At 36.7% G+C, this 72,089-nt stretch overlaps 1 protein-coding gene across 3 annotated transcripts; it reads right to left on the bottom strand.

The window, feature by feature from the left end:
* Nucleotides 1–14,325: 14,325 nt before the first annotated feature.
* Nucleotides 14,326–71,175, bottom strand: LOC145769307 (uncharacterized). 3 transcript variants are annotated; one of them, XM_082580900.1, is made up of 40 exons: nt 71,051–71,175; nt 69,721–69,836; nt 42,123–42,245; nt 39,742–39,965; nt 38,429–38,617; nt 37,983–38,153; nt 36,947–37,567; nt 36,617–36,656; nt 34,894–34,991; nt 34,606–34,632; nt 33,113–33,199; nt 32,889–32,912; nt 32,552–32,632; nt 32,325–32,378; nt 32,114–32,146; nt 31,817–31,912; nt 30,860–30,922; nt 29,139–29,183; nt 28,749–28,830; nt 27,289–27,401; nt 26,137–26,190; nt 25,682–25,735; nt 25,170–25,205; nt 24,204–24,293; nt 23,978–24,028; nt 23,248–23,346; nt 22,931–22,993; nt 22,499–22,534; nt 22,051–22,068; nt 21,605–21,640; nt 21,119–21,145; nt 20,672–20,713; nt 20,315–20,368; nt 19,829–19,874; nt 19,585–19,637; nt 18,898–19,017; nt 18,522–18,784; nt 17,604–17,688; nt 17,144–17,256; nt 14,326–16,722 (listed from the first exon to the last, which is right to left on the bottom strand). In XM_082580900.1, the coding sequence occupies exons 2-40, from the start codon at nt 69,812–69,814 to the stop codon at nt 16,503–16,505; spliced, it is 3,825 nt and encodes a 1,274-aa protein (XP_082437026.1). In that variant the 5' UTR covers nt 69,815–69,836; nt 71,051–71,175; the 3' UTR covers nt 14,326–16,502. The 3 variants fall into 3 exon arrangements, with proteins under 3 accessions (XP_082437026.1, XP_082437025.1, XP_082437027.1); XM_082580899.1 differs by lacking the exons at nt 69,721–69,836; nt 71,051–71,175 and adding an exon at nt 42,578–42,695; XM_082580901.1 differs by lacking the exons at nt 69,721–69,836; nt 71,051–71,175 and adding an exon at nt 42,578–42,695 and having other exon boundaries at nt 39,742–39,959.
* Between the last annotated feature and the right edge of the window lie 914 nt (nt 71,176–72,089).

The raw sequence follows: 72,089 nt of genomic DNA, 5'->3' as shown, positions 1-72,089 counted from the left end.
GTAACGGTAACTCAGTTACTATTTTGGCCAAGTAACTGTAACTGTAACTCAGTTACTTTTGAAAGTAACTTTGCCCACCTCTGTTAGTAACCTACTTGACCAGCACAGAATCAATACCCTAGCAGGTAGGAGGCCTACTCTGTACAGATAAGACTACTGATTACAATTTTAAGAACTGTAACTTGGCCAATTTCAGCAGCTTGAGACAAAAGTTGACTTTAAACTTGACGAAAGTTTAAGCTTCGGTACGTTTTACCGGAAAATTTCACCTCAAATCCCACAGAAGGACGTTTTGGATGGTACCGCCAAGCCAATGGAGGTAACTTTTTTATGTCAATAAAGAAGCTTATCGAAGCGGAGAAGAAAATTCGGACATTGAGTGTTTTGCAACAGCACGGTTTGCTGGCAGCTTCAAGGCTGAATAATGAGAAAGTCATGCCTTCACGGCATGCTAATGGTGGTAGAGAGAGAAGTGCAGACAACCCAGGAGTAAAGTGGTTGACCGAACATTTGCTGATCGTTGCTGTGCATGGACTGGAAGATTTGTCCTAAAATGATGCAAACGTAGCTTTTTATGTTAGTGGCTACATTGCACGCAGCATTACACGCCAACGGAAATGTGAATGCTGCAGAGATCTTCTCATCAAGATCGAGGATGTCGATGTCCCTCCATTTCCTGATTGTGATTCAGAAGACCACTCCAAATTATTTGAAATGGCAGACCAAGGGGGGTTGTCAGTGCCTTCTGAATTCTGTTTTGCAGTAATCACGCTAGCTGTACAATGTTATACTGCTATCATATCGGATGAAGGTGCCAAATCCAAAATGATGTCAGTTTCTAATCAGCGCTCTGCATGTGTAGCAGCAGTGAACAATGTTGAACATGAGTCTATCCATTATTGTGCTATGCTGCGCCAGAATTGCATAGGAGGACATTGCAATTTTGAACTAACTTTGGAGATAGTTTTTAACTGTTTTGCCAAAAACGAACTCAAACAGCTCAACGCACAAAAACATGAAACACCAGCAATGATGCCTGGAAAGCTTCGAAAAGCTACGAGTGCCAGCTCCAACAAAACTGCTGCTTAAACCTCTAGGTTTTCATATTCGATTTATTATGTGTTTTTAATATTCTAAGAAGTGATGTTTCACCCTTATTTGACTTTTGAATTATTGTTTTTGTAATAGTTTTTTGGTGTAGAAAAATTGTAATCAACCAATATTGCTTCCAGTCTATGTAATACCAATACTAAGTGTTTCTAGAATGTTTGAAACAGAAACTGCAGTAAGTTCTGTATCAGATATATGCTCAAAAACAGTTGCAGCGCTGTTTCGCGTTAGCCCTACTGTTGTTAAGCGGACAAACGGAGTTTCGCATCCCGGTTTGTTTAGGAATCCCTGCTCAAATCCACTCCTGCTCAGGCCCGGATTTAGGAGGGAGAAGAGGGGGCAGTTGCCCCGGGCCCCCCGACTTTTGAAGGGCCTCCCTATGTGGAAAAATGTGGTTTTGTGTTATTTCTTTCCTTTTGGCCTTTTAAAGTTTCTGCAAAATGCTGTGCAGTACTGGACTGATGCTACTGTAAACGTAGAGATGGTTTTTCGCGCCGTAGGGGCAAAAGTTTTTTTTTGCACGTGGCCCCCCGATCTAAAAGTGCCCCGGGCCCCCCATCAGCTAAATCCACCCCTGCTCCTGCTTCAAATATTTTGGAAATATTGACTCTAAACTTCAATGCAAATCCAAACGCAAAACATAAACCTTAATCAAAACTTTGATTTTTTTATTGGCTACTACGTATAAATAACATCACTTATACCTTCCCTATTCCTGTCATGAAAAGAAAGACATATTTTTCAATAAAAGAAAATAGCCTAGGCCAGGGGTGTGCAACGTGCGGTCTGCGGGCCAGATGCGGCCCGCAAAGATGTGCCAATTTTGAATTGTGTGCGGCCCTCGAAACCTGTTTATAATTTAGTTTAGTCTGGTACGTGTGAACAATTCATTGTCGAATTGATTATTGTAGATTTCGCACCTTCTAATAACCATTTTAGAAATCTCCCACTGGCCACCGCTAATCCATTGTGTTTAATTATTTGGAACGTAAAAATGTATGGTCACATAAAAGGCTTTATGAACAAATTACGACTTTGGAAAGCTCACATACAGATAGGAAATCTTTTCTACTTTCCAACTTTGAGAGACTATGGAATGCATCCCGAGAAGAAAACTAAATTTGAAAAATTGTTTTATGAAGTTTGTCTCGTTTCAAGGACTTCAAATCTCATGAATATTTGTTTGGTATATTCTCTTCGCCAATCGATAGGCTACAGATATTGACAAAGCACCAGCTGATATCCAACTTGAACTGATTGATCTTCAAGAGAAAACGGATTTGAAAGCAAAGTCTTATTTAGAAATGCATCTTGGCGATTTTTACCGAAAACATCTCAACCAAGATGACTTTCCACATTTGGAAAAATCCATTGCTTCAAAAATGGCTCTTTTTAGCACAACGTATTTGTGCAAACAATTTTTTTTTTAAATGGGCGTCATGAAATCTCCCTATTGATCGGTTCCGACAGACGAACACTTGGAAAATGGACTTTGCATTGAAAGCACTTCATAGCATCTTTTCACAAATTGGGACTAGGTGGGCAAATTTTCAAAAAAGGGCACTTTTAACGCCCGAATTATGTTAAAAAAGGCCACTTTTCGCGCGTAAATGATGGAAAAAAGGGCATTTTTTCCGAGCGTAAAACATGTAGCTTAAATATGTAGATTTCTCAGGAAAATTGTGGGTAAAAAGACATATTATAGTTAGGCTAAACTTTTGAGACTTATTGATACCTATATTCATCTCCTCCCACAATATTTTATATATAATAATATAGCCGAATAAAATTTAATCTAGCAACATTTAGTTGCAGAGATCTCTTGAACTGAAGTAAAAAGAAACAACTAGGCTACATGATAATATACGACACACAACTGCTAAGATATAATAGTGAGTTGAATCTTTGCAAAATTAGATTATTTTAAAGAAGTGGTATTTCATTTTGATGAAAATCAGGTAACAAACTTCGGTAATTCAGACTTTTAAAATCTCACACAAAATTTGAGGTAGGCTACTCACAACACAAATTGATAATCTGCTTGAATGAACCTTAAGGATATTATAAGTATAAGGTCAAAGGTAGGCTCATAAGTTCTAGATGTATGCTAAAGCTTTTCATTTAGCTGTTCATTCTTTAACTGCCAAAGAAATATAATAGTTCAAAATGAGAAGAGTACCGTATCAAAACGTTACTTGATCACTTTTATAATCTAAAAAGTTCAATCGAAAAAAGCTGCAAAGTTTTCTCCCAACTGTTATGCCTAATAAAAAATTATTTTTGAAATAAAAAAATAGTGCAGAACCTGTTATGCAGCTTGTCCTATCACTTTTCTTGTTTCAGTTCAGTTCAGTTCAGTTGTTTTTATTTCTGACCATCATATCAAAAACAATACACGTCAACATAGCAAAGGTCGAGAAAAAGGTAGAAGCGACAAAACGCGAACGTTAAAACGTGCTTGTGACCAAAGTAAGTTATTGAGTTGAAAAAAAATTTGGCACGGTCGCAACACCTTCAGAAAAATTTAAGATGTAAAGGGAAAATAAAAAAACATAAATTTAGGCTATAGCTTTATTAGCCCACATAGCTTTACCTGATATATTTAAGATTTGTATGGACAGTTGCTATGAAGATCGGCCATGGTGCGTTATCAAGAGTGCTGATGGTCGTAAGGGGAACACGTCTTGATGCGTTTAGCTCATAGCAAATAAGAGCAAGGCAGGCAAAGAAAACCCCACAAAGAAATCCTACCACGGGCAAAGCCATTTCAAGCGCAACGCACCATGCCTTGCACGAATCACAAAATAGATAGGCCATAACTTGACGACTTGAAAACAATGACAAAAACAAATAAAACAAACTAGCAAAAACAACATCATCATCTTGCGGAAATCCAATTATACCCAGGAAAGTACTTATGTCTTGAAGATATCAAGCGTGCTTTGTTACAAAGTTGCGTTGATAGAGCGATAATTTTAGACCCCAGTCAGCTAAACTCGTCACCTCCACACCGATCCAACGTTAGCAAACGTTGAATTAATGCAAAAATGACAGGCATCGCTGGCTGGGATGTAGTAGTGGCATGTCACAGTAATATGAGAAATTTGGGTTAGGCCTACCGTATGCTTTACACGTTAAACCAAAACAAAGTAAAAAAAAAAATCCAATTCGGCATATTACGTAGAAAAAAATTGCAGACAAACAGATAATAGCATGACGATCCAGTCCAAGACATTAATATAAAAGAAAACAACTGGTTGGAGCACATGGCCACCGCTTCACCGAAAGATGGCGATTGGTCGAAGAGGATGGAAAAACTTCTGCAGACTCTGTAGAACTTCTGTGGACAATAAACACAAGAACAAGAAAGCCAGTAGGAGTACCTACTACCTTACTATTTTGCTAATAAATCTACACACATTGGCCTATCATTGCCGGGCAAAGAAATATTAGTATGTTTGGTGTATGTAATACTTAGATAAGATTATTTCAAGGAAGATTTAGCTTGTTCATTTTTGATTTAAAGCCTTTTACAGTTTTACATTCATTTCTTATGGTAGTTGGAAGCTTGTTCCAAACTGTTGGCCCCATGTACCGTATTGATTGTTTGCAGGTGTCAATTCTGCAATATATAGGAATATATGGAGAGTTACTTCTTGTTGTTAGGCTACTTGATTGTTTACACATAATTATATCATTGAATGTTGTGGGAAGTAGCTTTTTTGAATATTTAAACATGAAAGTTGCAATCTCTGTATTTTTCATGTGGTAAATTGATTTTAAATTATTGAGTTCCATTATACCTTTTATGCTTTCTCTGCGGTCAATGTCAAATACAGTACGAAGAAAGTTATTGCATGTACGTTGCAGCTTTTGCAATGTAGTTTTGTTTCCATGACACCAGGTTGAGATACAATATAATATCTGACTTTCAACTAGAGAATGGTAAATGGAGAGAAGTGATTGTTTGTTTAGGAAAGGTTTAATTTTTTGTCATTGATGACTAAGGTTTGGGTACCTGACCGTTAGGCTATTTAGTCTTGCAAATCATTTTCCATATCTTTTGGAAATTTAGAAGATCACTTTGCACTTTTTTCAAACTGCAGAGCAGTCCGCACAGATTATACAATAACAATAATGAATAACTACCAGCGACACATTGTGGTTATATTTATTAATTATATTTAAGTATGAGAATGTTTGTTTATGTTTGAATTGATATTAAGGCTCTCTGACTACTTGATGAAAATTCTATCTATCTAATTTAATTTAGCTATCTGACTCCTTTATCTAATTTCCACACAATTGTTATTCGAATTATAATTTTAAGTTATCAGAAGGTGTTCATATAATATTGTAGGTCTCTAACACAAATTGAATTTATACATTATAGAATAGTAAAATTGCAGAACAGGGAAACATTATTACGAATTATTACATTTTTAACTAAACAATCAATTTAATGTTTTCTGAGAGCTGAACTGGTCCAACTGAGCTCTCACCAAATGCGAACAAATCATTTTATTTTCTGTTCCCTTTTTTCTATTTACTTCGGGAGCAGTGCATGGAAAATTACAGAATGTTTAGGAAATAAATTTAAGTTAAACTAGTTCACAATATTAAAAGAAAGGAAAACTTATATGATGAATTAATGGATCGCTACAACATCAACAAGCTGATAAAACATTATTGCTCAGTCTGACCTGCTAATTCTAATGCATCATTAGCCTACTAGGGCCCGCAAAAGTCAATAAAGTCGAAATTTTTTAAGGACCTTGTCTGTCCACGAATCAAAGAATAAACTTGTTTTCAGCACCAAGAAGACTGTTTCTAAAAAGTTTATAGGACAATATACTGTAAAGTTAAAATTGACAATAAAATCAAAATTTTTACTAAAGTCAAAATTTTTTAAATTACGGCTTTTGACAAACTTTTGTGTTTCTTTAGAGCAGGGTTACTCAACCAATGTTAATAAAGGTCCAGTTTGACAAGTTGAATACTTTTAGCGGTCCGGTAAATAAGTTATTTTCCACGCAACCACTTTTTTAGGTAAAACGTAACTCGAATTGGATTTCTGAGAAAAATTTGGGGAGTCTGGGAGTCGAAGCCCCCCAGCAACTAGGATAATCATAGTAAAAATTGCTTTCTCCCAGTAAAAATCTGTTTAAAGAACCTCTGAAACGTGGCAATGAGGTTATTTTTCCAAAAGCTCAAGGTCCACTATCAACACCCAGAAGGTCCCGATTCGGACCGCGGTCCGCCAGTTGAGTAGCCCTGCTTTAGAGTAATTTTTGTCACAATCCTCGTGGAAGCATTGTAAATCAGGAACTGGGACACAATTAACGCATATTAACCCATGAAAGCAGGAAATATGTCACAATGCCCACTTGGATAACTTTTGTTGCTTATTTTCCACTGTTTATTTATTGTTAGGCTACGTATTTAATTATTCTTATAAAACACTTTCTCTTCACAAACGTGGTCTTTTTGAAGATCAACAGTTTGGATTTTGGGAATACCCTACTGACATTCTGTAATACAAAAATGCCTAAGAAAGCTAAATCGTCTTCAGCAGAAGTTAGAAAGTTAGACAGATTTGTCGAGATTTTCCTGATGAATTTAATGCAACTCCCGGGGGTTCTTTAAGGTGCAAGTTTTGCAAATTTATAATGAAGTGCGATAAAAAGTATTTTGTTGAAAGCCACAGGAAAAGTAAACGCCATCAAGCTGAATTGGAGCGACAACAATTAAGCATCGCAATCAAGGCAAACTTTTATTGAACAAGCTCCTTGTATTGATCACGTTTGGGGCTGAAACCAACATAATATTATGTTTGGGTAACTATGGTATCAATTCAAGGAAGAAGTGTCGCCTCTACAAATAAGCAATTTTGTTAGGTCAACGTAAAGTCAAAATTTGATAATAAATAAAGTCAAAACAATTCTTTTTGGTCAAAATAAAAATGGCCCTAATCATTAGCCTACACATAGGCCGCGTAGGCTACCAAGAAAGAATAAGAAAATTCAGTTGCTTTAAGCCGGAAAGAAGTAAATGAACAGAGTTACAAAACGAGATCTACTTAAAGGGAAACTGTACTTAATTTAGCCCTAGCCAAGTAAAAATAACTTACGACGACTCCCATCGTACCAAAACATATTCCCTATCATTTTTCGTTAAGAAGCAATTGCTGAATCACCTTTATCAAAATTGGAAACGACTACTTTGATGACATAGGGGTAGGGTTACACTTTCAAGTTGGCTTCCTGGGTCTATAAGTCATTAATGGTAAAAGCTGTGAGAATCGCGAAGTAGTTGCGTTGGCAGGTTTCGATCCTAAAAAATGATGTAGGCATCTAGTGATGCCACTCTATGTTGCTATAACATAAATATATAAAAATAACTGCAATGAAATACAATCAATTCCCACGTTCGGTAGCGCTGATACATCGCAGAAGTGAAGTGTTCCATAAGAATGTAGAAAAAACTATATATTTGCTGTTTTAAGATAAAACTAGGATCAAATTTAAAGAAAAATTAGGTCTTAAAAATTGCCCACCTAGTCTTAACCTAGGGGGCAAAGAAATGGCTAGGGGGGGCAAGCAAAGGGACTAGGTGGGCAATTGCCCACCCAGCTTATATTCTTATGTGAAAAGATGCTATGGAGCACTTCCATTAAAGTAAATTTGGAAAAAGCCGTCGGGAAAAAAAAACAGCTGCAAACTTCTCACTGAACTCGTTTAAAGACGGCGTGACAATAAATTTGAATAGCAGTTTTCTTCAGAAATTTATGCGTTTTAACTTATTATTTCTGCAAGGAGATAACCTCTAATAATGCCATAAGAATAACATGAATAACAAAAAAACTACTTTTTTGTGCTTGCAACTACTAGAAATCATATGTTAAATAAACGTGCGGCCCGCGGTTTCACCCAGTTATTTATATCTGGCCTTCCTGGAATAAAGGTTGCACACCCCTGGCCTAGGCTACTGCTTGAAAAATAAAAATCTGGAAGTTGCAAAAATAACAACTGCGCCAAGTATAGGCCTACGCTACAGTGTAAATATTTGTATGTTAAAAGCATCAACGGGCAAAACATCAGACTCCGGCTCCAAATCCGGCTTTTGTTTTTGCTAGGAAGTTTAGACTCGCGGCTTCACTCCGACTACAGCCAAAAAACAAGACTCTGGCTCCTAAATACTTCAAAACTCCTGATCCTGTACACTACACCTCTGGTTCTTATTGTTGAGGTTTGAAGCAAAATGCACACATAAGGGGAAGGGAGGAAACACAAGTGACATCGCACTTTTGTAAAAAAAAAAAAAAGTACTAGGCCTACCCTCCTATAGGCAGTGATGGGCATTATCGGCGATAAATTATCGGCGATAATTATCGGCGATAAATTTTTATCGCTTATCGTTATCGCTTAATTATTTTTTCAGTTATCGTTTATCGTTATCGCCAAAGGCAATATTTGATTATCGCCGATAATAATTAATCGCCGATAAATTTTATTTCGGATCAACACACAAGTGGAAAGAACATGAAAAGTAATATTTTTACTAGCCACCTAGTTCATGAAACTAAAATTAAAACCAGTTCTTCTTCAGTGCCTGAAGTGTGTGTGCACAGGTCGTTGTCATGGGAGGGGCACGCCCCCTGCAGCGACGGCCCTGACAACACAATAATTTTTAGAGTTGCAAATTGCAATGCAATGACATGCATGCAACAAGTCTCTTGTTGTTTTGCTGCAATCGGCAATCGCGAGTGAATTTTACAATTAAAATGTAAGCGCACAGGCGGTATAGATTCCTTTGAAGCGAAGCGAAAGAAATTGGAAGTGGTTTATGAAAGTGTCGCAATACGAGGCCGCTTTTACATCGGAAACATGGTCTTTCGCGCCACCATCACTGAAACAAGTCATTGCAGAATATGATATTGCTTGAAGCATTTGACATGCAGACCGACATCACACTTTTTGCATCTTGTAGTAGTTTTTGCATGACAATAGGCGCATCGAGTTGCGTGGTAAAATTATGCTAAATACAGTATAACCTTTCTCATTTACCTATGCTGCAATTGCTGCATAGCCGAGTGGTGAGAGCGCTGGAACGGCAATCGAAAGGGCGCCGGTTCGACACCGCTCATGAGCATACAGTTGCGTGGTAAAATTATGCTAAATACAGTATAACCTTTCTCATTTACCTATGCTGCATAGCCGAGTGGTGAGAGCGCTGGAACGACAATCGAAAGGGCTCCTGCCCTTCGCTGGCTCACTGTTTTTCGCAGGACACTTAAAGGCATGCCTGAAGGTGGATATGAAGATTGGCTTCCTTGCCTTCCCGTCTACTTAATCTAAATCTTCAACCACCGGGCGCAAGCCTGGATACGACGACGATTTACCTATGCGACATAGCCAACGCTCAATCAAATATTTTTATTCCCACTAATAATACAGTGCCTATATTGTAATTCTTATCTCAACAACTCAGCGTTCTGCCATTGCTTTAATGATGGTGTTCACAAAGAAAACAGAAAAATTTATCTGAAATTATCAGTAAATTACGATAATTATGTTATTGTTCTTGAACAAACACGACTAATTTGACAAGCTTGATGGATTTCACAGTATGCACATTTTTACTACCAATAACGCTTAAGATTACTGATAAATTTTCAAGCATTTTGCGTTTTTTGGAATTTTTTCAATTATTGCTGACTTTGCTGTAAACAGCCCGTAGAAAGCAAAATACAAAGTTTGGAATTTTTTATGGTATTTTCATTTGATTTAACTATTTTGCCTACTGCACGTAAGCGGCAGTGTAACTCAATTGATAAAAGCATCCAACTGGTATCTGAAGGTATAATTATAAGCACGGCGGTTACCTCAGTGGTTTGATTCTAGATCAAGATGTTGAAGATTCGATACCCACTGCCACTGCCGCTGTTGCGATTCTATTCATGCATAACTTACAAAAAGTTTTGTCCCTTTACAGTACATTATGTTTGATTTTTCGTCATGTTGATGAAGACAGTTCGTGCTGCATGGGATGGGGCAGCGCAAATCACAAAAAAAAATATCGTTATCGGACATTATCGGCGATAATTTATCGTTTATCGTTATCGCTTAACTTTTTTTTGATTTATCGTTTATCGTTATCGCTTTAGGCATTTTTCGTTTATCGATTATCGTTATCGCTTAACTGAAAAATGAGTTATCGCGCCCAACACTGCCTATAGGGTTAAATTGGTTGAGACACTTACGTTTGTGCTTTCAGTTTCAAAGGATCATAATAACCAGGGCTGCGGAGTCGGAGTTTTGAAGTCATAGGGATTTTGGCGTGTAATCTACAAAGTCGTCAAAAAGGCCGACTCCGACTCCGGCTTGATACAAAACGATAAGCAAAAAAATTGTTGTTTGCGATCTTATTCCAAAATAATGTTGCTTGTTTTCTTGTATTGCACTCAAAACTTCACCCGAAAATGGAAGTGCCTGTAAAAAAAATAAAAAAAGCATAAAATTTTTAAAAGACTGTAAACTTTCAAAAATCTGGCAAGTTGTCCACTTGTAAACTGAGTGGTGGGAGTCGTATGTTTTCGCCTGACTCCACAGTCCACAGCCCTGTGATGAGCTATTATAATATATATTAATAATATTTTTCTTCCTTCGAATTTTTTTGTTTCATTTTCAAAAGTGTCTTGTTTTAGTGGTGTGGTTGCAGGGTAGGCATTTTAACATAGGACAATTTTTCGTCCGAACCAGCTGCCACCGTTGCGCCGCGGCGCATTGGTTAAGAAAGGTAGGACAATTTTCCTTATAAACTCAATTGATTACAGTCATTAAGATCCTTCTTGCACTCAGTTCAGTTGCAGAAGAAAAAAGAACATTAGCAGAGGGTGGGAATCGAACCCACGCAATCGTAATGACTATTCCCTTGCCCTAACCTTAACCCATTAGGCCACGCTGCTTGTGACGATACACTCACTTAATTTTCTTTCTATCAAAAATCTTTCGAGTAGATCGGTCAAAATATCACGTGCTGAGTCGCATGACAGAAATCAGCTGATTCGCAAGGAAAACTGTCCTATGTCACAGTGCCTACCTGGTTGCAGGGTGGTGCAACACTGCGAGAAATAAATCCCAACACTGGTACAGTTGAGAAATGTTTCTTGAATTACTGCCGCGTAAGAAAATTATTTTCAGTTTGTTTGCGACCCAAAAAAGTGATTTTCAGCCAGTAAAAAAGATAAATAGGCTACCTACATATTAGCCTACACAGGCCCGGATTTAGGGGGGGCAGAAGGGGCAGTTGCCCCGGGCCCCCCGACTTTTGAAGGGCCCCCTATGTGAAAAAAAATGTGATTTTGTGTTATTTTTTTCCTTTTGGCCTTTAAAGTTTCTGCAAAATGCTGTGCAGTACTGGACTGATGCTACTGTGGACGTAGAGATGGTTTTTCGCGCCGTAGACGCGAAAAAATTTTTTGCACGGGGGCCCCCCGATCTAAAAGTACCCCGGAGCCCCCATCAGCTAAATCCGGCCCTGAGCCTACAACACATCAGCAAAATAGAAAACCAAAGCAATGTATGGTTTCTTGCGTTTGGTTAGGCCTATTGTATCAATCTCTCCTTTAAGTTCGGTAGACGACCGGCGTCAACAGGCATTCAGTGCTTCTTTTCTGTGCGTCACTTTAAAATTGAGAAGGTGCTTTTGCAAATGTAGCCTATGTGCTACCGAACATGGAGCTCCTCTTTGCTAGTGCAAAATCTTTAAAATTAAACTTCTTTGGTACGGATATTACTTGGTAAAAAAATACCTTTCCCTAAAGAGAATTAAACTCTTATTTTCCACTGGCGCTCACTTTATTAATAAATTGCTTCATCGAAAATTACTTCAGTTGACTACAGAATTAAGTTTGCAGCTAAGTTATCATAAAATTCGAGAGTCTGTACTAGCAACATCGCCTACAGCAAAAATCAATGCACCTCTCTGTTGTCACAAACTGTAAAAAAAGCGATTGACCTGCACTTTGATGATGTGCGACTTATTTGGGGTTATGGTTAATGACATTTATCTAAATACAGTAAAACGTATGCAGTAGCGTTGACAGGGGGGTCTAGGGGGTACTTTTAGACCGGGCTCGGGATGATTTTAGGGGACCGAAAACTTGAAGCCATCGAGTATTCATAGGATATAGCCTAGTAAGTTGTTTTCTTAAAAGTGTCTTAATTTTGAGCCCGAGGATGTCATTGGTACCAAGCCCAATATCCTCTCAATGGCCCTGAACGTAGGTAAATGTAGCCTATTATAACACCTGCGGATTTTACACTGGAAAGTTTGGCATGTAGAAAGTGTTCGTGGGCCGCATGAGGCCGCGTGCTGGAGTTTGGGCAACCTTGGTGTAGTGTAGGGGTCCGAAAATACTTGTTGGCGCAACCCAAAAAACAATCTTTTTGAATCTTTGCAACCCAAACGTTTCAGAAGCATAGGCTATAATATTTGCACAAAATACTTTGTAATTCAGAATCAATTTTAATACGGTCGTCTCCGCTTATTAAGCGGGGGGCGATTCTCTGCCACTCCTATACCTTTAGTAATTTCGGAATGGACTAAATTAGGCTTAATAAGCTGGCAAACCTATTAACCGTGGGCTCAATAAGCGGGGACTACTGTAGTCTACTACCACTGAAAGTATAAATTTTCTTGTACACAATTGTATGAAATTTAGCACATCAAAGAGTATATGATTGTATTTATTTTTGCCAAACAAATTATATTTATACAGTTGTAAGTTCAAACTGGTTTGCAACCCTCAAGTGGATGGTCTCGCGACCCACTGTTTGTCAACTCCTGGCGTAGTTGATAAAAGCTTTTTTTCAATCATGCGATCGTGGTTCGACTCCTATCTTAAGCTAGTTGTTGAAACACACCGCTAACCTCTACTCCACCGGCATGTTAATTGATCTGCATTGAAAATGATCCATCTTATTATACTCGCAGTGCTAAACGTCCTAATTTTATTACTTCAGATACTTAAGTAGCGCGACTGTGAGCAGTTGTTGAATGTACTACCTGACCCTGTTCTCTTGACTGCTAAGCATCACCATTGATCGCTTAGAATTAATTTGCCTCTTTTTGTACATAAAGTTAATCGCAGTGATATTAGGCTATGACGTAACATTTAAAAAAATACAGAAAATGGCATTTTCACTTAGAACTTATCTCACAAACTAGACCTGATAGAAGAAAATCTGACTTTAGTTTTGCGAGATCAGCTCAGCAAACAGTTGAAAGTCTCAGCTAGGTCACAGAAAAGTTTTTTTTTTTTGATGCGGTGTAATCAGCCACTGCTTCAAATTGAACAAATTTGCTAAATGTTCGTTTATTAAAAATACCGAATAAGAATTAGACTCGTATCACTAAACATAATCATTTCTGTGTTATTGATAATCTCGTCAGGTTATGAGTAAAGTTAGAAGGAACTACATGATCAAAACATTAGTACAATAGTTGTAGCTCACACATTCATTTCTTGGTTCGTCTTTGTGCAGATATTTATTATAAAAGCATACGCAATGTTTTACTGTTTTGCCCACCATGTGTGTCTTGTTTTGAAAGCGTTGTCGCTCTACTGATGATACATACACAAAAAGCAAAATAAGCATATCAACAGCCGTTGATAGAAACAGGTGAACACTAGCCTTGCCTACAAGTAATTTTTTTACATCTTAGCAAAAAACCTCGATGTTATTTGCTAATCAGATGAATAAAAGGATACAATTGAAAAGAAAAACTTGTAAGATTAACACATTGCAAAGCATTTTTTCCAACTGTGTTGTTACTTTAATGCTGCAAGTTAAAATAAAGGCAGTGGTTATAGTTTCCACAAAAGTTGCGAGGGGTTCAATGCACAACGATCGCGCATGCGTAAATCCCGTCGCACAGTTACGCGCGTTTCACGGTAACAATAGCCACTCCCTCAAAATAAAATAGCGTTACATTCCACGCCGATAGATAAACAATCCATGTTAACTATGATTAGAAAGATAATTTATGTTAAAATGTCTTGTTTTTCTATCAGGAAAAGCAATAGGAAGCCACAACCATCAACTTTTGCTACAAAGGAAGAACAAATCAGACTGGCTAAAACTGAGAGTGCGCTACCTAACGGCAAAACAAATATTGGAAGGCTGCCGCAAGCTGCCACACAGGCAACAATAAATCTTTCGATTGAATTTTATTAATTTTCAATTGAATAAACTCAGAGTAACAAATGAAATCAGCAGAAACACCACCCCAGACAGAAAATCAGTCGTTTTTAAATTTACAGACGTTGAATTAATGTAAAAAACAATTGATTTGCTGTTTGGGATGATTTTGCATGCGTACAAACTTCACCTGATGTTTTTGAAAACTGATGTTGCTTACTGTTACTACAATACAAATAATATTTTGCCATCAGTCTTTACAGAGCACTAATGCAAATCCCACTTATTATGACGTATATCATGCGTTGTTTTATAACAACGACAAATAGTTCGCAAGGCTCCGAACATCAACAGTTACCGCTATCGTTTCAACGTTAATACGACGTCTAAAAGGCAACTTTTGGTAGTTAGGACCACTAAAATTTCTTCAAGCAGTTTTTGACATCATGTTGATTACATGTCATTCGTGTTGAAGTAATGGGAAAAATCGAGGAATGAAAAACGTTCCTATAATTTTCATGATATGATCATCTTAACGTCTAACGATGTAAAATTACAATTTTTTGAACTCGGAGTTGAAAAAACGTGCAGTTAACGTTTTTTGATGCTGTTGAAAATATTTTTGGAGAAAAAACATCAAAAAAAGCCTTATTTTTGATTTATCACCTTTCACGTTGCTACAACGTTAAAAGATGGTAAAATACACATAACATTGAATCATGAATGCAACAGACACAATACCTATGAAATCAACAAGAAACATACATTTAAGATGGTGAGGATGGTTTGAAATCAAACTGGAAACTAGGTTAAGGATTCTTGAAAACAAAACTCCATTTTGCTAAAGGTGCCGCATTTACATCATTTTAATGTCTGGAAACGTCGAAAAATGTAGATAAAAAAACAACAATTTTTACAAGTTGTGAAGACAAGTGGAAAGAGACCCAGACAGCAGACGTTGAATCGTTGTAAAAATGATGGATTTTGCCGTCTGGGGAGCTGTGTGTCTGAACATGAGTCAAAAATCTGTTAAACCACATACAACCAAGTGAGCCAACTAGATCTTTTCGACCTCTGCAACGTTGAATCAATGTAAGAAACGATTGACTTAGTGGCTCAGAAGCCAAAAGATAGAAAAAAAACTAATACTGAGAAAGTTGACAAAATATCACACGCCCCAAGCAAGCAATTCCATGTTTTGTGATTTTGTACAAAGATTAAAACTGAATGGCAGAACATATACTGAAACAAAGCACTGTTTCAAAAAAAAACCATTTCTACGTAGATTAAACGTCTATTCATGTCAAGCTACCCCATCTAAAACTAACAAGCAACAAAACACACATCGTCTTTTTTATGATAGATCATGGACTACTTAAACGGAACAACAATAATTTCATGTGTCATATTAAGAATGGCGTAGTCGTGGCGTCACCATTAGCATGCACAAAAAATATGGTTTGCTGAGTAAATGATTTTATGCAAAAAGTCTCCCAAGGCATAAATGATGACAAAAACAAATGGTATGAAATTTGAACGTCGCGTAATGATAAATTGATATTCTTTTTTTTCACAAGCCTGAAAAAGTTTCTATTGCTACATCGTTTCTACGTTACGTTGCAAAAATGGTGAATTTTACAGGCTGGAGCAAAACCGTTACTTTCGTGACAGATTAACGCTTTCTTTCAATACCCAAACTGACAAAAATGTCATTTTTACACCATTTCAACCTCTAGTGACGTAGAAAAGATGTAAAAAAACACTTTTCTGCTTCCGATAAGTTCACAAATAATTAATCAATCGATTATTCTTTTGATAACAACTGATAACTAAATTTACTTCAATGATAATAAAAGAACATTGTGTGGTGATTTATTATAAAAGTCTTTCCAGTGGGAAAAAGTAACTGCACCTGATCTGTACGCTGAAACGTTGCTATATGCGACGTTACAGTTACGTGATCAACATTATTTGGGGGAGATCAACCTCACAACAATGGTGAAGTGTTACGTTGCATCAAGTCACTGCAGCGATGGAAAGGAGCGCATTTTGAAACAAGAAAATTCAAGAAAGAAAAGGAGAAAGAAGATCATTTTTACTTGGCTGCTCTTAATATTTCCAAATGTTTTGTGTCTTAAAGAAGTCTTTGTCTAAAATCTTTAAAAGATCCTTTGTGCTGACGGCTTTTCATCTTTTCTTATATCTCAGAGTCCGTGTATTAATCTCAATGCAGAGTACAACGAAATTGAATTGGCAGCCGTACGGGTTTTGCCCAAGCAGTTCTCCGTCCGTCAGCTGAGCAGCTTGGCCGGTCAGAGCGCTGTGACCAGTGAACCAGGAGTTGCAATGGTGCATTTTGTTAAGTTGCCCATTTTCCAAGGATCCGTGCCACAGCATCTTGTACGGCCTGCAAGAAAAGCATTATATTTAAGTTGCAATGAAATAAAAACGTTGTTCGAATGTATGCTATTTAGCTATTATACTGTATAGAAAAGTGTTCAACAACAAAAAATTTAAATGAGAAACAAAATTGGTTGAAACTATCGACTTAGAACTTATCCCAGCCAGAAAAAAACACGTTAAAACAGTGCAAAAACGGCAACGTCTGCTGGCTGGAATGGACGTGGGCCAACCTTGACTACTGGCATTATCGTTGTCTTTTTGCATTGTTTCAAAATCAATTTTTCTTGAGAGAAACCCGGTAATAGTTCAATTAAAAATTCTTGGCATATTAAAAGTTCTAGCCTTGTGATCTCACCCCGTTCACACCCAGCACATATAGATAACTAACCCATATAAAACCTACAGTAAACCCATATTAAACCCACCATCTGGCGTCTGATATCACTTGGCGCCTTTGGAATGAAAGGATCTTGGATGGATCTATTTTAGCTTTGTCGCCGTTGAAAACCTCCCTCCAATTGCGGAATAGTAACTCTCCCTGAAAACAAATTCTCATGAAAATGTGACAAAACCAGATAAATTGTATTTAAATTAAGCACCGGACGCTATGATGGCTTATGATTAAATATTGTTGTTTAATTCCGTTTTTAAAAGTTATTCAACTGTGGGAGGATACCTACAAAAACACAGTGTTGCGTTGAAAACACTTAAACAACTTCTTCATTAATGATTTTTTGTATGTTCAGATTGTTAAATCCGGTTGTGTGACTTGATTCACCTTTAATATATAAAACTTCAACACATAAAAAAACTTTCCGGCTATACTGTACGTCCGAAAAAGTCTACACGCGTTGCTGTCAACTGCATCATTTTGCAAAAACTTACAGCAGCATTGACAATGGGAACACTGTCTCTGTCTTCTCGCCTGACGATGGAGCGAATGTCTTGATCACGTGACGATAAGAAGGCCCTGAAAGGTGAAGATGACGTTAAGTCAACTTATAACCATCCAAGCGTTACAAAAGAGATTTCAAACACCTTCTTTGTACCAGCACTTCACGGATCTTGGGATTTACAAGAAGATTTTCAAGTGGTGCTTCTAAAATTCAAGGGACACTGTTTTCAAGTGATCTTAAAGGTTACAGACTGTTTAATTTAACAGCCAAGAGTTACCTCATTATTGAAATATTTGACATTTAGGTTGTGGTATCAAGCCACTTGTCCATGCATCATGTTTCTGAGATAGGCGACGATTGTGGTTATTAGCCTACAACTATTTGAATAGATTCGAATGACATTTAAAAGTGTTGTCATAGTGAAGACGCTGAGACGTGCAACCACGGCTCAATTTCAACAAGAACGAGCCAGAAATTACCACAAAAGTTTTGATATTGTACCGAGAATTTCTGATTTGAATCGGGCAGTCATCAGCAAAACTTTTGATTGATGTATTTCGAAACTCCTACACCATAGCAACTATTTAACTTGAGGCCTAGTTGCATTTTTGACAAGAAGCAGCTGCAAATCTAACGCATTAAAACTTGGAACTAATGCATCGGTTTGACGGCTGACCAGATAGCTTTACGGACCTTATTTATTCAGAATAGATAAGTAGCCTAGAGTTTGTATTGGAGGATGTACTTCTGCAAGTGCACAAACTCGACAAAGGGTTAGGGTCGTAAAATTCAAATAAAAACATTTCACTATGAAGCTTCACTAAATTATGAAGCATTTCAGGAAAAATCACACACGACAAACTTCAAAAAAGGCGATGAAAAAACACTTTTATGTACGGTAAGTTACCTGTATGTTCCAGGAAAACCTTCTCTTCTAGCCTGGCTGAAACAATGTTTGTCTGCCTTGGAAATGCCACCCATTCCACCACTCAAAGGGAAATTGAGAGCAACAAGTTTAAGGGATTTTGAAGGGGAATTAACAATCGGATCCGGTCTTCTCGTGGGGGTAGGAGTAGTGGTAGGTACTCTGGTTGTGGTGGCCCTAGTTGTTGTGGCCCTGGTTGTTGTTGTGGCCCTTGTTGTCGCTCTTGTTGTTGTTACTTCTAAAGTCTAAAAATACATTTTTGCAAGTTACAATTTTTCCGATCATAATCTGCAGAAGTTATTTTAAAATTTCTTCAACGTTTTTGTCAGTTTTTTGTATTGTGTTGACTTTGACGTACCTTTTCTACTGTAGGGGGAGGAATAGGTCTGTACATTTGCACCCTGCTCCATCCTCGGCTAGTCTTAACGTAAACATCTTCTCGATCTTTTACAAAGGCGAATGACCCGATCTGACGGATCTAAGACAATAATATATTCAATAAGATAATAATAATGGTATTATAATATATATAAACTGAAACATGAGTGTTTTGTTTTGTGTGGAATTAAGTACTTTTTGTTGGTGTCTTTCTTTATTAACCGGAGAAAGACAACAGAGATGTATTGTGTTCGACAATCGCTAATGGTGATGTTCACCCGGTGAGACACAAAGGAACAAAAGTAACATAACGAATCATAGTAGGCTACTGATTGTGCAATGTGGGCAGCTGGAAGATCAGTAAATTATTTACACATCAGTTCATGTGTTGTTGATGCAAGGCGATAACATGCAATAAATAAACAGTAGCAATGTCAAAACTTCGCTTGGTTAACTGATTGGAGAAAAAAGGATCTATTCTTGAACACATGCGTTTTTGTTTCCGGGCAGCATTGACATTAGATTTTAATTAAATAAATTAGTTAAGCTTACAAAAATTGCGAAAATTGGCCTAAACAAAAAAAGCAAGTAAACAACATACAGCACTTAGTCGTGCTATCAAAACTTTTGTTTATCAAGTTTAAATGAGTTTTGTTGTGAAACAAACCTCAAAATCGTCTTGCATATCTCGAATGTTGGAGTACTTTCTTGTAGATACATCTGCAAAAGAAACCATCTAATAAACAGCGCATAATAATAACCAACAGACTACACCTGATGAAGTAGTGGTGCCATACTGACGCGCCCAACCTCATGTGTCTGTCACTGTCCTTGTTACACTCGGCAGCCGAAGAAATATAGGCTACTGCTGTAAAGGCCTGCACTCTGCTTGTTTTTCAAATCTAGATTACCTGCAGCGCCGTTATTTCCAGGCTCTCCTTTGCGTCCGTTGAGTCCCTAAAAATGAGGAGGCTCTGATTAATTCTATAATGAACTTTTATAGTATGACTTTGTTGTAACTTATCACAAGTAATATACTCGCCTACATCACAAGTGATCTACGTAGCCTATATTTTACATAGTTTTGAGTGCAACATTTTCTTTACTGATTTCGTAAAGACACACCACACTGTTAGTAAAAAACGATATCTTTGCAAAAATATGTAGATAATAAATTGCAAAAACTAGATTTTATTTGTCTAATGCCACAATTTGTTTTGAGAGTCAAACTACAAAAACGGCCGTAAATTAGTTTAATAAACTTAATGAACATATATTTAAATAACAATCTGGCTTGGCCAAATGTAATTGGTTGAAAGAGTTCAACAAGACTTGACCATATTCTATATTAAATCAGTCGGCAAATATTAACAACAGATCATTTATCCAGTAATTACCGGTCTGCCACCACGTCCAGGCTGTCCAGGTCGGCCAGGCGCACCCATATCTCCCTGTGGGAAAAATATTATTGTTGTTACATTTGACCAGACACCGGGCTAACTAGACCAGAAATATTAACAAATATGTTAACAAAAATTAAAAATCTTGACAAATTAGCTGTATTGTTTTAATTGTATTTTTAGCACACGCGAAGATTACGAAGTAGTTTTGAACATGTAACCTACTAATTTAGTTTCTCTAGATTGGGCTTTTTTTCATTCAAATTTATCCAGTGTTCCAACCACTTTGCTCGTTGTGTATGTTTGGGTCGTGAAACAAAAACTGCTGTAGGCCTAAGTCTAAAGATCACTTACTTTTTCGCCTTGTGAGCCGCCAAAGATTCCACCACCAGATCCCTGAAAAGAACAGCAATATACCTCGTAAAAATATTGTTTTTCTGCGGCAATTCTTTGGCTTTTGCAACGTCAAAGCAAAATGTGCGTATTTTAATTGCACACAAAATGCAATTCATTAATTTGTAATATTGAGATAATTTAAACTACCACTGAACATAATATTGTTGCTTGATTTTATCCGTTTATCATGATATTAGTCTTGCATTTGCCGACTCTAGATGCAAGAGGTGCTGGTAAGCAACTTCAGGGATGCCAAATTGTCACTGCACAACACTACATTTTTCTAACGCATTTGTTGATCGCTTTAACTAAGCCAATTTCATTTAAGTAGAATTTATCTGAAGTTGCAAAGACAGCTATCAAGCATGAAACTGCAAAAAGTCATAAAATGTTGAGTTTACTCACAGGTGGTCCAGGGGGTCCAATTACACCCTGCACGAAAAGAAACCCAAGTTTAAATGTGTTTTACACTTATTGTAATACTAATACATTAGAAAAACAATATTCCTGACAGCACTTCGTTGTCTGCCAAGTGGGGTACGTGGTTAGTTCAGAGTTGCCAGATCAAAACTTGCCATGACGAAAAAACAGATTAAAAAACCTGCCAAAAAACTGAAAGACAAAAATAAAAACTCGCAACTCTAAACTTGTGCACCAGAGTACCAGGCCAACTAATCGTTGCTGCATTCGCTCATTTATTGCAATCGTTAGATTAATATTTAAAATTAGAGTATCATTGGAATTTGCAAAATAATCCATGATCTATTTTTCAAAAGAATTTTAGCATCTAAAAAGATTTAAACTCGACAATTATACCGTCAACAATATTAGCTGCAAGTTTCAAATATCTTTGAAAAGTTAATGAAGAAATAATAGAAATCCTTAACTTACATCTCTTCCTGGTCGTCCATCTTTGCCAGGCTCGCCCTGTTTTAATACAAAAAAATAAAGTTTTATTGCCGCGTACAGCATAACACAGAAGAATAACAAAAAATTGTGGTAGACCCGCATTGCCAGTCATCTAAAAACCATTAGGCTACAAACTGTTTAACCCGAATTGAGCTCATCAGAAGGTTCTTATTCAAATAGATTCAAATTCTATTTGAAATAGGTCCCTTCTGATGTTCCCAATTAGGTTGGAACAGGCTGTAAAAGTTTTTAGGTGACTGACAAGCATGAAAGCATATTCTTATTTAAAAAAACAGACGACTTAAAATTACCATGATACCATCAATAGTGCTACACCAACATCATATTGAGAAACAGCTAACTTTCAAACATTAATTTAAGAGGAAAGTACAGAAACATATAACGGCGAAATTAATAACAATACTCACGGCAAAACCACGAGGACCCTGAAATACATGCAGAGGATGTTTTAATTATTTTAGCATAAAGTAGCTGTGAAGTTAATAGATAGAGAAGCGAGGAGAGCATTGAAAAAAGTCTGTCTGCTTGTTAGGGTTGGATATGAAATGGCAACTCAAACATAACGCGTAATGACGATAACTGACACTAAAATGTCGAACAAAATTGATGTAAAAGAACGTAAATACCCAGGAAATGCTTTCACCAGAAATTGAAAAGTAGCAAACATTGCTCCTGTATTCTACTTATTTACCAACACATTAATAATTGTGCAGATGAACCAAATATAACAAAGATAACATTCCAGTCAGCAAATCAGGTCTTTTTTGCATTGATTTAATGAAATCTATAACAAAATGTTAATGAAATAAAAATTTATTTTCCGTCTGGGATCTAAGATAACTTTTGACATCTCACCTGCAAACCTCTAGATCCAGCGGCACCGGGAGAACCCTGCCAAATAATGGCGACAATTTATTGCTATGTGACTGATATACGATTAACATGAAGATACACATACAGTAGATATCAAATTTGGATATCCGACACCGATTTTAGCAAATTATCAGACCAAAAATCTTTATCTTATCGACATTCTAAATCAGATAACTGCAGATATTGAAAACGCTATGAAAATAGTCGTTCACTTTGCTGCGCTTGTATTTTCTTGAGAAAGCCGGCTGCAGGCTCAGATTACAGCTTGATAAGCTAACAAAACACACGTAATCCGCATGCTATCACTCCACAGAAACGGCAGTGCAGGCTTGTTTCAAGTAAAAAAGAAGAAACTGTTGATTATTGAAAAACCTGATAACCTTGCTAATATTTTTACTATTGATAAAAACTTACTCTTCTTCCAGGCATCCCCATGTCTCCTTTGTCTCCCGGCTGTCCTGGGAGCCCTCTGGGGCCCTAAAAATTGATATTAAACTTTTACAAAAAGCCCAAAAAGTGATGGATGAATTAAATGACTTTCAAAACTATTTGCCGTTTTCTTGACAGTTGTTGAATTTTTTTTTAGTTTTTTTGCTGCAATTTTACCTATTAACATTAGCATAAAGCATTTCAAAAATTTAACTTGGCGTGGGAAAACACTATTTTTCCAATGATTGCAAATGCAGAATACTTTTTCCGTAGCTCTTGAAGAAGAAATATTTTTCACAAACCCTTTCGCCGGCTTCTCCTTGTTCCCCTTTCTCCCCCGTCATCATGTTCCCGTCTGGACCAATCATGACCCCAGCTTCTCCTTTCTCACCTTTTTGTCCCTGAGGGTAAAAATTGTTTTTGTTAATTATTTGTATCCTGTCTTTTTTTAAACGTTTTACGTTCAAACACCATCTAAAAACTAAAAAACTATAAACAGTCAAATTAAGGAGCATAAACAAGATTTTTTAAAATACAGCGATAGATCTGAACGTTGCGCGGTGTCAAGTGCTGTAAAGGGTTGCCAAAACCATTTCTTTATTCTGTTTTCAATGTAATAAATGAGCTACTGTGCTTCCCTCCACTAACAAGATCTGTCTTTTTTTTGCATCCATGTTTGCATTCATGTTTAAACATTGAATAAAAAGTAAAAACAATATAATTTACGGCGTTTAGCATTTAACAACTTTGTTAAACCTAATAGCTTTTTTCGGTAAATTCAAATACACATTTACAAGCTAAGCCAATCTGTCGAGATAAATTATAGAAAGTTAACTTCCAGTATCGCCATCCGCACCCAAACATATAATCGAATATAATTATATGAGTGCAACAAAACTAAGTGAGTTTGAGCAAAATCTTTGAATACAAAAAAACATCCAACACGTCTACACAGAAAAAGCTGTCCGAAAATTTCAGAATGCTTCTCAACTTTGGCACAAGAACACTGATTTACAAAAACTGCTAAATCACCTGCCCAACGTCAAATTCATCCGATGAACCTCCTGATGGGCCTGGGGGTCCCTAGAAGGAATGCAAATTTAATTGTTAATGTAAAAAGACAAGTTTTTAAACATGCCAGTTGAAAATTGATGCTTCGAAAAGAAGAAACTTTTGAGTTTACAAGATAAAATTCCGACCTTAACAATATAGAAAGAAAAATTAGAAGAGGCAATTAAAGCATTTACAGAATTCATACCGGTGGTCCCTGGGGCCCAACGTCTCCTTTTGGTCCCACAAGCCCCATTTGTCCGTTATCCCCATTTCTTCCGTCTTTTCCAGCAGGTCCCTGAGTCAAGAGCAAAGTATATTTACGTTGTAGCGAAAAAATGTAAACGAGTTCAAAGAAGCTATGAACTCTAAGACAAGTGATGTAATCTTTTCGTATTCCTGAAAAACCTCTAACTTGAATTGTAATCAGAACAACCTTGCAGTCATTGAGTGGTTGGTACGTGCTATTGGCATTTGCATCCGGTTTAAACCGCTTTAAACTGGCTGACACAGCGGGTGGTCCATTAAAAAATTACTAGATATGAGCGGAAGTTGTAGCAAATAGCAATTTAGCAGACAAAAGTCGACTCTAAATTATCATTCAGAAAGGTTATTCAAAAGCAATGACAAAAAGCCGTCAAACAAGAACCGCTCAAGCGCATCGGACCATAACCACATGATGGCACTTTCAAAGCAAATCCATATCTGGACCTGCCACTTTTTATTTTAACCATCAAGCGCCGTTCATTGCTGTCAAACAACCGTTGTAAACTGGAATTTGAAGCTGAACTCTCAGCGTTGTTGGCAAAATAGATAAAGAGTCTTTTTCTGCGTCTTCTTGTTGCTTTTGAAGGTTGAACCCATGCTTAATGTAACAAGAGCAAGCGGCGCCGTAATGATCACAGCAACAAAATCCAAAGACGGAATGTTTTGACACAAAACCGTCTTGATAGATTTATTTTTGTAGCTAACCAAAGTTAATCCTGTTCATTTATTTACAAGTTCAGAGATGATAAGACCGACTTGCAGTACAAGGCCCTAAGGCTAGATAAAGTCAAAAGAATTTACATCATACTGTCTGAATGCCAGTAAAAAATACTTTCAAATTTGTCTCTATTCTTATGAAGTGGTTAGTACAAGTTGTTAAAACCGAAACTTATTGCTTCAAACTTACTTGTGGCCCAGCAGGTCCTTGTGGTCCTTCAGGGCCCTGAAATAAAAGAAAAGTAAAATCTCTTCACAAAATGCGTTAGTGACACAGGGCTCAAACAGTGAAGTGAGGGGAAAATATTTTGAAAAACGATGAAAAACAAATCAAATTTTGTAGTTTCATCACCACCTTCTTGTTCAGTTGATAAGGAGCTATCTTCTTGGCGTCCGCACTGCCTGCCTACTCACTGTACTGTAGAACAGCGAGCATTGTGTTTCGCTAACCATACCGGTGTAGCCTCCACACTAGCCATCAAGACTTTCCCCAAAAAAGGATTCAATTGACTGACAAAAGCAGCGGTTGAGAAAAGAACTATGTGGCAAGAATTAGTGGTGCGATACTGATGAGCCCAGCCTCATGGGTGAAACACGTGTATATCCCTGAATTCTTGCTACACTCGACTGACGAGAAACACCTTCTTGTTCGACTAAACGTTTAATACCGAATTAATGAAAAAAATCGTAAAATAGTTGTACCTGTGGTCCTGTATCTCCTTTAATCCCTTGTTGCCCTGGCACACCGGTATCGCCCTGCAAATGATCATATTTATAAGAGTCGTTCCGATATTCTACTGATGCAAATGTTTCATCGTCATCATCAAGCAGTTTTGATTATACAGGCCATGAATTAATCCTCATGTCGAGGGTGTACGTACAGCATATTACAGCAATTACGTACAGCATATTGCGTTGAATTATGTCTTATGTTGAGTGTAGATAAAGATTAGGAAACAAGCAAAGCTGCTGCTAAATTTGCTCTGTTTTCAGGTGTAAATCCTCGGGCTATAGGAAGAGTATTTAAAGAAGAAAGAGAGAGAAAATATTAACATGTTTGAAAAGTATTTGTGAACAAAAACAAATTAAGATCGACTGCAGAAAATCAGTGAAAGTTAATGCATGTAGGTATTTATAAGTCAGTTTTTTATACACACCTGTGGCCCTTCAGCACCATTGGCTCCTGCGGGGCCTTGGGGTCCAGCAGGTCCCTGAAAAAGTGCGAAAATAAACATTTCGTTAACCGATAAAACAGTGTTTTTAGCATTAAGTTAGCTTTTTCGATTTGATCTTAAAACAATAGAGGTGCATAAGAATTTGATTTTGGAATAGGCTCCACCATGGCCACCTAAAGATATGGCCTGATTTGTCACATTTTGCAGAAATTTCCAGGTTTTTTTAACTTTGGGCGAACGTTTAAATAAATTTTCCTAAAAATTAGATTTTTACGCTTACTTTATTCTTTTCCCCAGATGACACAATAGGTTTTAACATCCTCACATGTTGAAAAACAAAGAAAACTTGATTTCGAAGATTTTAGTCAGACTGTTAATTTTCAATAACAGTCTGATTTTGCGTTTTTCAACTTACTTTTTCTCATTTGCTACTGCTTCCCCAAGGCAACAAAAAAGTTTTATGTCATTAGGAAACCGCAAAAAGTAAAAGCATCTCAGAAAATGTCAGTCAAACACTAGCAGTAGCTGTAATCAAAATCTGCATAATGTGACAAATCAGGCCGCATCTCCAGATGGCCATGGCTCCACAAAGCAGCAAATAAATGGCGTGATGTCAAGCGTAATAAGCCCACAGCGTAATAATCTGAAATATGTCAACCATTTAAAAAATAAGCTCAAACCTGGGCATAAACAAACGTGTTTCAGGGTAGACAGTAGACAGGACGTAAACGTCTTTAATGAAGATTTAAATGAAAATTTGAAATCTTGAGAAAACTTATATTTTTGCGCTAAAAATCTAATCTTGCTGGCGTAATTGCAGATGAAAATTATAATCTTCTTGGCAGAGTGCGTCAAACACGTTCACGTTTTGGCATAAAATTGCTATGACGTCCTCAGTAAGGCATTCTTTCCCCAAGATTTCATTGAACAATGAATTGAAATGCAACCGCGAACCATCGTCATTACCTGCTTTTGCTGGCGTATGAAAATCTGGTTCTTACCATATCAATTGTAAGCAAAGCGGTTATAGAAACATTGTCGCAGCATGGTCCAAAGATTGTTCACAGCTGCTACAATATTACGGAAATTTAAAGTCCCACTGTTTTCGAGTAAGTGATTCATAACTTTTCCCACCTGGGCCCCAGGAAGTCCTGCCTGTCCAGCTGGTCCAGCAGGACCTACAGAGCAACCACCGACTCTTCCGTTCTTTCCGTCTCCGCTCAACTCGCCAGCAGAATCGTCATCATCTACGTCATAATAACAAAAAAGTTTACTTCTTTCCATCCAGGACTCGATTTTGTTCAATGCCACAAAACAAAAATGTGGCGTCTTGTTCTAAAATTTATTGTATTTGCAACATCATCAAGCATATTAAAACAACAAGTTTTTGGAAGTGTCAAAATTGACAAGGAAAAAAATTAGCTTCCAAAAAGGCAGTTGACGGTGGTCGAAGTTACGCATCGGCGCAAAGGAAGCATCTTTTTGTTTGATAAACCTGGTAGCATTTGTTTTTTGACTCAAATCGATAAAAAGTAAATTAAAGCCTTCAAATTTAATCACTAAAAGCGAAGCTCTTGATTTACGATGATTTTCTGATACTCTGCAGCCAACCTTGCTGATATCTCTTTTGCAACAACGATAAAAATCTACTTTATAAAGTGGAGGGTCTTTACAAAATTTAACATTTCTTCGATATTTATTCAATCACAAGACAAGAAATTGATCAAATCATTGCATTGTATGTAACAAACGTTCAAAACGCTTAAAACTGTCATAACCAAAATCAAACTTTCAAACTCAGTTTAATCAATAACACTGTTAAGTTTTGTAGAAACTAATAGAGCTGCAAGGCTCGAACAGGGAATATCATGTTTGAAGCTTCTAAAATAACGGTTGGTGCTATTCCAAAGACTTATTCAAGATTTCTACGAAACTGAAAAGAAATCTTGTGGCAATTACCACTTTGCAAAAAAGTTGTTCAAAAAAACTTTTGTGTTGAAATTTTTGTGCAAAGAAAAACATGTTGCTAATTAGTGTTCAGTTGAGACTTAAAAGTAAAACTCATGTTGGCACAGTGTAAGCTACACCCTTTAAATCTCATGTTTCTTTAACGCTCGCCTGGTCACAGAGCTGATAACAATCTGCAAACAACATCACAAAACGCAGAGAACAAATGAAAAGCAATGGCATTGAATAAAGGCAAAAATGTGAGTTCTGTCAGAAGGCGAATCCAAGTTTAAAGTAATCTCAACTGACATACCATTGTTTCCTAAATCTCATGTGATCTTTGAGCAAAAGATATCGATCTTAAATCCGGACAATTCCGCTGATAAATTAACAAGGTCAACTTTATTTATTAGAATCATTTTTTGTTTTGTTTTTTTTCTTTTTCGAAAAAGAAATAATTTTACAATAAAAACGTAAAAGTTCAAACTTAAAAAGGTTTTAGAAATTTTGGCATCAATGAAATTTCACAATGAAACAATTATAACAACACAATCCACCCTCCTTGCTTTGCAGAAATTTGGGGACAAGAAACGTCGCATTACATAAGAATAACATCAACAAAACGACATTTCTCAGACGTTACTCACCTGGTGGCAAGGATGCTTGGCAAACACCTGGTAGGCCGGGGGGTCCAGGAAGTCCAGGGGCACCGTCGTTTCCGGGCTCACCCTTTAAAATTCCAAACAATGAAATTTAAATCACGAAAAAAATGTTCAAAGAATGAAAACGACTGAAACAAAATCAATATTTCAAATAAAATAAACTGATCTTGCAGAAATCAAACACCAAACCGGATGCAAGATTTCAAATAAATGTTCTAATGCAATGCTTTCTCGTAATGATGTTGTGGTACTTTTTGCAAAGTAAAAGCGTCACCAAGTTCGCTTTTAAAACTAATTTTTCCCAATAATTTTGTTCCACCTTTATACATTCCAACTGTGGCAAAACACAAAATTGAACCCTTCTATATTACTTACCTTGGCACCCATAACACCTTGAGGTCCCGATACTCCAGGCTTGCCCTGAAATAGTTGACCATGTTAAATTGTTTTAAAAAGCAACAAAAAAACAACATTTTTTTAAAGTGATTCAGCTCAATAACCGTTAGCTCAATGAGATGTAAAAGAAAAGAATAGAAAAGAGTAGAAAAGCATAATATTAAGAGTCTTTTCCTCAGTGACATTAATCTCTGAACTCACCAACAGCCGGAAGTTGCTCCCAGGACCAGCTAAACCGGCTCCAACATCTTGAAGATTAGTGGAGAACTGAGAGCGAGAAGGAGAACGGGCGTAGTGAGCAGGAGGAAGCAAATGTTTCATGGAGGACTTTTTGCAGAAAACAAGAAAAACGAAAGAACAATGGGAGGTGAAGCACCAGAAGAGAGAAACAACTTTATACATTTATTCACTTTCAAATCGTCTAAGTAAGACCAATGAGAACGAAAGTAAAAAATAAGAAAGGTAAAGCTATTCAACTTTTTAAACAAGGAAAAACTGCTCATTAAATACACCAGAAAAACTAGAAACTCTATGAAGCGAACTTTTGCAGAAATCGAAAACTTATTTAGATAGAAAAACTTCCCTTTAATGTGGATTCAAATTATGTTTTTATTATTTATAGATATTTTTGTTGCTTCTTTTTATTGGAAATCCTATGAAGGCAGCTAAGATAAAGAAAAGTAGTCTTTAATTTTGTACAATCAACATTTATTTTGAAAGAACATAGAAATTCACGAGGGTAACCCTAACTGCAAATGCGGCAACTAAAATTAAGCCACTTTTTGTGAAGAAAATAAAACGTAAAGAATTACCGAAGAAGAAGAAAAACGAGAAAAAGCATCGGAAGGTGATTTTTCATGAGAATCGGACCCATGGGCAACACTGTGCCACTGACGAAATAGCTTTGCAAACTGCTGCACTGAAAGCTGATGAGAAAAAAGAAGAAACAAAAGACAATGAAAGTAGGAAAAAAAAGAGAATTTATAAAAATAAAACTTTCATCATATTTTCATTAATGCTATAAGCTAGACAGACAAGCTGCCATTTTATATATCGTAACTATAATAATTTTATTTAAACATGTTGCTCCTTGTCTAGTGGTTATAGAGCTGCCTGCAATATGTGAAAAATGTTAACAGATTTAATTTAACCATTAGTCAAAGAGTATGGTATCTTTTCAACATCTTTAATATATTCTTTTCTCAACATCACGCGAAATTGTTTCAGCGAACGAAATATCAGAAAGCTTATGATGCGCATAATGTTTTACGTCTGCCGAACTTTAAATGATGCGGCCAGGAAAGTAAGGAATGATCAAGTTCAGCTTCAAGGGGTGTTCTTCAAAATTAAAAAACTTGTGCTTTTAGCGAGGATCGAACTGATGTCCTTTCGACCGCCGAGCAACCAATCTTACCACTCCACCACTGAGCCAATCAAACGTAAGTTAATACATAGAAGAGAAAAGAAGCAACCAACCAACAATACATGCGAGTAGGTTTTGACAGGATCTTTCGATACGCAGGTTCCGGAGCGAGTTTACTTCCTTATCCCACAGCCAGGCAAGACACAACAACACAACAGGGTTGAAGATTATAAGAATATGTTCCATTCCACATATTTACGAATAGCTTAAACAGTCAAACGTTTTCGGCTAAACCAAAACCCTTATTTAAACGAAATTATTACTCAAACCCACTTACATTGCTTCCGGGAACTCCGTCTCTTCCGTCAGTTCCGTTTGTTCCGTCAGTTCCATCACGGCCCTGTCGTAAAACCACATCAGATATCCGCCAAAAAACATAAAAACATCGTTTCTCTATAGACAATTAACAAGCATGTAATGATAATGTTGAATTTTTTTTAATTGAGGAAGTGTAATCACATTCAATTATTATTAAATCGCAATTACAGGATACAATCTCTACAAGTGGTTTTAGAATCACCATATTAATGATAAAGCTGCATTGTTTTCTGACCATAAACTAACCTATTCGTAACAATAAAGCCTTTTTGTATGTGAAATCTACACAAAGTGACAAAATCAAACGATAACTGAAGTCATGCGGATCAGAGAAACCAAATACAAGTTACACAACCACACGCATACAGTACATACACCGGCACAGGTTCACATCAGGTGACACGAAAATTAATTAAAATCAGATTAAAGACTGACGGTAAACAGTGTATAATTACTTAGACCGGTCTTTCAAGAAAAGAAAAGAGAGTATATTGTATTATTTTGACTCATAAAGCAGTGGACTGATATTCACCGCTTTTACAAGCAACGTTTTACTCTATCACAATAGTTCATGAATGGACTTCAAACTACAGTGAAATTAAATGGCGTAATGTCTTGTGGACTTAACTGTGAGATAAACATTTGTCTACAAAACTGGGACCATTCAGTTCTTGCTGCATTTCACCGGTTTGTTAGATGCTGTTCTTTCTTTACAATATATTTTGGCTTGTTTGCTTATTTGCATTTAGAAAAAAGCAACAGTAGCAGACATCGGTTTCAGCCTTGCGTAACTCGACAGTGCATCTCTTGTTCTCATGATTCCATGTCGGCCTAGCTGTGAAAGCAGAGGCCTAATCTCCTGCCGACACATTTTCGTACCAGACCACATGTTTACATAGCTATACCAGGGACGTACCGGTTTTCCTTGGTCTCCCATTTCTCCCTTGGGGCCTTGAACTGCTTCGCCTGCTTCGCCCTTGGGTCCAGGGGGTCCAGGTGGTCCTTGGATGCCCTAGTAAGGTTAAATTAGGTAAACGTTTAAGGTATTGAAATTTAAATACTGTAAAATCAAAATACTTTCGTATCCGTAGTTTGGAGTAAGTTGCGACAACAACAAAAATAAATATTATATAAAAATAACTTATGAAATAAAAGTTTAAAATAACAAACAACTCGTGACAACTGAAAAGTTCATTACAAGTTTTTATCTCACCTCAAATCCAGACCCCTCTTGATCGGTGAGGATCTAACGAAAAAGCATTATTTGAGTTACACATATAAATCTGCAGGAAATTCGGGCGCCCCAAAAGGAGTAATAATATGAATGTTTACATGGCTAGCGATTTTAAAATCAATGACAATAAATGTAAATGCTGTTAATATGATTTAAGAACATGTTGAATTTAATCAAATCAAGTACTTACTGATACTTCGCCTGGTGGCCCTGGTGGTCCTACAATGGATTTTCCGCGTTCACCCTAAAGAAAGCAGTGCAACTGTATTATCTTTCACAATCAACAAAACCAATAAAACATATTTAAAAATGTAGCGCCATATGCACAGTGTAAACTGTAAAGTATGCTCCTGAATGCTGTATGTATATGACGACAGTGATAAAATATAAAAAGCGAGATTGTTTTTACTGCATTACCTTTGCACCATCTTCGCCGTCTTCTCCATCTTCTCCGGGTGATCCGTCTTCCCCATCGTCTCCGGGCTCTCCCTTTTCTCCCTACATCAAAGTGACGTCACAAAATGCCACTTAAACGGACAAGAACATGACGACGTCATTGCGGAAAAGGAGTGCTCACTTAAAGTTCACTCGTACCAACCACAAACTTGTTAGTTTTACAATGAACGGGCGTGAAAATAACCGCTCTTTAAGCGCTAACAAAATGACATTACAATTAAAGAAAGACCATACTGACAGTATATTTACTAAAAAAAAAAAAATATATATATATATAACCTCCATTGCAACAACATACCTTGGAGCCGGCAGGACTAGAAACCTGCAAAAAGAAGTTATTGACATTTAATAAACAACCAACGTAAGGTAATAAACCAGCGTAAAATTGTGCCTGCCTACAAATTAAAAAAAGTTATTTTGACCCCGTTTAATCGATCAACAGAACATCAGTCACTTTTTATAATCGGACAATGGAAATTTTATGTAAAAAGATTGCCTACATTTATAGGACTTCTTACTTACCGCAGGTGCACTTTCGCCGGGCTCTCCTTTGGGTCCTCTGGGGCCGGTTTCCCCTACTTCACCTTGTGTGCTAACCCCTGGCAACCCCTGAAACAAAAATACAAGATAAATTAAGCAATTGAAGGTATGTTTACAAAAATGTAAAAAAACTTTAATCTACATACAGAAGCGCTTGATGGTAAACAAGTGTACATTAATTAAGCATTGTTTTCAAAAGCGATAATATATCAGATCAAAAACAAAAAAAGCAGATGTATGAAAAAGCACAAGTAAGGATACGACCAAGGTACGTTTCAATATAGCGGTATCTTCCTCTGTGCATAATGACAACGTACTACTTTCAATGCTGTACATTTTAGGCGCAGCAGTGGCACAAATTACTTTTTGTTACTTGCTGTTTAGTTGCCAATCATTTTTAACTGTTTCTCTGCTAAAACAAAAGAACCGCTCTTTTTAAAATTCATCACTTATGAGAAACACTGATTGATTGTTTCAACAATAACTTTCAAATTGACCACTAAGATTTTAAATTGCGTATAGGTGAAAATAACATCTCTCATGTGAAGTTAGACAGACAAGTAAGCTGTATTAAATATATTTTCGCTTTAAACTCAACAATTCAACAACCACGCAAGTTCAAAAAATCACAAACAAATCATGTTCAAACATGGGATGGGTTGACATTAGATAAAAAAATAACCAATAAATTAACTTTCGTCCACCACACAAACACTGGCAATTATTTATTTTGTTGTTAATCCAAACGTATACAAAAAATGCGTCATGTTATTCAACTAATGTCTACTTTTTCTTTTCTGAAAAAGTAACGTTTTACAAAGGTATACAAATGTTAAAAAACATCATTCGCTAGCCAAAGTGAAGGATACTGCTGTTCTAGACATTTGTGTACGTAGCAGTTTAAATCAATAATCTTGTCCTACTTAAGATCTATAAAAAGTAACATTATTTGCTAAGCCAGAAGAAGTCAGAGAAGCAACTGCGATTAGCCATTTTCCCACAAGGAATTGTATGTTGAGAAATAAATTTATCGGTCGTGAAAAACTGGATGGCATTTAGCATTTTTGATTTTTTTACTGGGCTTTGAGATTGAATGTTGCATCAAAGACAGCAAACATTGCGATTTTACATCGTTTCAACGTTGCTAGTGAGCAGCATTTTTGGTAACAAAGAGAAAAGTTGCCATCATTGATAGGACAAATTCAAAAACAATCAAACCAGACCGACGTGTACGTTGAAACGAAATCAAACAAAACAAACTATTCTCTGCCTAGATGGGACAAGAGTTTGTTTGAAACCCCAGACAGCAAAATTTGTCATTTTTACATTGATTTAACATCAACAAACGTAAAAATGACAAATTTTCTGCCGCAGACAGCACTCGCAGAAGGTAAGCGTCAAGGATTTGAAGATAGCTTTGAAAAGAAAACGGTCAAATTAATTTTGAAGGGTTTCATAAAAGAAAGGATACTTACAGTGTCTCCTCTTTCGCCTTTTTGGCCCTAAAAAGGAAGTTTTACTTAAAAGCGCTGCATCATTGTAACTAGAGAACAGCATATGCAATTGAAGAGATTGAACGTTAAAAAGACAATAAATGTTGATAATCAATACTAAAAGCCACAAAACTAAAACATCAAATAAACTATTTGTAGTTCTCGTTCTACTGAGTACAGCAGAAACTTTCCACTGCATTGATGTATTTTTCACACTTTTCGAAAATAAAGCGCTTTTCAGGCTGGTTTAAATAGATGTTAATCCTGTACCTCGGCTCCGTCCAATCCTGGTTTTCCATCCCGTCCAGTTTCTCCTGTCTCTCCGTCAGCCCCTGGTTGACCGGGTTCACCTTTGTCCCCTGGCTCTCCTGATAAATGAAATACGTTTGGTTACTTTTAGCTGTAAAACGTTACTTTCAATAGTTTTGAATGAATGTTGAGCACAACTTAAATCTGTTTTCCGGATATCTTGTAACATTCGTGTTTGAAACAATGTCCATCAATGTACAGGCCAAAGATGTTACTGTCTCAACGACAAACCAACTCTCCAGCCAGCAAATCATACCTTTTTTACATCGATTCAACGCCTAAATCTACGTAAAATAGAACTGATTTACTAGCAAGTCAGTCTTTCATGAGATTGTCTGGTGTGAATTACGGTATTGTTCGTATTTTTACATTCAATGGGCAATGATTGGACGTTCACAAAGCCCACATGGTAAATAGGATTAAGCGAATGCCTGATATGAAAATATCCAGACCCTTTCATAAAGAGCATGAACTTTCTGAGTCTGCTCGTAATTTTAGATGTGCTGTAAAAGTAGTCTTAGTAAAGTCATTTTATTAAGATTAACACTCCAGTGTAACCTTAGACAAACTGTAGTTTCTTTTCTAAAAGCAACTTGGACTAAATCGCTTAAAAAAAGTTCTGATTTTATCTGTGATCACTTAAGCTGTGGTGATCGTTATCGGTATAGCAGCAAAACGCCGTGTTTTGTTGTTGAAATCCTTCAATCCTTCCATATTTCAAGAACGTGTCAACCGTGTCTTCTCGAATACAAAAGGTATTTCTCCCTTACAAAAGTGCCTTGAGAATTTACAGGACAAGGAAAATGTATGTTTTAACAAAAATCGGGGACCACGGTCGACAGTCTGTGGCGTTCTTGCCACAATCGGCTGCTAAAAAACAAAATCAACTTTTTTTGTGAAAAATGTCTGTCAACCGATTTTATCGAAGTCTTTAGTCAAAATATGTGTGTCTTTGAAAAACAAAACAAAGACTATAAAGTCAGCTTTATCAGGATTTTCCAATGACATTCCAATTCGACAAATGCAAAAACACAAAATTTCCAACTGTTAAAAGTATTTTTCTAAACAAACATTTAAAGATATAGTTTTTAATATTGAAACTTTTCGCTTTGTTTAGTTTATTAGAAGTTTCTGGATTAGATGTTCTGGATGGGATCGAAATGGTATTTACTTTCACTGGTCTACGAGCAAGACAAGTAAGAATTCACCATCATTTTCTTATAGACAAGATGTTTGTGAACGTTGTCGTTGTGTAATGAGATTAGTTATAAAAACGAAAATTGAGAAGCAGCATTTAATTTTGTTATCAGTGATCAATTTTAACCAATCATTCCGCACGCTTAAAGGGACATACGAGACTTAAATTGTCAAGATAAGAAAATCACGAAATGTAGATTTATTGATCTCCGTGTTTTGTATGCGGAATCCCGTAAGTGTGTACAACTTCCCAGTGAAGAGAAACTGTGATTTTACATCGTTTCAACGTCGCCAGACGTTGAAACGATATAAAAAAGGCAACTTCTCTGGACTGGGTTGTCACAGAGCTAATTTGTATCAGCGGACCAAGTTTAGAACAAGCCAGTGATAAAAACAAAAGATGATTGATTCTTGTACAACTGTTCATATGACATTTAACACCATACAACGATGACTACATCAGAATAACGCACACAATGTGGCCTACCTTTTGGCCCCACAGCTTGTATATCTGGTTTGATGATAACCTGAAAAGACAGATCTTGTTGTGATTTTTGCAAAAGAGCTGCAGAGACTTTTTTACAAAATGTAAGTAAACCTCCATCAAGTCATCGATAAAAACGTAACTTTATTGCAAATAGAAAAGGAATGATTTAGAACAACAACCACACAGCTTGGGAGTCAATAACATCAGTTAATTGAGTAAATAAAATAACATCATTGATATTTACCGTGTTAGTTTTACAAGATCATTTTTTTGTAATCAGTTTTTTACTCTTTTGTATTCCGCAAAAGCGATTCATAAAAAAAAACTTACTTCTTTTTCTGCATCTTCTCCTTCTGCCTCATCAGTAGGTTCATGCGGTGTCTTCTCCTCTAAGCTCCCTGCACCTTCGTTCTCATCAATAGTAATCACGGTTGAAGGTGGTGTTGAAACCATTGTTGTGGTTGGTTGAGGAGTCATGGTTGTTGCTACTGAGGTGGTTGTTGGTTTGAGTGTTGTAGTGGTTGTTGTTGTCGGTTTGGAGGTTGTAGTTGTTGCTTCGGTTGTTGTTGTAGTTGTGGTTGTCGGTTTAGGGGTTGTTGTCGTTGCTTTAGTTGTTGTTGTTGCTTCGGTGGTAGTTGTTGGCTTGGGTGTTGTTGTTGGTGCTTCGGTGGTAGTTGTTGGCTTGGGTGTTGTTGTTGGTGCTTCGGTGGTAGTTGTTGGCTTGGGTGTTGTTGTTGGTGCTTCGGTGGTAGTTGTTGGTTGGGGCGTTGTTGTTGCTTCGGTGGTAGTTGTTGGTTTGGGTGTTGATGTTGCTTTGATTGTTGTTGGCTTGGCTGTTGTTGTTGCTGCTTCGGTGATTGTTGTAGTTGAACTGGTTCGGGTAGCCGCTATAACCTCATCCGCTGTGAGATCATCTTTACCAAAATCATCATCATCTCCCTCAGTTGGCAACTAAATGATTTACACAAAAATTTTGATAATTTAGTTACTTGTATATTTGTCAAGAATAATACAAACTCTTTAATTTATGTTACAAAATGAATGAAATGAACATGCTGAGTATTGCCATGATCCATATCTGAGTATTGATGCAAGGCAGTATTAAATATGAGAAGACACTTTGGAAACAGTTGTTTGCATACTTAGAGGAACCCGCAACATGACCAGTTAATGTAAACTTCAGTCGACACAATATCTAGAATCACTCGCATAGTAAACGTCAGAGATCATAACCTCCAGGAAAAAACATCAAATCAAAATCAAAGGCAACGCAAACATAGTAGCCACTCTGTCATTGTACATTCAAAATCACTTTGACAAGTTTTATCAAAACGTTTAAGAAAAACAGCATCTATCATAAACTCACAAGTCCCTCTTCACTTCCATCTCCGCTTATTTCTCCGCTTCCTTCTCCGCTCCCTTCTCCGCTTCCTATTACACTACCCTCTTCGGAGCTTTCAGAGCGTGAAGAGACGACATCACAATAAGAAGATGCAGATGCAGGATCAGCTGCTATCTCTAACTCTTGCAGGGAGCCCTGTGGATAAAAATTATGATTTATGGAGCAAAATCATTTGTTTCATACAAAAACAAAATTTAGCACATTTTTTGTTCGAAGATGCCAATTGCTATGTTTCTTTGGTATAAGAAAAAAAATACGATTAAACTGTATATAAATTAGTAAAATGAAATGTAATAACAGTTTGTGAGCCTATGTACTGTAATTTCAAGTGAACGCAAACTGCACAATTTACGCAACACACATGAGTGGGTCAAACAGAATTAATTTGGGTACAGGTGCATGCTCCTTGCCTTGTAGTTTCTGTTTGAATCTTTTCCATTTCCACCAATAAAATACTGGTCTGTCTTTTTCAAGATGAGCGGAGAGTTTTCTTTCCTTCCCAATCTTTCAGCAACTTTCTTGCAGTCGAGATACAAACTGACTTTGCTTCCTTTTACTTCTAAAGCTATTCTGGCCCACTCTCCCGCAAAAGAAGAAACCTGAAAATTAACCACATTTAAACCGGGACTGTTTTTATCTCTTGCTTGAAGGAGGGTAAAAAATACGTAGAAATAGTTTTTAAAAACAACTCCATAGAAGAGATTGGACAATCCCAGCCACCATATAGTACTTTTTTATATCGATTTAACGTCTGCAAACCTTGAATGAATGATAAATTGTAGGCCAGGACATTCTTTTTTTCAAATATTGAAATGAGGATTTTTGTGGATGATGTAATCTTAGCTTTTTAATAAAAATTACCAAAATCTAAATCAAAGCTGTAATCACAGCACTGTAGAATGTACCAACTCCAAATTAAACAAGCCAAAGTGCATACAGTATGTTGTTTTTTAACAGATTTCACCATCGTAAAGAAGTGATCCTTACCACGGCCAAACCTCCTTCCAAGATTTACTTTAAAAGTTATCCTAGTCTCTCAAATAGCACAGGAAATCAATAGGCAATGCATTATTCAAGCAAACTTGTACATAAAACCGTGAGTCTGGGCAACAAATGCAATTAAAAGATCAAAGCATTTATCATGAAATATCTAAACTTTGGTGTCTGAGTTAGGAGCCAGAATACGGATTTCAAAAAATCCATAAACTGTTGCCTAACAAGATAGAATAAATCCGATTACGCCACGAGAAAGTTTGCAGCCAATGAGCCAACCTACGTGCGTGTTGCTTGACAAAAGACTACCAAACCAACATATTGATTTTCATTTTTGAGAGAAAAATTTGCAAGTCTGTTCCTAACATTCAGAGTTACATAATCTTGTGAAACAACATCATATGGATTTGTCCTATGCGCAATTTTGAAACAGTGCGCTGGATAATCGGCTTGGTGGCATAAAAACACTAATTTAACACTAGTATAAGCTATATCAAATAAAACTATTGGGCCATGTTTTGGTTGAAGAGTTCAACCTGCTTTGTGAATGAAAAACTCTTGGCTCATGGCCATGACCATTAAAAGTTCATAGTTTAGTTAAATGATTAATATATTGATATTATGAGCACGAGCAGCGTAAAACCGTGAAGAATATATGGTTGTTGAAAAAAGTGTTTCTTCATTATTGATAATACAAAAACAATAAATTTTAAGTCAGTAAAAAACTTACTGCGAAAGCAGCTGGAGTTTGATTCTTCCAATGCAAGATAATCGTCATTTTTGATTTGTCGCCCGATACTGGGCCAACTTCTAGCGCAAGCTTCGTTCCCTTTACTTCTTTGTCCGTGATAGCGAATAAAAATCCTCCGTTTATGCTGGATGGATTCAACGTACTTGTGATTGCAAAATGGGAAGGTATTTCGCTTGAAAAAGCTCCCTCCACAGATCCTTTTGCTGAAGCATAAAAGCACAATCTTCTTAACTGGACACCGAAAAGTTTGGATGTTCATCAGAATTATGTAATATAATTGCCTATTTGGCCCTATATATTATATAATTTTATTAAACAACAAACACTATTAAAAAGTATTAATACAGTAGGCCCTACTACAAAAAGTGGTCAATGCCAAGCAAAAAAGTCAAGCAGAGCAAATTACATCAAATTTATTTAATTACTTTCTAAAACCTGTACAGTACAGCCTGTTTCACCCTAAATCTATAGAATTTTAATCTATTTGAATAAGGACCTTCTGATGATCCCCCTTTAAAGATGAAACAGACTGTAGAGGTTTTAGAAAGTAATAAATAGATTTGATATAATTTTATTATATATACAAAATGTTTTCTCGTAATACTCATCCGATGAAATCAAAAGTTAAAGTAGAAAGTGACTAAGTGTTTCAACACCAATGTAATCTGACATTTTCAGGACCACGACAATGCGCAGCTTTAGAGCAAATTAATGCATGAGGAAATTTTTAAAACCCTATTTACAAGTGTGAAAAAGGAAGGTTGCAGGATAATATTTACCAGAGAGTTGAAAACTGATCCAAGATACCACAGCTTGTGGTTTCACACCTGACAAAGTTTAACAAAAAAAAACCCTTGCGTTGAAGCAGCGTAGCTGACTTTCACGCCTTTTTAATCAGGCCCAGGCTTATGTCAAACGTGGAGATTAGAGTAATTCATACTGGTCTAGTCAAAGCTCAGCCAACCAACCTGTCAAGAAAATTCGTTAAAAAGGTTTTGACAACCTTTCAAATTGACAAAATGTGAGATAAAAATGCAGACATTTTTACAACTTTTGACACTACCTTGAGTACACAATATGTGAATGCATTTCTGCTTTCGCGCTACCATTACTTGCTTCATATTTGATAGCTTCGTGGTTTAAGTCTAAAACTTTTGAAATTAGTCCAACCATTTGCAAAGTTCCTGGCGACATTTATACAGTTTCAACATAAAAATTGACTTAGATTGCTGTGCTAAAGAAACTTTTATTGTGCACCTCCAAGCTGGGCAAATATTTGTATAAATTTAACAGTGCTGTTTAAACCAATGCTGCGCCTGATAACCATTGTTGTGGGACAATAGATGTACTTTCATGCCGCAAGATAGACAAGTGTTAGAGATGGCAAGTCACACTGCAATCATAAATTTACAAAATAACCGAATACAAATAATCGTTAAAACTGTCATTTCGCACCAGCCCAGTGAGGTGGGATACATCTCACCCAAAAGAAACTTTTACCAGGCATCAGGACCCATTTTTATTCAAGACGCATCATGCCAACCCCCCGTACAGTCCAAAAATCTTACCCTTTCTGATCAAAGCCTGTATCAATTTTTTTATGATTTAAGTTCAAATGTTTATTCAGATATGAATCTGTTCCTAAATAATATTGTAACTCCTAAAAAGGGGTTCACGACCCCAGGGTTCAGCATCAAGCCCGTACTCATTACGTTTACAAATCTCACGAGAGCTTCGAAAACAAAACAGAATAAAAACTCTTAAATTTTTTCAAACTCATCAATATTGTGAAGTTATGGCGTCATATTAAAGCCATTCTACAGATAACACTATTGTGACATGTTTATCAGATTAAGTTTTAACACACGTTTTAGAAAACTTATCCCACAGAGAAAACATGCCAATGAAAATACCAAATAAAATTCAGACAAGTTTTCTGTTTAAAGTAATCACATTCCTTGAAAATAGAAAACAACCGATGATGAATGTTCTACAAAAAAGTTGACTCCATTTTTCACGATGCATTTTACTTGATGATTTTGACATTATTCTAAGCATTTCATGACGATATAACCAAATAAAGACAAATTTCTGGACTATTATCGTTGCAAGTGCATCCCTTCCTAAAAAAGACAGTGCATTGGGAATAAGGGGTGTAATAGACGAGAATAAAAGTAATCATCAATAAAATAACTAGGAAAATTCACTGACATCAATAGTTTTGTTGTACATTTTGCAGCTTAGAAAGGAGAAGTGGTGTTTCAATAATGCTATAAATGGGATAGGGAAAAAGGGGGTGCCCTTACAACGTTAAACCATGTATAAACTTGTAACAGTACTATGACAGGCTTACAACTCACGTAAATTAGCATTTTCTTCAACAATAAAGGAAGGAAATCCTTTAAATCCCTTGGAAAAGGAGATTCCATCCGGGAGCGGAGTGCTGAACAGCGCGATCAAGTCAATTTTAGGTTCTTCTTTACCTAAAAGGAAAAGGGTACATTAGCTTTCCTGCAGGCTCAAGTACAACTCAATCACACAGAACTTACCGCCCCAGAAAATCTCAGGCATGCTTTGTTAAAAATTAACGAATTTCGATTTTTGTTCATTGATTGTCCTTAGGACGTGAAAGTGGAATAACAAGAGACAATTCATTTTTGTGAAATCAAAGCAAAAAATCATAATCTTCATCGCAAAAATCAAGTTGCTGTTTGAACGTCTACAATATTAGACTTTCAAACTACATTTTCCCAATCTCTAATTTACAAGCATCATCTCTTCAACAAACCACCGTCGTGTCAAACCAATGCCGTACCATCTACAAAGACAGAAGGGCAAACAGAAAAATTCAAAAAATATGCAATTTGAAGTTGCAAAGTGTTCAAAAAGATATCCTCAACCGAAGTTTCTTGCATTCGTTGCTGAAAGCAGCATCATGCTACACAAAAACGGCACATGTTATTACTTTTCCTTGGTTAACTCCTGATAAAAGACAGAAAACTCTATGAAACTATTTCTGCAATACAGTTGTTATGATACTGTAGAGTCACACAACATATTCACGTTCAACAGAGCAGTTAACAATTCAGTATTTTTTGCACTGTTTCAACATCTAAAGACGTTGAAAGAAGGATTGTTTTGCTTACTGGAGACAAGCAGCAGGCATAACGTAAATTTACATCAACTCTACGCACAGGCCAAGTTAAAATTCCACTTTTACCTGAAACAAGTCATGCTCAAGAGGTGCTTTAAATATTTGTTCAGGTAAAATTATTTTTCTAATAGAATTGCCGCCATGTCTGTACCGGTGATGAGTCAAACATTATGCACAAGCAACAACGACTTATTTTTTACAAGTTCAAATATACATATTTTAAGTTATCGTTGTTTTGCTATATTACAGAACTTCACAATCGTTCATCAAGTATATGTTAACCTTCTTAAAGATACTATCCTTGAAAATCAATAGAACCGATTACCTATGCGCTCCATAAAAGTATGATAAGGAAATTAATAAGCAAATCAGCATTGGTGAAATCTATTTAATTTTTGTGCTTGAATAGTAAATTAGACTTTATACCCTTGGGGCTAATTTCAGCTGTTAAGCCTTACCCTTAACTGAGCTATCAATTTCGAGAAAGTAATCTGCTAACGAAACAAAACTGCTGTGTCTCATCAGAGCAGTGAAAGTAACCTAATCGACAAGGGATTGTCTTCGCCTAACTGAAATTTATAACTGATCCATGACTGATCTTGCTGTAATACAGTGGAAATTTTTTCATATCTGACACGCTGAAGTCACGTGATGACAATTGTGAGATTAATTAAGGTATGGTTGTATTGCTTCTTGCCACCCCCGATAAAAATTGCTTTCGGCACATCATTTTTTAAGTTTAGTTTCAGGTGGCTAATATTGCCTCTTCGGTACAAATACACAAGTACGTCTTAAACATTACACAGACTGCATTGGCTGAAGTAACACATTGTTTTTTTGTCATACGTAAAACAGATGCTGGGAAAGTCGGCAGTTTAAAAACGTTTAAAAGCAGAATTATTTACGATAAATATGTATAAGGTTATGAGCAAACGAGAGTTAGCGCATGCCAGGCAAGCAATAAAATGCACAAATCAAAGTATAATTACGGAAGTGCGGGCAAGCAGCAAGCAAAATACAAAATAAAGGTAGCATAAGAATAAGCACCTGGGGGGGCACAAGTAAATGTAGTCAGAGATTGTTGTAGTTTCGAATCGATGTACATGAATCGTTGGTCTTCAGTAGTGCAATAGTTAGGGGTCTTTCGCATGCAAGTGTACAAGCGGCGCAAAGCATGGCAGCGGAGATAGGCTGGGCTATCAGTCGTCACGGTTGACCGGTACTCAATCAAGCATAACTCGACATTGCATCTCGGCATTGATGTCTCTGTCATTTGCAGGGATGCCGTGGAAGAAGTGGATGCAAGGTAGTAGGAGGTAGGAGAAAGAGAACTAACGGTGGCATCTATTTTCATTGTTTTATCGTTTTCAAATGTTGTTTATCACAAAGCAAAACGTTTTTTTTTATCCGAAGGCCAAAGAGCATCAAAGGCAAAGCATAAAATGACAAAAAAATGATATTTGCAGCACGAAAATGACGTTGCATATTCGCGCAAAACAGACGATGATGTTGAATGTCATTGGTCACATCACGATCATAAATTTTTATTTAAAGTTAATGTTTTGATGATAATGTTTTAATTTGAATACACAGCAATAGAATACCACAGAAAGGATTGGTGAAAGATGATTCGATAAAGACAGGTGATAATGGGAAAGAAATATCAATAACATAATATTAGTTCACCATGTTAAGGCAGAGTTAGTTATATTATTTCTAAGTTAATCATATTATTTGTTATGGCGAAAACATAGCGTTCATGGTTCGAATAAAGATCAATAACAAAGCTCTTTACATGCGTTACTTGTTAGGTCAACGTAGCATATCGTTCCACTGTAACTATTAAGCTGTGATGAGACATAAACGAAGAAGCGTAGGCTTGTGCCAATTTATCCACAGCCACAGCTTAATTTTTTCCATAAGTCTCGCCAGATCCACCAGACAACTAATTACGACTTCCTGTTTTTAGTGTGAAATGCTCATTCATTGTCGCAAAATGAGCAAGCTAACAGGATACAAAATTATTGCACCAGTCACCTAGGTTATTTCGTAACGTTTAGCCAATGAAATACGGCAAATGATAGATGAAGACAAACTGTATCACATTTTCTAATTAATCGACATGCCCCAAAAGCACAAGCTGGGCAATTGATGAAACTCAGCAGAAAGTTCACAAGACGTAGGACTTTATGAGGCCATGTTGTACACACAGTAACTGAATTAACATTACTGGACCACAAACACAACCGTCAAAAAGCAATGATTTTATACGGATGTCAAATGACAGAGGCTTGGAAAATTAGGATCGCCAACGTTCGTATCAGATCAAGCACAACATCAACTACTTTCTACTGAATACGTGAAAGGAAAAAGGCTTTCGCCAACTGTTCCCACCACTGCTACCAAAATCAGTTCTCATTACTTCACCAACTGAATACCTTGATTGAATTAATGAAAAAACGACGCGTTTTGTTAACTAGAGATTGCACTATGATTGAGAAGTTTGGCCTTCAGCTATCTCTCGTTTTATGGTCACAGACCCATCTTGACCTTTCTATGGTCAAAAACCCATCGGTTGTCCACCCTTCAACTCTCAACGATAAACTGCTCCAGACTGCAAAAACTGTCAATTTTAAGTCTACAGACGTTGATTCAATGTCAAAACGACGGATTTTGCTGTCTGGATGTGAACTTAATATGGAATGCCGAGCATCTCTATGAAAGACCAACCTAATCAAAGCAATTGTCGTTAATCCAGCTCTGTGTTCACAGACACCAGGTAAAAAACATAATTTATTCATTCAAGAAACTGGCAGATTGTTCAAGAAGGTTTCAACATTAATTTATATTTTGTAATAACTACTAACAATCCAACTTTTAATACTCTCCGTACTTTAGTTGCAACGTAAAACTAATTTTGCAAACAGAAGGAACACATTGAGGAGATTAATTTCTATTTTAAACAGTTGAAGTATTTGGAATCTATCAACCATGCAATCGAAATGCGCAACGATTGCAGTCAGGAATTTGACATTTAAACTGTGGTGTGTTTCTTTGTATAAATTTTGAGATTTTTGTTTAATCTTTTATAACCTTTGATTCGACCTTTCAATATGTTTTTGGATGAGCATGAAATAGGGACAATAATCGCAATTTTGCTAGAAAACTTTTTTCTTAGCATACGAGATGGGGTTTATTTTTCTACATCTACGTACGCCCACTGAAGAAGTGTATATAACAACCTATCAACAAGTTAAAAGAATCACTATTGTATAATGGTGCGTGGCGTTTAAGCAGCAATCTTGATAGCAAAGCAAAATACACTTCCTCCTTACTTTCACAAATTCTAGATTCTATGGAACAGTTGTGAACAATCAAAACAAGCCCAAACACGTCCGCCCACGGAATCGCATCACGAAAGTGCGACACTGCGACATACGCAAACGCTTAATCAAAGGTCTTGCACCAGGGCGACCTCCACAGACCTAGCAAAAACAACTGTTCCTACATTAATTCCATGTTTGCAGACGTTGAATCAATAAAAAATGACTAATTTTTATTAGCTGGGAGCAAGTACTGATGATACACTCAATTAAATGAACACTGGTTCTTCCTTTCCAGACAAATCGCTAATTTGGTTTCTCCCAACGCATTTTTTCCAAGCAGTGGCCCAGGCAGCAAAATCTGTCATTTTTACACTAATTCAACGTCTGCAGACGTTGAATCAATGTAAAAATGACGGATTATGCTGCCTGGTATGATGCATAGGTCTAAGACTCTAAGTACACAAAATAAACTAGATAACAATCAATCAAGAAGATTATCAAGCAAAAAACATCTGTCAAAACGACAAAATTGTCATGGCAAATTAACACATAAACTGTGATCTTAAATAAATTTTTAATTCTCCTTTTTAACTTTGAGCATCAAGTGGGATACATCAGACAGCGATGAAAAATGTTAATGAAAAAATCATCCTGCAAAAGAAGGCTTGAGAAAAAAATCAATTATGGTGCAGAAAGCGTCCCAGGTCTGTCTAATGACTATGCAAACAAATTTTAAAAAACTAGTTCATGCAGTAAGCACTGTGTTACAAAGTATTCGCATATCAGAAAATATGGCAACTACTGTATTTTAAACCTCACTAATTATTACAGAACAAAATCTAGATTAAAATCATCGTACAAAAAAGGGGGAAATTGGTCTTAGCAAGATTGCCTTCAGCTCAACTGAAGCCATGCCCCGATCATCTAAATCTTTTGCTTTGTCATATTCAGACAGTTAGCATACATCACCAGTGGTGCAACTGGATGGTTTATGTCATGGGGTCGTACATAGCGTGTCATAGATTGATCTCATTTTTAACTTGAATGCGATGTTTTATGGCTGCCCACGATAATAGATATTTCAATGCGAACCTCTTGTTTCGATATAAATTCTTTGATTTCGATTTCGTTTCGAATTAAATAAAGTTTTTTGCAAAGAGCTTTTTCACCAATGACATTTGCTTCAAACACCCCCCAGTAGTTTTGACACAACATATACAAAAAGGGAATCTCGTTTTCACAATTAACCCCCAAGGCGAGGGAGTTGAGTCTTGTTGCTGGTAACAGCTTCGTGCTACCATATGCTTGGAGTAAGTTTAGATTGATTTTACAATAAAAGTGAAATCAAGTATCGATTTTCTAAACACTGCAACTACTGCAAAACCACCTGCAAAAGAAAACAAGCACCAAATGTGAAAGATCTCGTCCTTTTGAGCAAAAAGTGAAAAACTATGAAATTCTTGAACGAACAAAGGAATGGCTTTGTCTGGCTCAGACGCATTTCTTACCACAAAGAGGCTTCAAACAAAGCTAAACCCAGTCAGAAAATCACTGATTCAAAGACGTTTAATTGATGTAAAAAATGAAGACTGTTTTGCTGGTTGGGATGCTGCAGACTTGTTAAGCGGAAGCAAAGTGTCTGAAAAAATTACACCGCGCTGATAATAGTCTATCGCACCAGGTTTTATTGCGAATGTTTGTTAGATGTTCGTTTGCAAAGAAAGGCTTACAGTATCAGGCAGACAAAAAAAGAAAGTCATATTCTTGTCACTTTGCAAATACGCATTTTTACGTTGATTTCATGAAACTAAACGACAAAAATGCACCTTTCGACTGAATGCAGTTGACAACTTCAAGTATGTAATTTCCCACACTTCGGGTATTTGTGAAATTATACCCTAATGCTAAGCTTCTACAATTCAAAATCCTAATCCCTTACATAAAACCAAGTAAGCCATGTTTAGCAAGCATACGAGCACTGGGTGAACTTTTACCAGTAGTCGGTTTTTGGCATTATCTTTAAGATAAATCAAAAGACAAAGACTGGAAGTGCCAGGTGAAAAACAACCTGAAAGCTACAAAAAGCTGACTCTTACACAAAATGTGAAGCGTTTCTTTTCAGTAGATTAACACAAATTACATCAGATGCTAAATGAATTTGACGAAAAACCGGCCGGACCAGATTTCTTCTACAAAACATCATAAACAAGCAAGCACAAAGCCTTGAGTGCATTTTAGAAAAGAAATATAGAACAAGAAATACTATTTAGATCAGAGATCTTCAATACGGTCCCTTGAGGTTGATCGATAACTACGTATTTAAAGGTTAATCAATGAACAACGAATGTCAAAAATGTTGGCCAAAAAAGTAGCATGACTTCATGACAGTGGTGACCCAAAATCAAAAAATACAAAACTTGCTTCTGACATCAAGGCGTTCTTTGGAGTTACGGCACTAAAGTTGAAAGGTCAACAACAACAAAAATAAAAAAATTTTGGGATGTTGAAAAAACTAAAGTTTGATAACCCTTGAGACGGATGAAAGGATTACGTGGCCTTTGTGGAATGTAAGATTACGTGACGTGGTGTTTGTAATAGTTATTAGAACAAGTTCAAAACTGCAAAACAGCGCACATCCCAGCCAGTACATCTGTTTGCTGGCTGCAGACGTTCAATTGACGTAACATGAAAGATTTGATTTGTCAATTGGGAAAATCCTAGGCCTGCCACAGCGGCTGAGAAATTTCGTAAAAATGTTTCTTTTCGATAAATATACCTTTTACCGACAGCTTTTGGTCGGCTTCTGGCAGAATACGACCAGTATCTTTATAGTCAAGAAACATTTGCTACCGGGTCAAATAAAGAAGAACAAAACTGCATACAATTCAATTCACTCGTAAGAACTTTGCTGTTTCATGTTTTTGAGTTATTGATCTCCCCTACTCAGATGGCCAGTCTATAAAAAAAAAATCTACTTTGTGCCGGTAAGCTGGTTTTTTTTTTCGCTGAGACTTTTCGGTCATTTGTCCGAAATGACTTGAAAAAATTCGGTCATTTTTTATTTATTTCAGTCATTTTTGGTCATATAGTCAATTGACTATAGATTTTTTCGGACATTTTGACCGAAATGACCATATCTTTTTCGGACATTTTGCTAAAAAATCGGTCAATGACCGATAAATGACCGATAAATGACCAAAAAAAAAAAACCCAGCCGGTAAGTACAGTAGTGCCTGTGAAATATTGCTGTCTTCTATCCGTTTATCGCAAGGCACAAACAGAGCGTCTAGGCAACTGGTAGGCTACACAGTACGCACGGTTAAAAATTGCTCAGTTGTATTGTATGAATTGGAGTAACTCCACAGCCCTATGACCAGGCGTATACAGTCACTGATAAAGAGCATGAACATGTCTGCAATGACTTTCCTTTACTAACAGCTTGGGCTTTTTTTTACTTTGCTTGAACTTCTTTATGCGGGTTCAACGTTAGATCAATGTAAAAAGACCGGAATTGTGGGTTGAGTCATGTTCTCGCAAATTCAATTTTTTTTTGTGGCCAGAAACAAAAAATTCAATTCCGGTAAATTTCACTACATATCAAAATTATTTTAAATACAGTAAAAGCGTTTGGAAAGATTTAAGTCGCCTCATGCGGCAAAATTCAAAAACAAACTACCGTGAGATACAGACTCTCAATGGGTGAAGACAAAACAAAGTTATTGGTTGTTACAATAAAGTACATTGGTTCGCAGAAGAAACCGAAACCGCTTACAGCATTTTAACATTTCAAAAACATTTGATCCTTTCAACTTAACAGCCGCTAGGACAATGGAAAGTTGAGTGAAACACGTTTTTGATCACGCCACTTAGATCTCGTCTGGAGTGGCACATTTGTTTGTGCACTTGGCAACACTTACAGATATTTTCTGCCTGTCAGTAAAACTGTCCCTTGAAATACTTCATAGACATGACAAAATGCATACCTGTGGCAGTAGGCTAACACATAATATTTATCTTTTCTAGCAGTAGTTGCAACGTTCATCTGGTGAATGCAGAAGTACCCAGACAGCAAATCAACCGTATTTCAACGTCTGCAGACGTCGAATCAATGTAAAAAAACGGCTGATTTGTTGTCTGGGCAGAAGCAGAAATATACAAGTTACTGATGAACTACCAAAGCTTTTAGTGTTCAACAAAACATTTAGTCTGCATCAACTTCCAAATGGTTAAAATTGACTTCAATATACGCTTAGATATGTTTACTTTATGTAAAACAATATGTTTTTTGAAGTGGCTATTTGATTGTATATGTTTTCAAAAAAAAAAACATGACAACGTCAGATACGATAATCAACACGAACCAACACAAGAAAAACAGATCAACGTTTGTTGTCGACCGATGTAAAACAAAATAATCAGGAAAGAGGAGAGTTGAACAAAAAGCTAAAATTCGGAACCCAAGGTTAAAATCACGCTCATGCCGACTTATCTACAAAGCTTGGGATAAACAAAATAGCCGTTGGATGCATTTTTACTTTGATGAATGAACACAATGCAGTCTCACTGCTGGTATTTTATGTTGTGCGGTATATCAACTTTGAAAATTAAGCTTAAGGGCTTAACGGTTTCCCAAGTCCAACATTGCAAATAACAACGTCAAACTGACGTGTTTTGATTTGAAATTGGCGGAAGTTTTTAGATGAACCCTAATCTTTCACGCACTATTGACGTGTCTACGCTTTACAAAAGGTTAAGGTCTTTAAGGGTGACAAATAATTTCTGACCCTTTTTATGGGGAAGCGATAAACGGTTAAGAGTCAACTTGCAAACAAAGAATTAGGAGAAGTTTTCATCTGATGAATAGCAAGTTCTTTGTCAGGAAATGGGCGTTGTTGCCATCTAAACACACCTGTAATCTCTTCTTCAATTTAACTTATTCTGCAGTTAGACAGCAAGAATTTTGTAACTTGAACGCCTATCCTGGCATGGCAGCAACACGTTTTCAAGATTAACTTATTTTTACTCATAATTACGTCCAAACCGGACTTACATCTGATATTCTATTTTGACCACACGCAATCAAAGAAGATATAAACTTCTTTGACAGGGCAATCAAAGTTTTATGAGTTGTTGAAGTGAGATAAGATTTAGTTTTGAGGCAAAACTGTCTTTTAACAATGAAACAAGGTCAGCACAGTCAAAGGGAGCAAATTGCTGTTCGACTTGGAAGACAATGCTGTGCATTCAATTGCTGCGACAATTGAAATTGCAAGGTAAATTGCCCTTTAAAAATTCCGACTCAAGAAATGTGCAGTTTTTTCAATAAATAACTAAAAACGAAAAATTAATTTTTCGACTTGCAGAAATGTTCAAAGTACGGTTATTTGGAAAAAGTGAAGTATTTTATTTCGAAACAAAATGTGTTTAGCCATTTGTTTTGAAAAATTTGATTTAAAAAAACATTCAGGTCAGAATATCAAGTCAAGATATGTTCATTAATACAATAAGAGCTTACAATTAAAACACTTAGTGCCCTAAAAAATCCTAAATCAAACATAAACGTATCCAAGATCAAACTTAGAAGATTTTCTTTTAACTGTTTTTGAGAAAACATTTCGATTACATCCAGAAATAAATTTATTTCAACTATGATCAATTAAACATTATTATTGTTCAATATCTCAGAAACAAATATCTCGGTGGATTTATTGCAAAAAACAAATATTTGTTAACTTTATCCCAATCACTCGGGACCAGAAATCGGCCACACTTCATTTTTAGCTGAATTTAAACCTTCTGATAAAAATTCAATATCGATTATTAAATTTAGTTTTTCTTCAAGAGAAGGGGTCAAAAGTCAATTTTCTGTGACTCAATTTAGAAATAAATTGGTAATTTTTTAGTCATGGGTGAAACGCATTCCGTTCAGGCTACAAGAAATAAGCATAAAATGACGTAATGGTTTGGTCAGAATGAAAAATTAGCAGTCCCTTGGGAGAGTTTATGTTCTGAGCCAACAAATCAGACTTTTTTCGGTTCAATTTCTGTAGACGTTGAATCAATGTAAAGAAATGATTTACTGACTGGAGGTTGTCCGGAATCTTGGAGATTATCTCAAATGCTTTCAAATTACTGTAACAAGATTCTATTTGGCGGAGGCTTGAAATCAAACTTTCCAAATTCTCAGTGGGAATGAGATAAAACCCTTAATGATCAGTTTGATCCTTTATCTCAAGATCAACTGATCATTTTTTCACACAATCAAAGCTGGGAGTAAAACGCCTTGAACAAATCCAATATACAAACATGAGCCATAATTCAATAAAAACCAGGCAAAGTATCTTACAGACGTCTTGAACTGAAACTGTCTAAAAACATCGTTCTGAAATACCAAAAAATACGTTAGTTTTTGACAAAATTTGTCAAAAACTTTATTTAATAAAGAATCTTGAACTAACATTGCAAAAACCATCTTTATGTGATCACATGAAGACTTCTAAACAGTGTTGCCACTCACATCAATTTTTAAAACATCAAATTTTTTCATAAAAAACATCAAATTCAAGATTAAAACATCAAATTGAAAGCTCGGGTGCGTTTTGTCAATAAAATGATAAAAAAAGATAACAATTACATTAAATCTAGACTTTCTTCGTAAAATTTACTTTTAAAAAGGTTTATTTAAAAAACATGTTTTCAAGAAAAACTACTTGGCTAGCAGAATTTTATATGCAACTAAAATAACACTGGTCTACGAAAAAAGAATTTTTTTGCTCCAAAACTTTGAAAACTGATTTAGAGTAAATTTGGGGTGCTGAATCCGAATCTGATCTCAGATTTATCCTATCACGTGAGGTTTTTGAGATATAATAACAACAAATTGTTACTTTTATCAAAAGTGGAAGATTTGGCATTGCGTTTACTACCAACATATGCAGTGCTATAACGAAAGGTTAGTGTTAGACAGGCCAAAACAGCCTAAATAAGGTTACTGGACAAGCATTGCCATCATCATCATCATAATCCATCGTCGGTTTGTTCCCCACTAGTGGGGGTGGCCGATTGTTTCCGCGCAGCAATTGTTTTAATCCCTTTTCTCGATTTCACCCTGTCCCTTGCATCTTCCTCCTTCAGTTCGACTTTTTTAATTCATCTTTCACTTGTTGTTTCCACGTTCTTCTTGGACGACCGCGTTTCCTCTTCCCATCCACCTTTAGATCTAGTGCCTTTCTAAGGAAACTTCCTTCCTCCCTCCTTATCACATGTCCATACCATCTTACTCCATTTGCCCTTGCCATTTGGTCTATGGTCTCTCTCATCTCTAGCATATCCAACAATTCTTCAGTCCTTTTTTCCCTTCTCGTTTTCACCCCACACATTGCTCTCACCATTGACCATAGGCCTGTTTAAATCTTTGTGGTTTCATGCAAAACATTGATGGAGGAGGGGTTCAGTTATACTTTTAGCTTCCCTTTTAGTTTGTTATTACTGCCTTGTTAATAATGTTGCTTAGACAACAAATTGGTATCAAAATTATAGTCGGTGGGTGTATTTCAGCTACTTATGCACCACATGGCCTGGATTTCTGGATATAGCACAATGTGCATACGTGCAATAAACGCAACATCATATCTTCCACTTTTGACAAAAGTAACAATTTGCTGTTATCTCACAAACCTGACGTGATAGGATAAATCTGAGGTAAGAGTCGGATTCAGCACCCCAAAATTGCTCTAAATCAGTTTTCAAAGCTCATAGGCCTAGAGCAAAAATCGTGTAGACCAGTGAGTACACTTTCAATGCGGTACCTTTTTAATTTTGGCGGCTGATATTTGCAAATAAGCTTACCTACAGTATATACAACTTAGGCCTGTATTTTAAAACCCTACTCGACTTCAAGTTTGACTCACTTTGGATGTAGGCCTAATGCAAAACTGATTTTACAAAATGCATCTTTTATGATGAATAAAGTCCAGCAATTGGCTAGTTATGAAACATCAAGCTAAAGTATCATTTTGGTACACAGTGTTTTGGTATTACACTTTAGCCTACTTCATGGGGTCGAATTTTTAGTCAAGGCCGACTTGAGCTCAAGTAAGGTTTTAAAATATGGCCCTTAATGTCTTCATTTTAGATACTACAACCAGCCTATCAGTTTTCTTCACAACGGCTCATCATGCTCAATGCTCATGTATCTTTTACGTGGACCACCATTGCTCATAACTTCCACTAGCCTATTTAATGGTTGCCAGCTGGTGCAGCTTCCACTACTTTGGGATACAAGTTGGCGAGTTAGAAGCTGTCCTTTTAAAGTTATTGAATTCACCAAATTGATTATATTTTATTTAGTCTGAGCTAGTTAACACCAAATCGCGTAACATCAGATTTTTGGGCAAAAACATCAAACATCAAAAAGTTACCCAAAAACATCAAATTTGATGTAATTACATCAAGAGTGGCATCGCTGCTTCTAAATGTTAAATCTATGAAAGCAAGAACACAGTCAGAGCAGTTTTCTGGAAACGATGATAAAACGGTGATACGATGATAAAATCTGTTTTCCAGACGTTGAATCAATGTAAAAATGACAGATTATGCTGCCTGGGAATTCACTACACCAACATCTCCAGAGATTGCATGAGCATCACTGAAGATAATGTGACAAGAAAAAGTATCGACAACAACAAAATCCTTGGGCAGCAACATATTTGCAGCATTTATGACATTTATGACTTATGACATCTACTCGGTTCATCATTCGCTTTGAGGATGTACACTGTACAGTATGTTGCTATATTGTACGAAACGTTACGATTCATTATTTATAAAATACAAACAACACTAAGTCTAGAATTAAACCCAAAGAAACAGAGAAAGTGTACTCGATCAGAATGGGGTAAAACTAGGTCGCTTTCCATTTTATCCATCTTGTATGATGTTTTCATTTTCAACTGTGAGGAAAATGTTTGCTGAAACAAACGGCTACGACTTTCTTTTCACCCTGTGGGGGAAAAACTGTTTCATTTGATTTTAATCGCTAATTGTGTTTGTTTATAGCAACCGACAGCAAACACTTCATCTTCGAAAACACAATCGTATTCTATTCAGCAGTTGGCGCGGAGTGATATGAGAAATGTTTTCAGTAAACAAATACTGAAACACGTCTTAATCTTCGCTCTGATGTATCTACCAAACTGCCTACGCTTTGTTTGAACATATCTTTTATAGGCTAAATCAACGAATATGATATTTTATATGTTTGAATGATCGTAAAATGATTTTACATGACCAGTACAATTTTTATGTCTTTCCAAAGTCCACGCATACCAATCGGCAAAGCCAATCTCATTTGGTTCATAGACGTTAAAACGATGTAAAGCGACAAGCCAGAGATCCTTGGCAAATATTCTGAGCAGCATTCTATCACAGCCAAAATGTGCCTCGAGGGAACACCGTGTTCCAACAACACAAAGCAAACAAAGCAGTGTAGATCTCACACAAGTCATCTGGCTTGAAGCATGTTCCGATCGACAACCGGTAGGCCTCCTTCGCCAAACCTCTTCTTTTTCGGAATCTGCACGTTTCTCCTTTTCATGGCATATTTACAACGTCCATACATTTTTTAAGTTTTAGGAAAGAAGGCAATGGGAATCTCGTTTAAAATATTTGGTATGACCGGGGAAAGAATCGAGCTCACGCCCATCAGGAGACGACGGCATAAATGGAGACGCCACAGAACTCGTTTGAGCTGATGCTTCAGAATTAAATAGTATAAATACAATTTAGAATTAGATAATATCCGAAGTAAAACTGTTAAACAAACACATATTCACTTTATGCAAACCCTCGACCTGACCGTGACTGCATTCCATTAGCAAAGTTAACATCAATTCGTTGTTAAAAACGTTGAAACAACGCAAAGGTGATTACTAATGCTTCAGGTAATTGCATCACATCCATATTTTTGCATTGTGAAAATTTCTTTTAAGAGGTGTCAAAGAAAGATCATAATTTGAGAACAGGATTAGGAGGATTGGAATTCGAGTCCACACCTGTGCAATGGCAAGCTACAATGTGCATTTCATCATAGTGTTCATGGAAAGTACTTCCAGAAATCTGACACCACGCAGCAAAGACCATGTTTATCTTCATAATGCTTTGCAATGATAGATTATGAAAATAATATACTTTGGTCACAATTGCGAACAAATACAAGAAAAGATTTCAGAAGAGTGTTTGAGCGATCTATCCAAACGCCTACACCTCTTGTGCATCTTTTGCAGAAGAAACATTTTATAGCTTTCAAAGAAGATAAATGAAAGTTCGTGATTAATGAATTTCAAATTTCCTGAACACTGATCGTCTCGGTTTACAGTTCATGCCTCAATTTACATTTTTGCAAGTAAGCTCAATACTCAAAGTAAAAGTCTACAAATTGCACGAGATTTTATAACACGTGGCACGACTCAAAGTATCACAATGCTGTGGTCCGAAAATTGAACAAAATATGTATTTTCTATCGCATTCACGCCTATGTCTGGTGTTTAAAGATTTGGATTAAATGGACGGAAAGGTAAGGAAGACAACTTTTATGCCCAAATTCAAGGAATAATCGAAACCGTCCACGTTGAGCGCTTAGTTAACGTCAGAAAGTTAACCTCAGGAACATCGGCAACATTGGGTGAGTTTGGAATATTTTATGACTTTGACATCCAATTTAGTCTTATTGAAATTAAGCAGAGTATTGTAGCTGCTCACAGTTTTTTTCGCAAAACCCCAGTTGTATGAAATACTAACACCGACATCGCCACAATATCAATGACTTGTTGACTTTATATTCAAGTTCATGTAAATTATCATATAAGCTGTTTGACTTAGATCCAATATAAACATTTTTCAACGTTAAGCATCATAAAAAAGAGTTTTTGCTGTTACTTCCCAGATCCCAGAACTCAGTGAAAAGAATGTTCTAAAATCTAAATCTAATTTGAGTGAAGAGAAAAATCTGCAGAAGATTAAATGCATTCCAAACATTTGCAGACACGGGTGTATGCAAGCTTAAAAACTAACATTGTCTCTGTTGCTCGTACTTCCCAAGCATTCTAGTTCTAGATCAATGTTTTAAGTTTTTATGTCCTTCTTTGTCATAAGCAATAACAATGTTTTTCTCGATTGTTGCCGCTGTACAACTGTTCCTTTTTCAACGAAAAGTTTTAAAAGTTTAAATATGTTTAGTTCTTCTTTCGCATGAGAAGTTAATTTTGGACTACATTTCATCGGAGTCGGATGTCCGGGCACTCCACGAGCAGCCACATGATGGGCGAGTTAACTACAATGGGAATCCTTTGCTCCGCTAACCACCATCTAACACTCACGGTCTTTGACCATACCTTTATTGCGATGTTAAAATATTAATTATTTTGTGTTTATATGTTGTATTGTATAAACGTTATCAATAAAAAATTATACCTTTCCAAATGCAAGTGAACGTATAAGAATCTGAATCAAACCGGTATTAAGTTTTTAAACACGCAATTCCTGTAATTCTAGTCAGCCATCAGTATTTTTAGGAAGATTTCAGGAAAATTTTGGGAACATTTTATTTGTGGCATTCATAGCATTTTGTTTTGTCAAATTCATTTATCGGCTCAAAAGTTTCAAACAAAAGCAATATTTAACAATATTCAAGTCTGACGTTTTTTTAGCTTTTCTTTCAGCAAGTATTTACCAACAAAAAGACCAAAAAACCAGGATTTCATCAATGCTACCGTTGTGGCAAATCTATAGAGCAGAAAAAAACTGCTTTTTCAGCATCGAGACTATTCACTAATGGTGCCCTCATTTTTACGGTGACGCAAACCACAACGAAGTATAAGACAAAAGACAAGCCTTGCCGCCTTGGATAGCGATTTCTTTAAATGGTGAAATCTGTTCCGTTGTGCTATCTCGAGCTGTGACGTCATGTCTAAAGAGCACGCTGCTCACTTCAGAGCGTTTGAGTTTCAAGCCTTGTTTATCATCTTGCCGCCCCCCACTTGGCCCATCAGTAGCATTTGGAACAAAAGCACTAACCCAACCATTGCCAGCGTGTGCCTTGTGTTTGATGACAATACATTGAGCCCACTCAATTTTCGGCTTAAGTAAACAGAGTCTGAGCTCAAATCATCGCCATTGACAGCAAAAGAAATCAACTCACAAAGTAAGACATATCTATTAAACGTAAAGCTACATAAATTATCCATAGCTGTGCAGCTAAATAAACATTGAATGACCCGTGCAAAAGGTAAACCCAAAACACTGCAGAGTTTACATTCATAGATTGGGTTACAGACTACCCAAGTGTCTGATTTTTCTGCTAAGTCCGGATGTGGTGATCTTGTTTTGAAAACCTGGACGCAGTGGCGTGACAGAAGTTTGTTAAAAGATCTGGTCCACTGGCCACATTTTAGATAGAAGGAGTCTTCAGCATGACAAAGAATGGCCTCACGGCCCACAGACCGAGCTGATTAGAAGTCGAAAGTTGTCACAACTTCCCAAAAAAGAATCAGCTTTTGAAAGAAGTAGAACTATTGACACAAAATAGAAGTGAATAGAGCCAGTTTTAAATTCAGCTTACCAATAATCCTTTCTTGAAGTCACACCTCTGTTTTCATAACACGAACATTTAGACTGTTTCGAAAACCCGAAACCTTTGGACTGTTTCTAAAACCCGAATATTGGCGTATAGTCCCTCACACAAAAAGTACCGTTCATTATGCTCATGTAGATAAGCTGAAGAATTGCAATGTGACGTAAGCGATAATCTACATTTACAGTATTCTGACGTTTCGTCATTTGTCAATTTAAGGATATTTTGTGGCAAGTCGAGTCTACATTGATAAACAGTTTGTACACCCCTATTTTTGGAAACAGGTTGCAAAGCCGAGTAGTGAGAACCCTGGTTTGACGTTCAAAAGGACGCCGGTTCGACACCGTTCAAGAGCATGTGGTTGTGTCATTGGCAAGACACAGGCGTGCCATCGATTGCGGAGTGGCGCTGCCTCTTCGATTATTCTCTCATTATAATCAATAGTGCGCTGTTCTAGAGGGAAATGCCTATGGCTCTTCTTGGGGTTATGGCCTGTACACTTAAACATATTATTGGAAAACAATTCATATTTTAATAGAGTGAGAAATTACGACATAAAAAGTATTTTATGAAAGAAAATTTCATTTAACGTTTCATAACAGATGAGATCTATGATGCAAATCAATTCGTCCCGCTATCGCGACCTTTTAGGATATTATAAAAATAACCATTGCTCTGTGCTGATTTGTTTAGATTTAAAGTTTACTTTGTCGCCGTTTTGTACCGATTAAATACGTTTTCGAAGGTAGATTTAAACAAGAAAATGCTTCCTGAACTGTGATATAATCTTGTATTAAACTTCGTATCCGGCATTAGCAAAGGCAGGAATGAGATGGTAGACATGATTGAGAGTACCTAGAGCATGACGTCATGTTTTGTATGAACGCAATGCAACGTTATGTTGAATAAACGTCATGATCAGGCTGTGGAACACTGAGTAACTGTCAAAACTCGAAGAACATTAATAAAATAATCTTCCGCCTTAGGTCATGCCTTCGTAACGATTCAGGTTCTTAGCAAAAAGACGATAAAACGCTTTCTTTGTTGTAAGAGCCTTATCGCTGGTTTAAATCTTTCGATGTTGTGAAGTACGACAAAGCTTTGAAAACGTCAACGTCACGCTTGGATGAGCTCCAATTAGCGTTGGCAGTCTTCACCAGACAGGGTCATTAATTCTCTAAACGGCTGGAAGTCACAGTCAAACCTTCCGGTACTCTCAGAGTGATAGCCCGTCAAAATACCTCCCAATACATGAGATCAGCTATCAATACCTCAAAGTTCAGCTGGATTGTAGAGTCGGAAACACGATTAGCTTACCAGGAAAATAAAAATCTGTTATCACCAAATCAATGTGTCAAATGAGCTTGTTAAGACTTAAGCTTACTTGACCAAAACCACTTCTAGTTTTGTTTTTGTTGTGTTTTTTCTCAGCCCAAAAATATCAAGTAATTCTTTAGAAAGGCAGATCAAAAGCTCAAAGCTGGCATATGGGCTGACTCATAGTTAAAGAATTCGGGATAATATTAACAGAGTATTGTTAGGTAAAAAATGTAATGAAAGTAGTCGTCTAGCTTCTTTCTTAGCATAAATCGAACTTTAAGTCTCTGTTAATTTTTTAAAGTGTGACATGGCAGATTTTGAGTCATTGTGACAAGTAGAGATTCTATGTTGTATACAAACAGTGGTAATGATCTCCACGGAAAAGAAAGGCGACATGTTGATCGGGAAACCGATTCAAGTGATGGCACAGACATAGCCTAAAATGGAAAGTATCTGCTTAACCAAGAAAGTGCTGTAAAAGTGTCATTATATCGTCACACAATCTGTACTTAAAGTGTACTGTATGAGCAATTTCGTACAAAAATACCACCACTTAATTAAGTGCCAATATACTTGCTGTAACCGGTTTGTCCTTAAAAATAGCGATTCCTTTACGGCAGCCAGCAGCCACAAAACAATTTCAAACACAAAAATTGAATTTTGTAAACGCTGAAAGTGATTTTCGTTCATGTTTGAAACCTTAATGCGATTATAGTGGATTTTGCCATGACCATGCGGGAAATTCATAGAGAAAAGGCCCTTTCAAAAAGCATTTGAACTCAAGAATTTTGTACACTTTTGGCCTCCATAAAAAGATGGGTCGTTGATTTTCACTTTTGATAATTGCGTTCAACATTGCAGAAAACATAAACATAAGTCGGTGAGTTCTCAGTTGAAAAAGCCGTATCATCGTTGAGCAGAATTGTGCGTGATGTGGAAAAACGCAATTCGAAAAGACTCGGAGACTCCGAGAGCTTTTGTATGGAGGGTAGGGATTTCACTTTGTGATACCACAGACACATAACACTGAGTGACGTGACTCTGTTTTAGGTGTTTCTGGTACATCATTTATATACTGAGCAAAACTACTTTTATCAGCAGCCACTGGTTGAAAGGAACGGTAGACTGCACCGGATTTGGCTGATGGGACCACAAGCAGCGTACCGAGCGTGTGCCGACTGCAAGACTGTCAACTTATCCACTTGTTCAATTGTTGGTGGTAAGGTTGGTTCTCCTGTAGGTCATTACAGGTGATTTTGTTTCTGTTTTACACCCAACATTGGAGCAACTGTGAGTGTGACTGTGTGCTTTTACTGCATATTTTCAACGTCCAATCCGTCAAAAAAAATAAAGGACTGTACGCTATGCAGTAATAAAAAGTGTTACGTATTTCATTTACAAAAACGACAAGAAGGCCAACCTTTCTATTGAAACCACAAAATCTTTGCAAGCATTCATCAACAGATCTCACTTGAATGAAAAATGAGCACTCTCCTACGTAAGTGATTAACTAAAGTAAAGACACTGTTATTGAAGTATATTTATTTTAGATTTCAATGAAAGTGGAAAGCAACTTGATCAATTGAGTTTCTCGAACGGACTGAAAGCGTATCACCTGACTAGAAGGTAACTCAAGTTCGAATGACGTCACTATCTTGAAATTCAATTCATCTTCAATAAATGGGCAAATGTGCAAAGAAAAGTGAACTCAAGTTAATGTCCTTAGACGTCAGATCGACAGTGCAAAAAGGAAATTATTGCCAGCAAACCCATTGTGGTCTCGGACAATCCGTGAGCCTCAAATATTGGTATATCCATACGTCACAGGGGAGGAAATGTCATTGATCTTCAGCGCTCAAACCAGAAAAGTCAGTAAGCTGACTTTAATCTTCCAAAAGTAAGAAATGCATCAATAGTGCTTTGATTGGCTTACTTGCCAAACATTCTCACAGTCCTGGTTTATTGGAGATTTGTTACGGTGGAGAGCAAGCTGCTTCAAAAATACAGGAATTTCTTTGTTGTTCTCTTTTTTATATATAATCTTACATTAAAGCCAAGATTTCACGCAAATGGAAGTGATTTGTATTTAACTTTCTTTGTTTGCCATACTTCTTTTTGTCTTCATAACTCATTCACCAAACGATCTTGCAAAAGTTCAGACAAGAAAATAATTTCAACAAGTGAAAACAACAAAATCAGCAACCTCTCAAACACTTTTGTTTTCACTTGTTGAACCCATGAAAACCAGTTTGCATCCTTTGTGGATCATTCTCTTGCTTCATGGGCGAATTCGCTAGATGTTTGTAGGCACAAACTCCTCTTTTCCTTACAAGAAAGTAAATTGTTGGTGCTTTACGAGCCTATCCAATTGTTAGAGATTATTGCTGTGAATGAAATTTATATCTTACTAGGAAGTAGATGCACTTCTTCCAAAATCAGAAAAGAACGAACAAAATAACTTTACACATTGTCGTCTTACAAAGTCATAGGATGTGAATCTCTAAGCAATTTGACTAAATCATTTTTAAACGATCATGAATGTGAAAGTAATCTCAAAGGAACTTCTTTCCTCGTCTCAGCGTCACCATATCTTACTCGCTTGATTACGGCTATTTCTGTATGCTCTTACCGTGGCAATCATCACTTGATTCATTCTCAAAGCTCATTGCATTTTAAACGAACGTTCAGCAACGTAAATATGGCGATACTCAGAACGTTTTAAAAATCTCGTTCGTGATCTCTCAGTGGCTTGGTGGATGTTCTAGTCCAAGTGACTAAATCTGATAAATAACGTCTGTAGACGTTGAATCGGATTTTCTAGGCTGGACAACGAAGGTTACAGCTTCATCAATCATACTCGCTTTCGATCTTTCATCAAGGCTCAAACTTGAATGCTTGTTTGAGCTTCTCACGACAACTTATCACAGACGTAAAGATCTTCGTTCCTTGATGACATCATTCTGGAGTCTCGAACCTATTGGACCAAAGCGTTTATTTTTGTACTGAAATATAACGTTCCAATACCGTTACGCCTAAAAACTGCAACTGAATGAAAAGTCCACTTTATGGGATGGTCTGGATGCTTATCAGTTGCGTGCGTTGAGTAAGTGACAATGACAACTGCTGGATTTGACCATCGCACTGCCGCATATTGTGGAAATGATAAAATCGAGCACTGTTTATTTTATTTATACATTCACTACAGTTCAGTTGGTGCAACGCACAAAATCCTTCAGCTTCACTACCTACTTCTATATGGGGATGTAAAATAAGGTGGCAAAATATACCAGAGTACAAGCCGACAACCCTCCGATATTATTCTCTTTTGTCAAGCTTTGCTCCTTCCCAATGTTAAAAATAACTTTATGTCTTTGTGCAAATTCATAATGTCCACCTCAGTGATTGTGGACAATTTCCAGCAAGCAAAGCAGACCAGTTTTACATTCATTCAATGTGGACAGACGTTTTATTTATTTTTGGTCGTAACCAGACTTACGCCCGGTGATTGAAGATTTAGATTAATTGGACCTGAAGACAAGCAAGCCAATCTTGAAGGACACTGAAGATTAAAAGAAGCAAACGAAGATAAAGACCTGAGACTTTGAAGTAAGTTAAAGTTGCCGTTATGGCCCTACGCAGTCCGCATTGTGATTAGATTATGCCATGAGTACCTAATACCTCTGAGCATCCGCAACTTTGCATCGCAGAACGGGACGTCCATGAATAATAGATCTGTGCTGAAGACAGAATTTGATGAACTGAAAACACGCTTGGTTGTAAAATTGTCTAGACTTGTAAACGCAAAGTACAGCCAAAGACTTTACATTTAATTCAGTTGTTTTATACATTGAAACAATGTCAAGCTTGGCGCGTTTGCTTACATAACGTTTCATCCCGTTCGACAAACGGATACGTAATCTTTGAAAGCGTTCGAACAATGCTTTGTGTGGTAACAACGGGTGTATACCAAAATTTTCTTATTCTTTCGCTATCAAATTATAAATGAACGAAAACGGTTGAACAGAAAGCAAATATGCATAGTCTGCCCTCCGCTCAGTCGAGTTCGGTATTTCAATACGTCTATGCAACGTGAAAAGACACAATAAAAAACTGAAAAGTGCTGGAACAGCAAGATTGTTCATCGGTGTAATTTTTTCCCAGGAAAGCTATAACTTGTAAGACGAAAGCAAACATGGCAGATGCACTTCCAGCGAAAACAAATAACTGTTGAACGGTAGGAAACAAGTACTTGAACGCCGAGAAGTGAGAAAAACATATTGAAAAACAGCAGGAATCTAAATGCCAGACCAAAGCAAGCCGAAAAGCAATTTAAATTGTTCTAACTTGCTGCCAAATGCGGAAATGGCTCTCACCATAATCATTGAAGCTTGTCTAAACTATTTTTGAAGCTAGGCGAGGCACACGCCTCATGCGTGCGACGGTTTGGTTTCACAAACTAAAAATTCAGCCAAAAGCTTTAAATCAGCCCTTTTCAGGTAAACTTGAATTGTCACGTACCACAAGCCCTATCTCTGTCCAAAGCGATGACGGGTCTTTTCAGCTAAAGTTTGTCAAGTGATGACGGTTTGTCGTGTTCAAGATGCAACTTCTTATCTTCTGTTATGTCCACACAAAGATTGACAAGTTGTTGAGATAAATGTGACAACGACTACATCTCTTTTAAAACCTTCTTTACATACTGTATCAGGGCTACCGGAAATCAGCAATAGCCCATAGCCAATCAGAAATCGGGAAATGAATGAATCCAAATTGTTAACATGTTATAAGAAATCGTCTTCTGTTCCTCATAGCAAACGGTAATTTTTGTATTGGAGAATAACACAAATACTATAAAGTTATGCTGCAAAGTAGGAGATGATCGTTTGTAATCCCTGCATAGTGCATATTAGCTTACAAAGAAAAGAAGACGCTTATTATGAAATAGTAAAACTACTTCTAGGTTTCATTTCAATTCAATTGGAAGCAGTATGTTTTTGTTATGGTTTTGTTCAGGTTTGAACAGCTTTTCAAAAAGTACAACAAAATTCCTTCTAACAATCCAAACCAGTTGGAACTATTTGAGTTGAAATTTCAAGTAGCCTACTTTGGAGCCGTTGAACGCAATCTAGCCGAGAGAGGATTCAAATTGATACACGATTTTATAAACAGTCTTTTCCGGACAAAAGTGAGGAACAGAAAGATGAAAACCCCATACTTAAACGCGCCATAACATCCGCAGCTTAACAGGAGACTCAGGGGGTAAATTTGGGCCCGGGTCCGGAATCTTTGAAGGGGTTCGAAAGCTGGAAGAATACCTTGTATTCTCAGATACTATATTATTTTAAAAGTGTCTTGTTTTCGGGTGCCAGGCCTCTTATTAGTCCCGGCCACAAATTAGTCTCCCAACACTGCATGACATCAAGATATTATATCATGCAGAACAGGTTTCAGATAAAATGGATAAATCTCTTGCAAACCTGAGAGTAAATACCTTCGCAGCGTATGCAAGTTAATTTTCTCGTTGGGTACCCAAGTGGACTGGGCCACGTTGAGAAGACATTAGTCAGTGAATTAATCAAGCCAGTATGAGAATAGTTTGGCAGGGTTACGCATTTAAAAACCGAACGGTAAACAATCTCATTTTGGCGTTGCTTCACTATTTGGCCTAGCTGATGCTCAAACAACAAAACCTCCCACATGAACCCGATTTCAATAAAAACAGCTGAAACAATATCTGCTGATTAGAATGTCAATCTCAGCGTTGGGATCACAATGTAGTTTAAAAACCATCTACAAATTGGATAAGCCAGGCAACCAAATTAGACTTTATATGTCCTGTTAATAGGGTGTCTGAAAATTTTGATACACCTACAGTAAAACAACAAAGTAGTGTACTTCAGCTTTAACGTAGAGTTACTCTCTTATGAACAATCCCAAAAAGAAAAAAGAAAAAGTTTTGATGAAAAATGATTTGAAAATTGTTGAGAACTGTGCCTGAGCGCAGGTCCGCTTGATCAGTCTGGCTTAATGTCTGCAGTTGCTGTCATCAGTTACGTAATTTCACCAGTGGCCTGGAATTTCTCTGTTCATTTCTTCTGAATAGATTGATGGCCCTGCTGGGAATTCGTTGGGAAAGAAATACGTTTCCCACCGATTGCATACATGCTCATGGCAAGGCTACTTTCTATACAGCATCCATAACGCCGGAAAAGGCGGAAAATTCACTTTACAACTTTGACAGAGAGACCTTTGTTGAACCATGAGCAGATGAATCAAGCAACGCCACGGCATTTAACATAACATACACAAAAAAACTGGAGATTGTAAACGGTTGGGCTATCCACCCTCCCAGCCCTTGTGAAACAAATCATTTTTGACAATCGCTAGCAATTTGTAGTTTATTTTTGTAGTTTGTGTTATATAACATGCCCTTGCTTAGTTTTATCTGCTTAAAATTCACGTTGTTTTGCATATATTGAATGTCACAATGTGCTAGTGAAGGTGTAGAAATTTGTTGCCATGTGCTGTTTTTTCTTTACTTACAAAATTGAAAATTTGCATGTTATTTTACCGTTTCAAAACGATAAAACGTTTACGTTTGTCCAGAGTAGACTCACATTTGACCGGGGCAAAGAAGTGTTGGTTGAGTACCCGGCATTTTTAGTGCGTTGTCTCAAACTCAGTTACATAGGAAAGAAGATTAAAGAGATACGCCAAAATAAACAAAACCTTTTGTCGGTGTCATGTAAGCAACAAACCAGCAAAACGATAATGTTTGTTGTAAAAATGTGGCAGGAAATCAGGGTGTAACTCAATGCTTGATCCGCGGTATTCCATTTGTCCCACAAAAGTAGCACATTAACCATTACTGTCTAAAATTACCTTTTGAATAGGTTTTAATGGCCGTGTGATGATACGATCCCGTTTGTCGAAAAGACTAAATCATGTTTACTGATCCGAAAAATACCCAAAACCAAATGTCTTTTTATTTTTTAAACATCTATTTTGAGATTTTGCTGGGAATTGCTTACATACCAGTGTAGATATTTAGTACCGTTTGAAGACTTCTCCACAAAACTTGAAGATAAGTGTCTAATTTCATGAGGTCGGAAAGAATGATACCACTGCATATCTGCTGCCAACATTCTTGTCCCCATGAACAGAACCTTTTTCAGAAGTGGTGAAAATGTATTTTTTTAAAAAGCATTTGTTTAGTTGCAAAAGTGCGGAAAAGGAGCAAAGTTCGCTGGATTTCAAACGTCCCCAGACAGAAAAATCTGTCATTTTTACATTGATTTAATGTCTGCAGACGATGAACCAATGTAAAAATGACAGATTTTGCTGTCTGGGTCAAAGGTTGGGTTTGTAATTTGCTAAGCTCTTACTTGTGGACACCTTTCAATTTTATTTTTTAGGTATGAAACTCTGCAGGACGATTAATTGAAGCTCTGATTTTGCAAACTTTACAAACTGTATAAATACAATGGAACGGACGTTGATGTCTCTCAACCTCTGTTGTGGTTTCTCGGTGTTATTAAGGATGAAAAGTTATACAAGCATCCTTCATCTAGGATACAACCGAACGATTAAACATAATAAGTAACTAAATCAGACTGTCATGTTCGGAAACTTGTATAATTTATTGATAAAGCTTTCACCGTAAAGGCGACATCTTCAGCATCTGGAAAAGCAAAAGCAAACTGTGCCAAGTTTTCTGACTGTCAGTGAATATGTTTGAAGTAAGATAATGCGTTGTATGCCATTTTCTGGACGTCACAGCCATAGAATAACGCAAGGTATGATATACTATACAGTTATTGCTTTCAGCACAAAAATTGAACATCAACGCAATCTTAGCCCTGAGGATCAGAAGTAGGTTATCGTTAAAAATACGTAAATTAATGTTCTGCCAACATTAAATTTCTTTATATTTATCATTAAACGTTAAAGAAAACGTATCTAATTCATATCATAGGCAAGTAACTTTCCCAAGTGAATGGCCAAAGTCTACCTCCCTAAGGACTAAGGTAAAGCCAAAGCTTACAAGTTTAAGTGGCCATTACCAGCAATGGTAAAGTAATTGGTTCAAATCACGTTGAATTTACTTATACAAACGTAGTTTCAACAAAATTCCTGCCTACGGTAACTAGTTCAAGCTGGGTTATAATATAACCATAAGTACATTCTGCGATAAAAATACCATACGGAATAATACAGTATTGTAGGCTATTCAAGTTAAAATTGGTTCCACAAGTTTAGATCACCGTAAAGACCACACAACTGGTTTTTAATTTTGTAAATGTAAACAGCAAGTGTGAAGCACTAAAATACATAATCACTCAGTTTCAACGCAATTACAGAGCTTTGGCCGCATTTTTGCTTCGATAACATCTCGAGAGAGCAATTAGTCACATTAGAAGTCTGTAAACGGCCGACACAGGGCACTCAGTGTACGTACTGATCAACGATCGATTAACGCGGAGATCAAAATTTATATTCAAGTCAAATTACAAGTCGTGAAGTATCCAGTTGCTCGGGAAAAATGTCAAGAACGGGAGCGACCGTTTAACGAGATTTTTGAGAACTTTCGGTGTCGGAATCGTAAACTAATTAAATTATTATGCACCAAGGCAAAGCGGAAACCTGGATAGAAGTGGTCAAAAGCGCCAGACAGCGCCTAAATAGGCAAACTTTACACATACTCGTTGCGGTCAGCGCGTCATCCTCACGACAGCCAAGATAAAACAACCAATACAAACACTAGCCTCTCATCAGTGCTTCAACTACAAGCTAAAAAAATTTTTTAGTTTTACAATCAAGAAATTTCAATCACCATAACAAAAGCAATTTGTGCGACTCGTGAACGAATATAATCGCATAAAGCGTCGATATGGAACGAGCTCTGCCTCAAGACGCATTAACTTTGCTCTGTAAAACACAATTATGAAATATTTTCTCAGTATTCCCGTTATTTTATGCCTAGCTTAATCCAAATGAAACTAAAAATTCTGTTCTATAAAACCAATACAACTCTTCGATTGGAAAAATACGACGGAAATAAAGTGTTTGTTGAATGCAGGGATTTTAGATTAGGAAATGTAAAGCCACATTCGCTTTTGGGTTATCTACTTTATTAGAAAGGTGATTATTTTTTTCTGATTTACAGAAATTAGTAGTCTCCAGACTATATAGAAGTATTAAAGTAAGTTTTCAAGTCATTTGAAGTTTTGTGTTGATAGTAAGCTTGAACGTGGAGTAAAAAAGGTGATTGAGCATTGACCTTTATGTTGGCAAAAGCAGAGTTTGACATCCCGTGATTTGATGTCCCTAGTCGAATGTAATAGCGTATTGCTTTTCAACTGTTCATATTGTACCTACATCACATTTCAAGCCTTGATAATAACGGCAAAGCTAATAAGCTATTAAAGCTGCAACGCATAATAAAACTTCACCATAACAGCATGATTACTTTGCTACATTAGTGCATTAAAACAAGCAGCGAAAACTACAAGCATTTCGTGACTGATTACCTTTGATCGAAAATGTTTCATCATCTCCAGCCACTTGTGTTAAAACTTGACTCATAACTAGCACACAGACGATTGTAACTTTCACCAAGGACATTTTTCCACCTCTTTTCCCGTTCCTGGCAAACATTGACATAGACAAATAAATTTAGTAGACACTGTATGTTATACAACCAAAACACCTATTTCACCATCTTAAACCAATAAATCACATCAATTGAAAATTCAGCCAGCCATTGAGGACGACAACTCCACCTAAAATTTGAATAATTTTTTAAGTTGTCATAGTGTCATGTATTACGAAGGGTAAAATCAACATTCCCAAGTGAATCAACACATCCTGCTAAGAATCTGTCTGGACGGCTGCTTTCACCCACATGTATGGGAACCCTAATATGACATCACTGACTAATAAAAAACGTGTAGCAGACAACTGTGAAATTGAGAGAAGACATAGATAATTAAGAGGAATGGGCATGTTTTCCTTTTGTGGTCCCAAAACAGGGACAAAAAGGTACTCACAATTCGTCATATGCTACCCAGCCTAGTGCAAAAGGCTGACAAATGCAGGATTTACTTGCAAACAGCCTCGTCAGACCGGCACCCAGCAGAAGAGACAGACAGAGGTTCTGTTTTAGTTCGTGTTTTTGCAATTAGTGTTTAAAGTGTTCTTAATTAACACAAATAATGTATTTCCAAAATGAATTTCAAATCATGTGTTCAATGTTTAAAGCAACAGCTATTCAATTTGTAAACTCTGAAATAAAAAATCTCTTCTCCGAAGTGAGTTATTACGGAAAGCAAACAACTTTCTTGTCTGTAAAATAAATTTTTCAACAACTGTTAATAAATCAACATGGATCCAACGCTTTTGCTGTGAACTCGTGACTGTTGACATTTTGTACGAAAGAATTCAAGGTTGTTTCCTAAACTTTGACAAGTTTTATAAACAAACGTTGAATAACATGCTGCTGGGATAGACTCTTTTAGAGTGACTATAAAAACTGCATTTTACCACAACCCCCAATTTTAAAGGGTGTGTCTATATTTCACTGCCTCACTGGTATACGAGTTAGGCTATAGACTACACTTAACTTTGAGTAAACAGATCAAAAAGAAATTGACACAATTAATGTATATTAGACCCAAATAATCAAAAAAAGGCATTTGAGGATTTTAGTGACGTCAATCTTCGTTGGTTATCTATGCACAAGTCCTTGGTCAATGAAATAATGAGTAAAATAGTCAGATAAATAAGTATCAATGCGAAATACAAATCATCACGATTGGGTGTTGGTAATCAACCCAAGGGTTGCTTATAATTGCCACTTACCGAATGTTGTGATGTGCAGCCAAACGCAAAGGTCAGGCAAATAATCCGAAGTGAAACGTTTTTACCCTTGTGTGTTACTGGGAGTTACAAGAAAAACAGTCATTAAATTAAATATGACCTAAACTGAAAAACATAGCAATTATTAGAACATGTTCTAGTTTTGATATTATGCTGCGATTTACCTTTCTTTTTAAGGTCTTAGCTCAGTCTAAGTCTAACCCAAATCTTGTTTTTTAAGGAAAGAAAAAAAAAACTGAAGGAAGGAAAAAATCTTATTCTTATTGACTTTCAAAATATTGCCAGCTACAACCTTTGTAGCAAGTTTTGACAAAAGAAAATGTAAGTGAGATCTTTCAAAAATGATGATCCAGGTAACAAAAACAATCTTTTTACGTCGACTTAATGTTTACAAATGTTGCGAAAAGTAATTGCTTCATCAGCTGAAAACATTCTTGTATCAACAACAATGATAACAATAAAAAGAATTGCACCTTTATATCGTAATCACATGTTATGGTGTTCAAATTATGTTCAATACACACAAAAGACACTAAAAAGATTAGCTGGTATTGACTATCGAATAGGTTAGTTGAGACATTTTGATAATGATCACACACTGAAGCTTTTAACTACAGCAAGTCATCCACAAACCCTTTTGTGGTAAACGTAACTTGAATCAAGGTAGGCTACTGTAGTTAGTAATTTTGTAGCTTAGGAAATGAAATGTGTTGCTTTTTGGACTTTTGACGATCAAAACATTGTCTGATCACACCCTAACTACAAGTAGCGCTGGTAATATAGTTTATAAGATTGTGACAAACTCGAAAAAGGCACCCACCAGTGACACACGCAAATTAAATGTGTTTAACAAACTATTTCAGGAATCTAGCTTCAGGGTAACGAAAGAACATGTCCTTTTCAACTTTTTAATAAACCCTAGGAATCTTTGTCAAGTACTAGTATGCTGCTGTCATTGTTATATCATTCAATGGTGCATGTCACATATAGGTAACAAGGTTGTCTCTTGCAAAATTTTGCA

Source organism: Aplidium turbinatum, chromosome 4 (assembly GCF_918807975.1).
Source record: "Aplidium turbinatum chromosome 4, kaAplTurb1.1, whole genome shotgun sequence".
NCBI classification, from domain to species: domain Eukaryota; kingdom Metazoa; phylum Chordata; class Ascidiacea; order Aplousobranchia; family Polyclinidae; genus Aplidium; species Aplidium turbinatum.
Note: the sequence above shows the minus strand (reverse complement) of the source record. Positions and strands in the feature narration are given on the sequence as shown.

What these genes read in the sequence shown, in the direction of transcription:
- LOC145769307 (XM_082580899.1), bottom strand. Translation starts at nt 42,677, where the DNA reads ATGCAAGAAACTTCGGTTGAGGATATCTTTTTGAACACTTTGCAACTT. An exon ending in CCGGCGAAAGTGCACCTGCG is followed by an intron (nt 32,913 to 33,112) that starts GTAAGTAAGAAG and finishes TTCTTTTTGCAG; the next exon opens with GTTTCTAGTCCTGCCGGCTC. An exon ending in GTGATATCAGACGCCAGATG is followed by an intron (nt 16,723 to 17,143) that starts GTGGGTTTAATA and finishes CTTTTCTTGCAG; the next exon opens with GCCGTACAAGATGCTGTGGC.